Genomic DNA, 72,089 nt, shown 5'->3' with positions numbered 1-72,089 from the left:
GTTCTCTGGGAAGGATTCTGCTACGACTTCTAAACTTTTCAAGCCTGTACATAGAGGAATTTAGAAGCATGTCTTCTGAGTCCTGGCATTGCAATGGAGAGTGCTATCTTGGATGGTATCCTTGCTAAGCTTTGCAAGATTTCTACTCCGACTTAGCTCCATTTTTAAACAATACGTCCAATCTTGTTGGCCAGGTGATCATTATATTTTTTCCCCTTGGTTTTACGTGTATCTTCCCTTTCTTACATCCCAATAATGAATATTTGGTTGTTTCACTATATTTTCTTCTAGTCCAAGTTGTAACTAACTAGTTACTTGTTGGAATCCGATTTGTTTTCATTTGGAAAATTTACCCTTATACATAATTGTGATTCCTCTAAAATTACTTCCTGTCTGCAAGCGGTTACAGGTTCAATTCAATGGGGATCCTAATTAAAAACCGAAATAATAAAGATGATGATGATGATCATCATCATAATGAAGGAAAGATACTCCCAAATGTAGAGGAGGGGTAAAGGGTGGAATAGAGTATCCTTCAAAACCGTTACGAATTTGTCATACGCACCTTGAGCATGTGAGAGTTACATTTTTATTGAATATCATTGAAAGTCAAGTAATTCTCCCATCTTCAAAGGACATGAAGCAATTTTCTAGATTAGACTACCGAAAAGGTATGTGTTTCTCACATTCTTATAAAGGACATTAGACAATTTATAAACTAGGTTGGATAAACATCGGCCTTCTCATCCTAATGGAGAAAAACACGTGGATGGACATCTTGCCTATTCTATGGAATCTAAGAAAATGAATCATGTGATGTGTACATTTCTATCTCAACAGACCTACTTGCCTTTTTTTTCTTTTTATACGAAAACATTTATTTCATCAATGAGAATTACAAAGATTGTTTATCAAATCAAATTACATTGTCAATAAAAAATGGAACACTATGCCCCCCATACTTGCATATCATTTACACTCCATGCACGTCGTGCCATCTTGTGTGCTGCCACATTTGTCAATCTAGAAGCAAATTGCAAATTGCAAACTGCACTCCTTGAATAACATCATCAATCTATGAACCTCAATCACCAAGGTTCTATCAGATGCTAAACAATCAACACCACTATTGACTTCTTCCACCATTTGTAAGCAATCGCTTTCAATTATTAAGTTCTCAATGCCTATGTTCAAACACAGCTGCAAAGCACGAAAGATTGCCAAAATCTCAATGCTTGCTGGTTCTGAAACCTGTGCCTCCATTCTGCTAACAGCCAGAAGAACTTCTCCATTTGAGTCTCTTAGTATAGCCCCAACACCTGCTCTTTGCTGGTTAAAAAATATAGCCCCATCAGTATTGAGCTTGAAGCAACAAGTAGATGGAGGTGACCATTTGCGATGTAGAAGCTGTGAACTCCTCTGCCACTGCTCCTTAGGAATAGATTTTCTCTTCTGTGAAAATACAAAGCTTTGCACCTGTTGAGGATGTAAACAAATATGGTCGTGTATCATCCTATTCCTCCGATACCAGACTCCCCAAGCCATCAACACAAAATCTTCTAAGTCCCCTGAACCTCCTTTTGTCTTTATATCCTCAGCAACAAGCATAAAAGGCCTATTATGATCAATCTGTTGGAAATAAGGAAACTTATGAACCCATAATTCATGGATTGAGGGGCAACCAAATAAGGCATGTGGTAGGTCCTTGAGCTGAGCTTCACAGAAACAACAGTGATCCTCCACTTCAATGTTTCTCCTAAGCAGATTGGCCTTTGTTGGTAATCCCTCCTTACATGCTCTCCAAGCAAGGACTTTAACCTTGTGAGGAACATTCAACTTCCATATAGCAGACCAGAAAGATTTCAGTTGCTACAATAGAAGTTTCTCCCATATTAGGTGTCTCACGTCTTAAAGAATCTGTATGCACTTTTTACACTGAAATTTCCATGCCTTTCATGCTCCCAAATCCATCTATCAGAACTATGAGAAGGGCTAGGATGCAGCTTTAAAATAGCTTCTACCAATTTTGGATTGAAGAGAGATCTTACTTTTGCTAAATCCCACTACTTTGTGTTGATGTCAATAAGAGTGGCAACCTGACTGTCCAAAGCTTCCAAGTCCTCATTCGCAAATTACCTCTACCCTGCTCCACTTGCAGATTTCTAACACCAAGGATCCAAACATCTTTTTGAATATGAATTGAGCTGTCATCACCAACCACCCATCTTCCTCCTTGAATAAGTAATTTTTTTGCTTTCCAAATTCCCCTCCATGCAAATGAGGGATTGGCACCAAGGCTAGCCCTCAATAGATTTCCATTAGGAAAGTACTTAGCACTATAGACTTTAATGAACAGACTTTCCTTTTCTTGTAAAAGCCTCCACCCTTACTTTGCTAAAAGGACCATGTTAAAATTACCCAACTTCTTGAATCCCATACCTCCAAAAAACTTTGACTCACACATTTTGGACCAACTAACCCAATGTACTTTCCTCTCTTCCTTCTTTTGACCCCACCAAAAATGAGCCATCATGCAAAGATTTTTAGGGAGTTTAAAACAGCTCTTTGCATAAGAAGGAATAGTCAAAGCAACAGCTTTAATAAGGACTTCCCTACCTCTTTGAGAAAACATGTTTCCTTTCCAGCTTTGTAACTTTAACCAAACTTTATGCTTAATGTCTGCAAAAGCATGGTTTTTTTACTTTCCAACCATTGGAGGCAAACCCGGGTACTTTTCATATTATTGGACATGACTAGTTCCCCACAAATCCATGATTTTTTTCTGTTTCTCCCCCCTCACATTTCTGCTGAAGACCATAGCAGTTTTATCCTTGTTGATAAGTTGACTAGATGCATCTGCATATTGATCCAGCAACATCTGTAGCCTCTGACTTGTGTCCACATCTACTGCACAAAAGATAAGACTATCATCTGCAAACAACAGATGATTTAGTCTTGGAGCCCCTCTACAGATTTGGATTCCTTTGATGGTTTTAGAAATAGCAGCATCCTTAAGCAGACTCACCAAACCCTCAGTACAAAGCATAAATAGGTATGGAGATAGTGGATCTCCTTGCCTCAAACCCCTTGTAGGTACAATATGTCCCTTAGGTGAACCATTAATGAGCACTGAAAAAGAAGCACTTTGCACACACTTCATCAACAATTGAATAACAGTAGCATTAAAACCCAATCTCAAAATAACAGATTTGAGGAAACCTCATTCAACCCTATCATATGCTTTGCTCATATCCAGTTTAAGGGACATAAAACCTTTCTTTACTCTCTTCTTTTTCCTCAAATAATGAAGAACCTCATATGCCACCAAAACATTATCAGTTATAAGTCTTCCTGATACAAAAGCACATTGGGATTCTGAAATGACATTAGGCAGTACAGTTTTGAGTCTGTTGGCAATGGTTTTTTACATAAGCTTATAGACCATATTACAGAGGCTTATTGGCCTAAATCATTAACTTTCAAGGGGTTCTTCTTCTTAGGAACCAAAGTTATAGAAGTGTGGTTCACATCATGAGGAAATTCACATGAATTAAGGGCCTTCACAACTGTAGTAGAAACTGTTTTACCAATCTCAGACCAGAATCTTTGGAAGAAAACAAGTGGCATTCCATCTGGCCCAGGGGCTTTCGTGGGATGCATTTACTTCAATGCTTGCTCCACCTCTCCTTCTGTGTAAGGCTTGGAGAGGTCCTCATTCATTGTGTCAGAGACTTTTCCTCTTCATCTTGCTCAAAATGGCTTCAGTATCTCGAGCACCTGCAGCTGTAAATAGAGAAGAAAAATAATTAATGATTAGCTCAACCCTAAACCTTAAACCCTAAATAGAGAAGAAAAATAATTAATGATTAGCTCATCGCATTGCTCCCCCTCCTGCCACACTCCATTCTCATCTTGCAACTTTGAAATGCTATTTTTCTTCTTCCTTTGTGAAGCTTTTGAATGGAAAAACTTTGTATTTTGATCTCCTTCAGCTAACCATAGAGCTCTTGATCTCGGCCTCCACATCACCTCTTCCCTTTCAAGCCATTTCTGTACTTCCTCAGAAGCTGCAACAACTCCCTCTTTATCCTGCCCCAAAGGGTCCCTATCATGTTTCAGTTTGAGCCTATGTTTAGCCTCTTGTAACTTGATATGGACCCTGCCAAATTTTAACTTTTTCCACTGCATCAGTTTAGAGCCACAACCAAAAATTTTGTCCATAACCCCTTTTAAACAGCATTGAGGATCAGACTGTTTCCATGTATCACTCACAATTTTCCTGCACTACTCCTCACCTAACCACATTGCCTCAAACGTAAAAGGTTTACCTCTGCTCCTTCTTCTTTTAACACCTTCTAGCTCTAACCAAATGGGGAGATGGTCAGAATATGCTGCTGAACCATGTACCACAGAGGCATTTTCATATAATTGACACCAAGCCATGTTTGCAACAAATCTGTCTAGCCTTTCGGAAATAGTAGCATGGCCTTCCCTCTATTACACCATGTGTATTTAGGTCCACAAAACCCTAAATCCCTCAAAACACAATCAGCTAACAGATGCCACCATTTGATGTTCAGGTCTGAATCTACCACCCCATTTTTCACCTTGATTAATAATTATATTAAAGTCACCAAAGAGTAACCATGCTTCTGTTGCATTTTTTCTAAGTCTCTTGATTAAATTCCAAGTCTCAAATCTTCTAGTAGCATCAGGTTGGCCATAAATACCAATCAGACCCCACAGGTTTGAGTCATGTACAACCTGAGCATCAATATGTGAAGAGGAGTAACTCTGTATTGACAAGTCCACATCCTTCTTCCATAAGAGTGCAAGACCACCACTTCTGTACAAGTTCTGAATATTGAAAGTGATTCCCTTCTCTCAGTAAAAGCAGTAACAACTTCTGAAGTCTCAAGCATGCTTGGTAATATAATCTCAGATGTCAAGCACCTCATGAGTCGTATTCCTACTTGTACAATTTCTCATATCAACCACCACTGCATCCACTGCCAAGCAATTTTCAAATCTCATTCTCACTCTACACTTTTCCATATCAGAAACTTTTTAACTGTCTCTTGTAAAAAAACAATCTTAGGATCTTCCCTTTTGATTAAATCACAAAAGGTTCGAATACCACGAGGGTTCCCAAGCTATTTATTTAGGCTAATTCATGTTGACATTTGTGCTTATTTGGATGCTTTTGAGTCTCGCCAAATTACATAGTGGTAGGAAGTCAGTGGGTAAAGAATAATGACTTCAGTCATCCTTTTTAATACTGTGGCCAAAGAAAATCAAACCCATCACAATATTTTTGGTCTTTCACCTATTTAAATTACAAAACAAGTACCCTTTTCTCTCAATTTAACAGATTGATCATGGTTTTGAAGTTAGCCGATATAACTTAGAAAATTGTGCTCCTCTCATTTTCCTTTTGATCTCCTCACCTCCAACTTCTTTGTAAGGTTTCACCATTAGCTTAAGATCTGCACCAAACTCTTCGAAAAGGCATTTTAGTATTCCTTCTTTCTCCTTGTTAAAGTATGATTTCTTTTACTTTTTTGTCAACTTAGGTATATAGTAACCAATTCAGTGTGGAGTAGGAAAACATCAATGGCGGAATAGAAAATTTACATAATCACAATTAAGCATATTGTTAAGTTATAAGCGGCTCTCAAGTGATCCTATTGAGAGTGCATCTTCCCTAACTCCACTGTGTGCCTTCCTTCCCCTTTATGAGTATTCCTAGAAGGAGGCAAGAGTTTCTGCCTTCTCTCCCTCCTGTTTCTTCGCTCAGTTCTGTTACTTGTTGATAGCAAGATTCATCACTCTATTCCCTCCACCAGCTTGCTTGCTTGCATGCACACCACCATGTCTGTTTTAGCCTCCCAATCCACCCGCTTTCAAATCTAATTGTCTTCTACATAGCACGTGAGCAGCGACAAATTTAAAAGACTATCTATTTTTAATATAATAATAGGATAAATTATTACGCTAAATATACACTTTTAAAATTCATTTAAAATTATTATTCTAACCTTTTGAGATGTAAAAAGATTTGATAGAAATAAAAAGAGTAATAATGCTATCCATCATCAATTTTTTAATGTCATATTAAAGGTTGTTGAGTGGATGATGAAAAAAAAGATGATAAATAGAATTTTTCAAATAAAATTCTGTTAAAAGAATGAAAAAGGAAATAAGATAAATTAATAGTATGAAGTGAGAGAAGCAGAGGATGAAGAGGTATGAAAACTAAAAATAAAAAAGGGTTGGTATAACTAAAAAGTCAAATGGTTATAAGAAATGAAAAATTAATTAAAAAAAAGTAAAAGATGAAATGAATGAGAATGGTTGAGCACTTGAGCAATCAGTAATAGAAAGATACCAAGACTGAAAAAGAAAAAAAGTTCTTTATACCTTTGTTTGGGTATGGATGTATATGTAGACGACGAGGAAAGGCTAGCTGGCGAGTAAAAGCGAAGTCACGTGGGATTCACATGACTTACAGGGTGAGCAAAGGATATATTATGATGCCATACATACCCAAGCCCAAAAGTAAAGTCCAGGAAGATGTCCAAGTAACCATATCTCTACGAGGTTAGGATCCACGGAGATAGGTCCAAGCGAGATACACACATTGGAAGGACACTATCAGTGATAGGATACTTGCACTGGAAGGATGCTATTGGTGGTGAGATATTCACACTAGAAGGATATAATCAGTGGCTAGATATTTGCACTAGAAGGATGTCTTCAATTGTAAAACTGAGATCAGGATAGAAACATTCATACCTGAGCACCGAGAATTGTGCTCCCAAAGGGGTAACGCCACTGGCAAACACCTCAACCCCTATAAATATCCTATCAGGTATGTTCTAAGGGGATTCTATTTTTTTGATTACTAAGAGAAACAATTATCTTTCTAACTTAACCATCAGAAGCATCTCCCACTAGGTTCCCTGTGCCTTTATCTTGATGCTGGTTGCAGAGTATGTGAAAGGTATTGTAGTAAATTGCATCAACAGTTTGGAGCCGTATGTGGGATCTTTGATTAATTTACTATTGAAGTGAGATCTCGATGCTAGCAACCACATGCTCTTATTCAATTTGTGACCAAGAAGTGACTATGATGGAAGAATAGATGAACAACAAAGTGGAGAGAAGACTTGCAAAGATGGAGGAAAGATTACAAAGGGTGACGTTGGAGATAGAGGCCTTGCAGAGGGAGAATGAAGCCTTAAAGAGAAAGGATGTAGGGTTCAAAGGGAGAAGAAGCCAATATCAAAACAAACAGAGCGATGAGGAGTCTCAAAGTGCAGGAGGACCAACCCCGATCGACTAGGAAGAGAATAAGAGGATGCATGATAGCTTGCGAGACCTCATGGACAAATATGAGGAGGTGAAAAAATGAGTGGGAGCGTAGTCATTGGTCGACAGCCTGATCACTAGCACAAACTTTCCACATAGCGCAGAGATCATGGTGGCACCCTTCCCTTTAATGTTTAAAGGCTAGCAAATAGACATTTACGACGGGTCCAAGGACCTGGTAGAACATTTGGAAACCTTTAAGGCCAATATGACCTTACACGGGTTTCCAGGGGAGATCGCATGCTAGACTTTCCTGTTAACCTTCAAATGTGTGGCGAAAGGGTGGTTTGGAAATTTAAAGGTAGACTTAATCACTCGTTTCAAGAAATTTTGTAGGAGATTCCTCACACAACTCATGTCAAGTAAAAGGAGACGATGATCGACAACCTACCTCATCACAATGAAAGAATAGGAGGATGAAAGCCTAAATGGGTATCTTACCCAATCCAATAAAGAATGTCTCATAGTAGACTATCAGGATGAGACGACAACGCTAGCGACACTTCAAGGTGGAGTATGGCCTAGAAGCCCCTTTATAGCAAAATTAGCAAGGAAAATGCCAAAAACTTTGTGAGAATTCATGGACCGGACGTATTACTTTGTCAATGCAAAAGACACATTGAGAGTGCTGACAGATTCGCAAAAAGCAAAAGTGAACAATACGGATAGAAAAAGAGAAAGTGGCGTGCATGATGACCTAAAGAGAGGAAGCAGCTCACATGCAACCTAGCCAAGTTCCTGAGTGGCGCACTCGAGTATGAACATACAGGGAAGCGAAGAATCAAGGGAGAAAAGGGGCAAAGAAAGGAATACAACAAGTGCGAGTTCGACCTTTGCTACTCTTACCAAAGAAGAGGAAATCATAGCACCAAAGACTACCGCAATGTTAGGCAGATAATAGAGGGTATGTAAGAGAGCAAGAAATTGGAGGGTATCATAGCCGAATGGGAACTGCTACCCAAAAGGCGAGCATCAAGAAAGTGAAGGGAGATATCGGAGTGAAAGCCCCGGGAGGGAGAGGAATGTCAGGGGCACCCCCTGTGATAGCCCAACTCAGCCGCACCAACCTTTCAATGAGATTAGAATGATCACAAGAGGATTTGTTAGGGGCGGTACATCATCATCCTCCAGGAAGGCCCACACTAGAAGGGCCAGATATGAAGAAGTCTTCAATGTAAAGAGTCCCAAAAGCAAACAAAAAAGAGAAATGTGTCCCTATATCCTTCATTCATGAAGATTCTGAAGGGGTGTCGTACTTACATGATGACGCCCTCCTAGTTGTGGCACTCGCATGCTCCTCTTGGGATTTGACAGAATTTGAAGCATCAAGACATGCAACACAAGGTTACATACCCTCGTTCATGACAGTAAAATATGTAGTGCACCTAGCATGCATCTAACAATATGCAGTATTCGCAACGAATAATTTCTTTTTTCTTTGAGCAATACTCAATATACCAAAAGTATTATATCCCAAAAACATAAACATGATTTATATATCCATAATAAACAAATACCCAAAATGTTACTACTCATGTCGAACATGTTTGTAACATAAATACTGGAGACAACGCTCCATAAATACATGCATGATAACAACTACTGGATTAAACCCCTGAGCCGCTCCCGCATCTTGGCTATAATATCTACAATCACATCTAGGAAGTGGAGCATCGATGCAATTAGCTCCTCTTCATCTCTTCGTCGCCTATTTGACCTATTCCAATTGATTGGGCGTGAGTTCTCCAGATTCTGACACATTGTCTAGCATTTCAAGGGAGAATGGTGATTGGGACTATCAAGTGAGATTTTTACAAATCTCAGCAAGTGAGCTACTAAGCTACAATAGTATACATATGCATGTATGATAGTAAAGTGACATGTATGTACCATGACATGGACGTGAACATGCGTGACATGACTTAGCAAATAACATGACATGATCTTAACTTGATAAATAACGTGACTAAACATGAACCTAACATGACTTGACATGAACATGACCTTGTTACATATACATGGTTATTTAAATGTGAAACTGCGGATGCTCCATGACTCCCCCAATGATCGTGTGCTCCTACCAGTACCGCATCATATCACAGGAATCTATACCAGCTATGAGTACGTCATAATAACTAAACTGATTTAAAACTAATAAATGTGTAGTTGGCACCATCGACATTGGGTGCCTGACTTTGTTCCTGCAACCAGTTATTTAAATCTCATTTGGAGCCTGTTGACGGTACTTTATCAACCTAGGAGACTCCACCAAACTAGTTTAAGCACTCCAGTGTGGACAAATGAGTTCCACTAGAATAAATCTTCATCCTAGCACTTTGGGTCATGATAAAATAAATGACTCATGCATGACTTAGACTTAACTCATGACATACTCATGTAACAGATGACATGACATTTGTGATATGTAACAGATATACATGTAAGAGCACTGGCATTGTTTTCTCTATATGCATATGCAAAATCACATCTTTTGGAAATTGATTTTGCATATCAAGAAAAACTCCCACATTAGATTATGCATATTTGAGCCAAATAATAATAAAATATTATTTTTTTTTCTAAAATTATTATTTTTATATATTTTGTAATTAGCACCCACTGCAAATTCTATAATTTAACATGTGCTAAAAAATACCAATTACATGTATCCAAATATTACCATTTTATATATCAAAATGATCAATTTCATCAACAAATATTAACATGTGCTAAAAAACACTTTGTATTATCAACTTAATACAAATTCCATGTATCAAAATCGACTTAATACAAATTCCACAAAGTTGATTTTAATACAAATTCATACACAAAGTTCATTTTAATACAAATTCCTCAAATTCCAAAAGTGATACAAATAAGCAAGTAGCAAACTATCTTCCTAGCAAGTAGCAAATCAGCAAAAGTGATACACCTCCACCAACAGCTCTCACCACCAGCAAACAATAGCAACTAGCAGGTCCACAGCAAGCACCAGTAGCAACCACTTGGCTATCTTCCCAGCAGCAAGCACCAGTAGCTCCACAGCAGCTCCATATAGTTTCCAAACAGTTGATAGCAACTAGTAGTACAAAAAAGGATGAAATTAGTGTGTAACCAGTACTACAACAATACCCAAAACATGTCACCACACAATCAAAACAATTACAAAACCATCCAAAACCAAGCATACAACTATGTATGAGATATAACCTTATTCCTTTGTTCCTCAATGATTTCCATTTGAAGATTATGGAAATACTCTTTTGCACAGAATTCATGGAATCAATATCCAATTTCATAATTTCCATATCATTTTTTTCTCTTCTTAAGAACTAATAATTCAGATCTTCTTCAGCCTTAATTTCCATATCAAGTTTTCTCTTCTTAAGAAGTAGTAACTAAGATCTTTCATTCTCATAATTCACCAATGATTCTCTTCTCTCCATCATACAAGTCCTCCTATCATCTTTCATTTGACTTAAGGCTTCATTAAGTTCATTATTTTGTCTTTCTTTACATTTTCGTTGTTTCTCTCTTTCCTTTTCAGCCTTCTTGCTCGGAGGTCTCTCTCAATCCACAGGCACATTTTCCATGTCTTTCTCTAAAGGTATTGAGTTTGGAATAATACCTGAATGTGACACATTGTCTTTTTTGCTTATGAGTTCCATGTGTGCTTGCCATTTCGGTTGGTGCCTCAAAAAATTCCAACAATGATCTAGGTTGAAGTTAGTTTTTTGGGTCTCGCTACAAAATTTTTGCCTTATCAATCTAAAAAATAGTGGAACAATTAGTACTAATGCCATTGCAAATACTTAATAATTAGAACATCAAAACATTGAAAAAACCATTATACCTTCTTGTCTAGCTTGGTTGCACCGCTTGGATGCATTCTTTCAACTTGGACTATGCAACCAAAAAATTTATTGATGCATTTTTTGAATGGTTGACCACTGATTTTTCAAAGAGGGTACAAACCGTTCTTGACTATTAGGTTTTTTATAGGTAGAGTAATAATCATAAATTCTACTCTACAATTGTGTGGAGAATTGGTCAGTCCCCCATATGGAATCTATACTAATGTTAAGCCAACCTGAAATGAGGAGTATCTTCCTATGCAGTAAATGATACACCCCGCTGGGATTTTTGTTTAGCTTTTTTCCATTGGGGTTGTGTCGCTTGGACATCAAAATTTGCACTATCCATAAGGGGGTTGTTAATACCACCCTCACCACTTTCCAACAGTGTGGTGAAGAAGGGATCCTTATCAATTAAACAGTTCATCCTTCAACAAAATACTGAAGGATAAAATATTACTAAAACAACACATTAAAACAAGCCAAACAGTTTCCAAACAGCAAATGACCCAAACAAGCAAAGCATGCAATCAGGGCCACCACACAAACAGTTTCCATTAGGATGGAAAACATTTTCCATTAGCATTGCAAGAGGCATTACAGAGGAGATATGCACATATAGACCAACTTAACACATAGGAGCTAATGTTGTGGCTTATCTTTGTGGGGCATATCATATGGTAAATGCTACACCCAATCAAACAACAACAACACAAATAAGAAGAAAAACAAAAAGGACTAGGCATTTCATAAAGATTCATCTTGATAAGATCGAAAGCATAGGCGTAAAATGCAAAGGGAAAAACAATAACCTTATTCTATACTAATAAATCAGAGAAAATAGGTAGCAACATTGAATACATGCCCAGTAAAATTTTTGGACAATAACCATGTTTTAATAACTAAAAATCAACCCTTCTATACTAATAAAAACTTCAGAAAAACAGAGAGAGAATTCAAATTTGCCCTATATTTGACATTGAAGAGATGTGATGGTGATGAAGTGTTGCGCCGATGAAGGATGTGCAGTGACGGTGAGGATGTGCAAAGTTATCCACCCATGAACAAGCGAAAACATAAATCCTAAAACAACAAATATGTCACGAAATCAAAGGGCGAAATTGACAAGCAGCACTAGTTGTTGATGAGGAAACAACAAGGAGAAAGAAAGAAATTTTTTCTTTCGAATTTCTTTCCGTTAGTGTCGAGAGAGAGAGCAAGGAGAAATAAATGTTTCAAGAGAGGGTTTGTTTCTGTTGGTGTTGAGAGAGAGAGAGGGGGAGGAGAGAGAAAAAATAGTAAAATAAGATTTTGGGAGTTAACAGTGCATTTTCAAATTTGTAGAAACACTGTTCATAGCTATGCAAATTTTTTGATATGCATAATCCAATGTAGTCCAATTTAAGATTATATTATGCAAACATGTAGATGCATATGCAGATGCATAATCCAATGCTAGTGCTTTAATAGATAACTGATGACATAGCATTCGTGTGATAGATAAACATGTAACAGATAACTGATGACTTGGCATTCATGTGATAGATAAACATGCAACTGATAACTGATGATGTGGCATGTAATATTATAACAAGTACATTAAGCATAAGTGACATAAATATAGAACAATAGAAATTTTATCACTGTACATACACAAATATCTTGAAAGTAAGTTAAAGCCAACTTACAGTGATAGCATTATGAAAAATGAACGTAAAAGTGAGTGAATTGAAACGAGATATTTTCTAAGGTCAGAATATCTCACTAAAAATTTAATAACAAAAAGCTTGCTAACTTATGGCTAAATTTGTAAAGTTACCCCTCTATATGTGAGAAATTATAAATTTTCCCCTAAAATAAAGATTTGCATATCAACTCCAAATCTTACATCGTGTAAATCATGTCCTAAATGCAAATATCAACTCAAAAAAATTTAAAACAAAACACAACTATGAGAACTACGCCTTAGCTTATTCATGTTATAGGCAAAAACATGATTTTTGTTGCAATTTGACCTTCTAACATACTAACATGCATAAACCGAATTTATCAACTCTCGTAAATCACATCCTTAGTTTTAAAATCATGCTAAGACACCAATTTACACATTTCACAAAACTCTTAAACTCACTATATCAACAAAACTACCCAAACACCAAGTTTAGGTAAAAAAAGATCCAATCCTTGATGTTCTTGGTCTAATAGTCTTCAAATCAACTCCAAGGACTCCAAAAGTCCATAAATACTCTCCTAACATTTTCATATTTCAAACCTAAGTAATAGAATGCTTGATTAAACAACCAAAAATCACAAAACACTTCTTAAAATAAACAACTTGCACGAAAACAACAAAACCGAGTATAGCATGCTTTGGACTTGAAACAAAATCACTAGATCCTTGATTTTCATGCAATAAAGCTTCAAGAAATACAACCATATACCTCAAATTCAAGTTCTAACTTGATCTAAGCATTAAATTTAGCATGACTTGGCAAACATTTCATCCAAACAACATCTCATACCCCAGAGCCTCTAGATTGAGTTTTAAACAAACTCTTGCATGTATAACAACATTCCATCAAAGATCTAAACCAATATTATCCAAAAACAAACTCTTAAAACATAGATGAAAGTTTGAAGAACAACATATATGAAGATCAAAATATTAGATCTAGTTTCTATAACCAAGAATCACAACTTCACCTAAACAGAAACTATTTTGAGTCATCAAGTTTCTAATACTTGAAAGTTATGCAAAAAATGTGAACATGCTATGATTCCAATACTAACTTGCATATAAATATGTTACACTTCATCATAGCGAGAACTACCCAAGATTTCACAAAAAATTTCACAAAACTTTCAAAATTTCATACAAATATCAAAATTGCCACCACTGAGATCTTATCATCATCAAACTCAACTTTTCACAAATCAAAACTCCATGAAAAATTTTCCAACATATGCCCACAAAAACTAGACTCAAAATGGAACAAAATGCAAGAAGATTGAGCCATAGAAATCAACTTAAAAAGGGCAGGAAATGCTAGAGCAAAAACTACCAGAAACTGTCTCAAGAACTCTCTCTCAATTTGCCCTAGAAAAGTGGAGAGAAATGTGCTAGGTTTGGGATAAAATGTGAGGGGCGTGTGACATAAGAGGGGGGCTGACATGAGGGTTGGTGAGTGGCCAAGTGATGGGAGGTTGAGACTATTTTGTAGCCTTTTTAATTTTTACTTTTTTGTAGTCAAGTTTAATTTTTATCAATTCACTATTTGATACTATCAAGTCAACCATTGGGTGGCCTTGGGTGGAGGCAGAAGCTTGCTCAAGAAGTGTAACACCCCGTTCCCAATAAAGTCATTTTTTTAAATCTTAGGGAACCAGTGTACTACTATACTTGACTTAATAGTTTTTCTTTTTTACGAAGTGCCAGGTACAAAGATTGCTTATAATAGAATCTTTATTAAATACTTAAAATCCAAAAAAGAGTCTACGTAAGCACTTATTTAAATTTAATAAAGGATCATGTGTTTATTAAAATAACTTATTAAATTTTAAATCATAAAACCGAGCATGACATAAACTATCTAGGCCTCTGCCTCACCTCCCTGGCCATGTCCTGTCTTACAGTCTCATTCTCATAAATATCATCACCTAGGGTGGTTAAAAAATAAAAACATACAAAAAATGAGTTAAATACTCAATAAGCAACACATTATACAGTAAACATAATAAATATAAGATTTCTTGAAAAATATGCATACTCATCAATACATATGTAAATAATATGAACATGAACTTATCTTTCATTTCTTGAAAAATATGCATTCTCATCAATACATATGTAATTCCGCCTGTGGCCGTGGGTTGTGCAATCCATACATAAGGAAGACACACTGGGTGCACTACTAACATGTACAACCTGGCAATGCAATATGCCTATAACATATGGTACTGTCTTCATATCATAACATAGGCCGTTGCGTATTTTATTATTCATACTTCACCATAATCATACTTGTATACTTGTCATATCATAAATTTTCAATAAAATCACATTCTTTCATAAAATGTCGTAATACATATTTCCTCACAAAAAATCATGATTTTTCATAAATATTTTGATGCACGACTCCTTTCATAAAATTATGAATTTTCATAAATAATTTAATGCATAAATCTTTACATAAATAATGGATTTTCATAAAATATTTAATGTATGTCTAGATACTAACACGAAACTTATACATAAAATCATGATATTTATGACTTGGGTACATAAAAATGGGCTTCCAATGGAAGGCGTACATGCATAATATTTTTATAAAAGACATGTCATTTATCATACATATGTGTAAGAGTATGATCATGCTACTTACCTCATAGTATTAATCCAATATTTCCGGCAGGAAATCGATCAAGTGAACTAGAAGGAGAGAGAAAACATGAGGGATGCTGGTGGACTACAGGTGCTCTGCGTGATTTTGGGTAAGTAGAAACTACACTGGGGCTTGAAGAGCAATGAGATACATGTAAAGTACATGAGGCTGAGCGTATATATAAGGAGTCGGTTTAAGAGTTTTAATGTGAAGATGATTTGTAAAATTATAAGAGAGTTCTATTGGGGCATGAATCCTAGTGGAAGGTGGAGACGGGCATGACTTAGAGTTTGAGAAGGCAGTCGGTTAAAGAGTTTTAACATGAAGATGACTTGTAGAGTTCTATCCCTATTGGAATAGGCTGCCGACGAGTTTGAGTACTAGTTGAACTCAGTCACGATCATTCAAGAAGAGAGTTTAAATTTAAAAAATAATCTTCTAGTTCATTCAATGTAGGATTAACAGTGATTGAGACTATGTATGAGACTTCAATCAGTGATGATTTTAATTTGAGATAAATTTCTAATGGCTGGTCTTTAAATTCTAAAATAAGTTTAACTCATTCAATAAATAATAAATAGGATTTAACCTAGTTATTGAGTCTAATTAAAACTCATAATCAACCTCAATAATTTATTGCTCGTGAGCTTATCTAATATAACCCATTAAACATAATTTAGGCCTAATAAAAATTATCAATATTCTGACTTTGGAATTATTAGGCCGGGTTGTTACAAGAAGATTGGGCTTGGTGGGCCAAAGATGAGCTTAATCAAGTGGGCTCAATTTGGGATCTGAATGGGATCTCATTTGGGATTTCGGCTATGGGTGAGTCCAAATCAAAATTTTCTTAGTCCAATATAATTACCAAGATGTAGGAGAGTGGATGAGGGTGTAATAGAGTATAGTGGTTAATAGCACGTGGAAGTGATTTAATCTGGTGATTAAACACTTAAACAAAACCGAGTGGTTTAGGGTTTGTAAACGTTTAGGGTTTCGGCCATCACATGGGGTTTAGGGTTTTCATTGGATTCCAATGGTTTGGGGTTTTATTATTTTGTTGACCAAATAGTATTTTGGTTGGACGGAATAATATTTTGCTGTCATGATCACATGGCTTGATTCCCTCCATTTCATCAGACTACAATCTCCATGTGACAAGTGTCCTAAAACTATTCATATGAGTGGCTAGGATTGTGCCATATGTCCAATCAAAAGTTATCTTAGTGATTCTAAGTGGATTTGGATATTCTACATGAAGATTTGACAATTGTTTGACCCAATAGCCACGTGGCGCTCTCCCGGGTATTACCATTCACCCAAAAAATTACGAAACTTTTTATTGCACCATAAAATTATAAATATCCCTACGAGTATAATGGTGCAAGTCCTTTCGCGAAATTATACCCTAAGTGCCTTAATTAAATAAAAAGGCATTGTCGGTTACTATTCATCCACGAAACAGGAAACATATTATTGTACCGTAAAATTCTAAATATTCTAACGAGTCTAGTGGTGCAATTTATTTTGTAAACTTATACCCTGAAGTGCCTTAATTAAATAGAAAGGAAATTTCGTTACCATAGTGGATTGGGATCCAATTATGCCGACAAACTAGAACTTAGTCGGTTGCTTGACTCGTGAAACCTTTTTGGGGATTCACGACATTTTTTAAGGTTTAAAGAAATTCATCTATCGAAATTCTTTCGGGTTGTTACATTAGTAATCTTTTTGGTAGCCAGTTATACCACTCATAGATCTTGATGGATACTGAGAGCTTAACAGAATCCTATTTTGGGACACGTTCAAGAAAATGGGTGTCGACCAAGATAGGTTACAACCAACACCTACGCCCCCTCAAAGGCTTTTTAGGAAAACCAGTGCAGCCCATTGGTGTAATCGCATTACCTATTACCACAGGAAATGGACATCACACAACCACGACGATGACAAATGTTTCAGTGGTAAAAGCCGTCATACAGCGCCGTCATTGCCTACCCAACTTTGAATAAGATGAGGGAAATTACCTCCACTTACCTATGGTGAGCAAGTGTTGTTGTGTGAATGCTATGTGCGGGAGTTGAAGAATGGGGGTGCAAAGGTCCGCACTGTGGAAGACAGAGTGACTAAAGAGATAATTCCCACACCTCCGGAGTTCCTTGAATGAGCGATAGAGACTCAAGATGAGGGAAGGTTGAGACAAGGACAAGCCATTGAGCCTTTAAAACTATTTGGTCTTTATTTGGACCTACCAAATGTGAATACTTGAATATGGACACGAATGGCACCGAAGCTTAGAGAGCAGATGAAGCAACTTCTCATTAAGCATATGGACGTGTTCTTGTGTAGCCATGAGGGCATGTTTGGCATAGATGCAGAGGTAATTGAGCACCGCATTTGTGTTAACTCGAAGGCCAAGAAGTTGAAGCAGAAGTAAAGAAGTTTCAATGTAAAGAAGCATGCAGCAATAGCAGAAGAGGTGGAGTGCTTGCTAGAAGTAGGTAATACCCCGAATCTTCAAGTTTATAAATTAGGAAAGTTAGGGTTACACTAGAATTGGGGTTTCTATTTTCTTAGAGAATAAATTAGGCTTAGATATAAAATTTGGCACTTTAACCCGTGTTTGTTCCTTGAGGTTAATTATTGGGTACCTAGGATGACTTCAAACACATTCACACTCCACTAAACCCAAAACACTTGAACGATAATGATGGTGAAAGGATGGTGGAGCAACCATTCGGAATGCGAGGCCACCTGGGAGGGAAAGGGTATGCACAAATCCAATCCTCACAATTTTTATAAGGAGGGGAGATTGTAATACCCCAAACCTTCAAGTTTCTAAATTAGGAAAGTCGGGATTATACTAGAATTATGGTTTCTAGTTTTAGAAAGTAAATTTGGACTTAGCCCAACACATGGGCCCAAACCCATTAGGGCCAAGTCCATTAAGGTTAAGGGAGGGCGATCAAGGCCCAAGCATTATGCTCGCCCAAGCCCATTAACGAGCCCACGGGAGTACGCCTTCTATATTAGTACAAAAACCTACTTGAATTACAACTTCTAGTCCAAGCATAACTCCTAATTCAAACACAACTCCAAGTAGGGTTGGGTAACGGGGCCCCGCACCTTGTCCGCATGCCTTCCACTATCCAGCCCTTGCCTTGGCTGGGTGGGAGCTCCGTCCATCAGATGCGAGCGGCGGGATATCCTCTTGAATCTGTGAGTCTAGGGGGGGCGGGTTGGGCCCAGGCCCGCCTTTATCTTTCCCTGTTTGGCTTGCTTTTATATATAATTATATATAAAATTTATATATACTCATAATAAAACGACATCGTTTTGGGTATCCCAAAAATGACGCCGTTTCATTCATCCTAACTAAACTCCCCACGTGTCAAGACTCTCTACTCTCCAAAACCCTCTCTCACTCTTTAATCTCTCAGATAGGGGTGTAAGACTATCGGTCCAGATTGGACTAAGACCGACCCAATGTGTATATATATATTTAAATATTTTTTTATATATAATATATTATTTTATATAGTAGTTATACAAATTAATTAGGGAATTTTCATCCAAGGGATCACCAATGACCATATATACAATGAAATTATTTAATATTCATTAACCATATATAAAATATTAAAAAGATCAATTAATTTTAATTTTACTAATTTAATTAATTTTTTTGCAAAAAAAAAGAAAAAAGAGAAAAAAATGTTCATGGATTGAATCAGATTGAATGGACCAATCGGACTAGTAGTAGCTAACAAATCAGTCTAGCAAAAATGATGGACTGAAATTTTTGGTTCGTGACCTCTCCCGAACTGGACCGATTACACCCCTACTCTCTCTCTCTCTCTCTCTCTCTCTCTCTCTCTCTCTCTCAAATCTAAGTCGCCCTCGCCGTCACTGTCCGCAGCTCATGCCATCTTCGAACACTAAATACTAGCGTTTTCTCTCCATCTCTGTTAGTATCCTAGAACCCGTCTCGATTTTTTTTTATATAGCTTTTCAATCAATTTTAACTATGGAGGATGCAACTGTGAATTGTGTGTATTGATTTGAATAGTTATTGTATGTTAATTTGGGACTAATTTAGGGTTTCAATCCAAAACCCTAATTTATGTTAAGGTTTTTGATTGAAACCCTAAATTAAGTAATGGCTCATACTAAAACCCCTAACCTAATATGATTTGAGGTTTCAAAATTAAAATCGCAAATTGTTTTGGGGTTACAAAATTGAAACCCCAATCAATTATGGTTTGCGTGATTGTATGATTTTAAGTGTTATGTAATTTTTGCATCATGTCAGATATTTGTGAGTCAACTCCATGGATAGTGGGTAAAGTCCAAATACGTCCAAATACTAGCATTAGTGCTAGCTCCCCTACCCCGACCCCTACCCTCACCAAATTAGAAACTCGTTTCCATGCTAGAACACTTCACCAAATTAGAGGGTGGTGACCCCAATGACTCACAAGCCAAGTGCAACCATTTTGGTAACGTGTGGATGTCACTACAAAAGACATGATACATCTCAATTGAAGGTCCACTAAGAAGAACAAAACAAAAAAAAAATCCAATTAAACGTTCCTTACAAGAAAATAATCAATCTAGATTAGTGATTGGACTTAAAAAAATGAGGAATGATAGTAGTGGAGGCGTTGAAGGGGTATACAAAGTACGATTTAGAGGAGTGTAGGACACACCTAGCTCGTTTGGTCATAATAGACGAGCTACCAGTTTGGTTTATGGAGGGTGAAGGGTTCCAATTTTAAGTTCTTAGAACCTAGGTTTAACATTCATTATCGCCACATGGTGGTGAAGAACATTAGTAAATTATACGATATATATATAAAGAATTGTTGAGAAACCAATTGAGGGGGTCAAAGAGTTTGCCTCAACATCGATACATGGACATCTGTCCAAAATTTGAACTTTATGTTTTTTATTTCCCATTTTGTAGATTGTGATTGGAAATTAAACAAAAAGATTCTCAAGTTTATTTTAATTTCCAATCACAAGGATGAGACCATTGAGAAGGCCTTGGAGGCTGCAATAAAGGAGTACGGGTTGAAGTGTTTTGTGACAATAACGATTGACAACACCTTGTCTAACGATACCGCTTTGGAGTATCTTAAAAATAAACTTAGAGAGGACAATAAGTCAATCATGGGTGGTGAATGTTTACATGTTCGATGTGCTACACATGTCCTAAATCTTATTGGGTGACGAAGACATGCAATATGTCAAACACTTTGACGATGATGGGAGATTGGGGCGGCCTAGGGATGATTGTGATGTAGTGCGGGATTTTGTAGAATTTTTAGGCTTTTCTATGAGATCACAAGTACCATTTTTAGGTCTTTGTATGTTATATCCAATAACTAATGTCAACAAGTATGTCAAGTGAAAGAACAATTGGATGAAATGTGCAGGAGTGAGGATGCTACTTTGCGGAATATGGCAATGAGCATGTGGACTAAATATGAGAAGTATTTGGGAGATTTGAGTAGGATCAACATTTTCTTATATGTGACTATTGTTCTTAAACCCCAGCACAAAATTGATGGCATGATGTATGGTTGAAAATGGTTGACGGGAAGGCATGAGCAGATCAAATGGCCAATCAGAGTTGGATTGATACTTTGCAGTGGAGATGCACCATTTACGTAGCAATTTGATATCTTATCTTGGTGGAAGTTAATCCCGTCAAGTATCCCATCCTTGGAGATATAGTCTATAGTATTTTGGCCATCTCTATTATTATTGTAGCCTCAGAGTTTGTCTTGAGTAGCAAGGGGCGCATATTGGATCCATTTCGGAGTTCATTATCTCCAACCATTGTGGAGGCTTTGATTTGCACTTAGAATTGGATCAAAGGGAAACCAATTCATATTCCGGATGTGGTAGACTTTGAGGAGGCCGACGAGAAGGAGGTGGTGATCAGCCTAGGTCTGGTAATTGCTTTTAATTCATTATTTTGCTTTTGCTTATAATATATTGTGATATATTTATTTGACCGCACTTAATTTCAAATTCAATTGTTGTAAGGACAACTTCGAGTAATGAGGCTACATCTCAATCTACATCGGTTGCAATATGACTTTAATCCGCCATTGCCATTGGTTTGCTAACTTCATCTCTTAATTATTTTAGTTTTTAACATATGTTTATAATGTTTGTAATTCTTTTTTTCTTTTTTTTTTTCAGGTTTTATAGTCTCACATGCCCAACCCTAACCTCAATGATCTCATCTTGCTTTGTAGTTTTAAGTTTTTAAGTTTTTTACATGTGTATATAATGATTGTAATTCTAACTATTTTTTTCCAAGTTCTATAGTCTCACTTGCCCAACCCTAATCCCAATGATATAATCTTGATACTAAGGTCTACGACTACAAACTTATGATCTCATCTTGGTTTGTACTCATAGTTTTAAGTTTTTAATCTTTTTTTTTACATATGTACATATTGTTTGTAATTCTAATTTTTTTTTCAGGTTTTATAATCTCACAGTCTCACTTGCCCACCAACCCTAATCTCAAAGTCAATAATCTCATCTTGCTACAAGCCTAGCACTACAAGCCTATGACCTCATTTATTTTTGAAGATGTATTCCAATTTTAGAAACTTAGAATTATTTTTGAAACATTTGTTATTCATTTAATTTATTTGACAAACTTACTAGTTAAAACTTAGAACTTAGTAACTTAGGATTTTATGTTTTATGCCTTAACCAGTTTTCTTTCATTTATTCTATTATGTATTTAAGTTTAGTAACTTAGATTTTTTTTTCTTGTGTCTGAGCTCCATGTTCGATTTCATCATATTTATAGAGAAGCTAATATGGTTGTAGACTTTCTACCAAAGCAGGGGACTCAAGGGCCTAATATTGAATTTTGTGGCGCAAATTCCATACAAGAACCTATTCGGAGATTTATTCATATAGACAAGATCTGTATTCCTTATCTTGGATGCTGATGGTTTTGGGTTTTTATTGGTTTGTTTTGGGGTTTTTGTAAATACTCAAGTGTGTTTGATTTTTTTCCACAGTATATATCCACCATAAGTGAGGGTTTAGTAAACAAAAGTGGGAAGGGATCACTCATGGACATGTGATCTCGGCTCTTTATTTAAAAAAAAAGTATTTAATTATTTTTCAATTCTTTTGTTTATTTAGGCAAATAGAATGGCATCTAAGCCTAAGATGGCCTAGAAAGAGGTTTTGTGCTCTTTTTTTTTTTTTTTTTTGGGACACCAAGGGGCCAATGTTCCCCCAGTAGTCAGATGTTGCATCAGGCGAGTAGCGCCCCTAACTCCTAGTTTAACCATAACTCTTAAATTAATCATAACTCCTAGTTTAATTACAATTCCTATTCTAATCAAAACTCCTAAGAAAATCACAACTCCTAGCTCTATTTGAAAACCCTAGGACTAACCTAGCCTAAGCTAAAATCCTAAATGTCCTAGCCCTAGCCGAAAATCCTAAGATTGACCTAGTCCAAGTGAAGAACCCTAGCACTAGCCGAAAACCATAGGATGACTTAGACACCAAGCCTATTTTGGATTCCTCTAGGGAAAAATACTAGGAGTCTTATCCTACTTGGACTTGCATCCCACAAACTCTATATATATGTAAACTTGGTACACCCACTTCACTCTTCAAGGTTGGCACCACACCACTCCCTTGCACTCTCTGCAAAGCCACGCTACATCCCTTGCACTTTCAACAAGCCATTCATTTGGCCACCATCAAGCTTTCCCATGCCGAGCACCACCCCACTCAATAGGTAAGTTTATCTTGCTTTCCCTCACACCATCACACACACATGTAGGTCACGAGTTACCACCCCTACCCAAGCACTCACACACACAAGTCACTAGTCTAACCACCCCATAGCCGAGCACACCACCACCCACAACCAACACCACCGTCATGTTTCTATTATCCTCAACCACACATTCATTGTATGTCCCTAAACGAAGAAGAATTAAGGTTTTGCAACCCCAATCTTCTCTGCCTCCCCATCTATTATAGGTCTCAGTTTGCCCTAGGTAAACTTCCACTCCACTAGATGCACTAAAACCTTAAGCATGTTATGATATATTAGTGTAAGTTAGGGAGAGAGAGAGAGAGAGAGGTCACATATTACAAGCCCTAGGCCGAGTAAGCATGTCTTGGCTTAGACTTGAGTATGTCACAAGCACAAAGCCAAGCATGTCACAAGTCATAAGCCCTAAGCCTAGTATGGTATACGCATGAAACCAAGTGTGCTATAGCATCACATCTAGTAGCCACAATGATAGACAAGGAATAGAGACAACCAAGAGACTTAGAGAACCGAGAGACCCATGCATGAAGCATAACACACAAGGATTAAGGATTTAGAGAGTTTTACATGATTACTTAAAATATTAAGGCCGGGTTGGAGAAACGAACGATTGGCTTAAATTCCATATGGATTGACGTAAGTGACTACGATCATGTTCTTTTACACATCACTTTATAGTAAACTATAAAAGTTCTTCTCCAAAGGTATATCTATGTAGTAAATGTTTTTCAAAGTATATATGTATGTATTAGACCTTCATCGATAGCATATTTTTATTAACATATCATGAATGATGCTTTATGATGTTAGAACTGCATGACCGTTGTATGACTGAATACTATATTGCATGACTATTTATTTTAAAGAACGAAAGGTAAGGTAAGCTTAAAGAAAAGAAAAGAAAATGAATGTATGATTGCATGTATTTGATGAGGTTAATGAATGGGCCATAGGACGATGAGGATGGTACCACGAGGTTCAGATGGATGACAACATCAGAATGCATCACTAGCGTTGCACCTAGTGATGACCCATTCCTGATGTTTGATTATTAAGCCGGTTGCGGAAAGAAATATTGATCACAAGGGTTGCCAACCCTAACACACGGGGTTAACAGTGTGTAATGCCCATAATGATGAGGCTAAGGTCATGAATGATTAAGGATTGGGGCTAAGGAAGATAAATGCTTATGCTTTGAGGTTGAGGTAAAAGAATGTTTCTTAATATTTTAAAGTTAACATCTTACGTATGCTTAAAATTAATTCTTCTAAAGAACGATGATTTTTAAATGTATTTATATTATGTTACTGCATGATGTGTTTCTTACTAAGTATTTGACTCATTTTAGTTGTTTTTGAATATTATTCCACCCCAAGTGTGGAAGAGTTAGAGGAAGTTGCGAGTGAGGATTCTGTCGAAGAGGTTGAAATTGACAATGAAGCTTGAGGCTTAAGAGAGAGGATTTAGAATTTATCTATACTAGTAAATGATTAACATTTTCATAACACATAGCACAAGAAGACTATTATATTTTAAATAAGTGCTACTAAACAAGATGTTTATTTTTGAAAGGTTTTTTTTATTATAATATTCAGTAAAACTTTTATTTATCTTTTATGCCTTGTGCGAAGAATGTATATATTTTTAAGGTTAGTATCATCTAGTTCCTCTAGCTTTACAAGCCTTACAGGGACAAGTTGTGGTCCAAGCAAGCTTTTGGCACCTTGCTTGGCCAAGGTTCGAGCAAGGTCTTTGCACCTTACTAGGGAATCGAACAAGAAAGTTCCAAATTGCTTAGTGATATTTGAACAAGTTCTTTATACTTTTATTGGGTATGGACATATATGTGGATGACGAGTAAAGGATAGTTGGCGAGCAAAAGCAAAGTCACTTAGGACTCATGTGACTGGCGACTCATGTGACTGGCGGGCGAGGAAAGGATAGGACAACACCATACACACTGTATAGGCGCAAAAGTAGAGTCCATAAAGATTGGATCCACGGAGAATAGGATCCACAAAGATACTTCCAAGCGAGATACCCGCATTGGAAGGATACTATCAGTGGCAGGATATTTGCACCAAGAGGTCGCTATTGGTGGCAAGATACTCACACTAGAAGGATATAATCAGTGGCAAGATATTCACACTAGAAGGATGTTGTCAGAGGTAAAATCGAGCTTAGGAACAAAACATTCCTAACTTGGGGCCGAGAAGTGCACCCCAGAAAGGGTAACGCCAATGGCAAACACCTTAGCCCTTATAAATATCCTACTGGGTATGTTCTAAGAGGATTCTTGTGGCGCCTCAGTCCTTGGTAAAGAGCCTGGCGAGGACTTGTGGTGCCAGGGATGCCAGCATATCAACAACACCCTAGATGTTTTGTCTAGTTTAGGCGCGTAATCATAGATTGAGTACGTGGTAAGTGAATTAAATCGTAGAGGATTAAGAAATTAGACCTCTTACGATTAAGTACCAGAGGCTTAAGCCATAAGAAAATCCATTCATTAATAATTATAATATCCACATGTCATGATCACTTCTTCCCAAATAGTATTATTATACACCATTAGCAGTTCATCACTAGTATCAAAATATAACGAACTGAACATGGTTCGTCATCTAATCCAAATGTACATCTTAACTATTACAAATAACTATTATCAGAGACAAGATTCCGTATCTAACACTCGGGTGGGATCGGTCATTCTTCCTCAAGAAACTCAGCCTGGGCTACATCTGCATTAAGATCTACAACTTCGGTAATCCAAACTGCAGGTGGGATCACCATAGTGAGACTTATTAAGAAATCTAGTAGGTTAAAACCCATGACAATAGTAGTAATGATAGACAATGGCAATGAATATACATGCACAAGTTCATGTAAGTAAGTCAGTGAACACCTATATTTATGCATGGCGAAGAATCACCCTCTGAATAAGACTCAAGTAAATAAGCCTAGCAATGAATCACCCTTTTACCAAATCTCATAAAGTCCATATTATCTCATCATATAAATCTCAATGGCATGTCGCTCCACCCGTTCGACTCGGGGACTCACTCTATCCAGTCAACATGTGAGCTCATTCACAAAATCCAAACCAACAAACTCAAGGAATCACTCAATCTGGTCCACACACCCGAAGACAACACATGTATTCTCTCTACCTGTATTATCAAATGAGTCCTATACAAAGACGTTCCATCCCAATCATAACGAGAAATCCCTCTACCCTGTGAAACTTGTGGCAACGTGTCTTCGAAATGGCATGGGGACTTCTCAACCCATCCATGATGATCAACACACAGTAAGACTCAACAATCGAAACCCACACTATCATCAATTGCATTATTCAAACTCATCATCTTAAATTCACAGCATAAAGATAAACAATAAACATAATAAAGAAGATATTTTATTTTCATGTGGAAAGTGGGGAGTTACAAAAATATGCAAAGCCTAATCTTATAACATACTAAAAAAATAATCTTATAACATACTAAAAAATGTTTACCCCTCATTCCCAGTATGGTCGTAGAAGCTAACCTACCTAAACAATATTTCTATTACTATGGTAGTGCTGGTGCTGCTCCTACCATCCCACCCTTTGAAGTCACTTGTTTTCTTGAAGACTCTGACCGAATGTAGGGGTAAACACTTAACAATGTCGTTCAAACTGTGCCACTATCAATCGTATCTCTGACGCCTGTCTGACTCCAAACATGCTTGAATAAGAGACATGCCATGCATGCCATGTCATTTGATCTCTGATGTCCATCCATTTGCCCTATGGCCTTGCAGGTTGGTAGAGATTGATGGGAACAAGGAGTGCACATCCTTTACAATTTTCCTTCTACCAAATCCCATTGTTTGTCCCCTAATGAGGATCTCCCACATGGCATTGGATTTTACCTCTGAGATCAAATGACATGGCATCCAGGTTCGTAATCATTTTTTCGTTGGCTCCCTCTAGATGTGACCTATCTTATAGAGTATGAGCCTTTGTGTATGACACTTGCTGCCTCTAAGCACCTCTGTGTTGTCTTGGAGAGTTGTCACGTTCGTATCAGCCTTGTCCTTGACCATTGCTCGCCCTTGTCCAACGAGCCGTCGTTTTCAAGAATTACATGTCTTTTCAGCTCCTCGTTCTCACCTTTGTATGGTCAACACGTCCTTTGCTCGCCTAGTGTTGGATAACTATCCTTATATGCCTGATGCTGAATTGTGTCTACTAGGCTTTCTACATAGTGTCACTCGCCCTTCTTTTGGACTAGCTCCACTTTGCTTGCCCCGATTCTCATATTCCACAGTACCTTGCTTGTGGGAAGGGGTCTCTTCCATTGATTTGGGATAGTCCTCAAAATTCGGTGGACTATCCCTCAGGATGGAACTTTGAGGGATGTGTAACATCCCAGAAGAATTTTGATAGAAGAATTTTTTTAGACCTTAGAAACGTCGTGGAATCCTTTCACGGATCAAGCGATCAATTAGGTCTTAGTCCATTAGCATATTCGGATCCCGATCCACCATGGTGACAAAATTTCCTTTTTATTTAATTGAGGCACGTAGGAGTATAATTTTATGAAAAATTGCTCCATTAGACTCGTATGAATATTTAGAATTTATGGGCAATAAAATATTTCGAGTTTTTTTGGTTGAATAGTAACCCCTCAAGAGAGCGCCACTTGGCATTTAGTTTAAACAGCTGTCAAATCGCCAGGTAAAAAACTTTTTATTTGGACACATGGCACAATCCTAACCATCCACTTGGAAACCCTAAGACACTTGTCAAAGGGACAAAGTGTGCAAAAGATGGAGTGTGAATCAAACTTGTAATTATGCTCTCTTACACCAATCACTATTCTATCCAACTAAACACTATTTGGCCAACCAAAAAAGGGTTTCAACCCTAATGAAACTCCAAATCCTTGAAAGCCAACCAAAACACCAAAACCCTAAATGGTTCCCAAACCCCAAACATACTTGAATCGTAACAAGTGTTTACTCACTTGGTTTAGTCACTTCCACAAGCATCCAACGACTCAAGTACACAGTCTTACGCTTTCACCCACTCTCTTACATCTTGGTAATTGCATTTGACTAAGAAAAGATACATCTGAAACAAACTCTAACCAAACCCCTAACTATACCCCAAATGAAACCCCATTCGAGGGAGTACGGAAGACTCGAAGGTGTTGTATGCCAAATACCTATTTCAAGGTGATGCTGATATTTGGTGGGATACCAAAAGGCAACTGTTGATAGGGGAACTGGGAACTCTAGCTGCCTACCTGGGGAAGGCTTAAGGAGGAGCTCGATAAACAATTTTTCCCAGAATTGGTTATGCAACAGAAGGCGCATGAGTTCATATCACTAGTACAAGGAAGCATGACGGTTGAGCAGTAAGCTTCCGAAATTATGAAATTAGGGAGGTTCGCGCCTCATCTGATTTCCACATGGAGAATGTAGACCCAGAAGTCTCAAGGGGGCTTGCAGCCAAGGATCTGCAACCAGGTGGCCTGCTTTCGGATTGACAACTATCAAGACATGGTCAACATGGTATCAATAAAAGAGGCTGAATAGAAGGAAGTGAATGCCCAAATCAACTCTGAGAGGAAGAGAGCCTCTCCTATTGAGAAAAGTTTAGAAAAGAAGAGAGTGTTTCCTAGACCAGACAGAGGAAAAGGCATTGGGGTTGGGGGATAGATGCCCATCACATTCTCATCTTGTGGAAAGTACGGTAAATACCATGTAGGTGAGTGTAGTGTCGCTACAGGGACCTGTTTCTTTTGTGGTCAACCAGGTCATAGGATCAAAGACTGTCGCATTATTGCTTTGAAGAAGGGAGTTTTCCCAAATGAAGGTTACAAACCAAAGCCATAGAGCCTCAAGTACCTGCTCGAGTGTATGTGATAACCTGGTCTAAGCTAAGTCCTTACTTGTCACTTTTCATTTTCTAAGAGTGGACTTAAGCCTGTTGGTTTGAAGGGAACTAGGGGATTTTCATCAAACCATGTTTCGTGTAGGTGCAATAGGCGCCCAAGCCCAAGGAAAAAGCCCAACACTTAGTCATTTTGACACTTTAAGGGTTTACGGTTTGGAAAAGACCTAATCAGGGTTTGGAGTGAGGAGTTAGGCGTCCGCATGAGAAACCCATGAGTTAACCAAAGCCATAATCATTACACTCCTAGGAAAGGGAGTCATCTTTTCTAAGAGACAACGTCACTTGTCTCTTAGGCAATGAAGCTCCAAGCTTCTAGAAGAAGCCATGTGAAGAAGGAGGGAAGCCTTAGGGTTTCGACTCACCTAGGGTACATGCCAACCCCACCTCCAACCATGCCAGTTGGCAATCATGCAATCTCACTCTATAGATTCATTGTATTTGGACCTAAAAGTGGAAGAAGGAAGGAAGAGAAGAGGATTTCTGAGAATGCAAGGGACACACCACCCTCATTATTTTTTCCATATGGCATTCATGCATAAGAACTCTAGAACATCTAGAAGAAGCAATCATTAGGAGAGTTCGATTTTCTAAAAGGCATGCCACTTGACAAGCATGCAAACTAAGATATGAAGTTCCTAGAAGACCTTAGGGTTTCAGCCACATGGTGGACACACCACTCACAAATAGCTTCTAGAAGAATCTTTGAGGAATTCAGGAATGGCAAGAGTCATATGTCCATTCCATGCCATTTGGCAACCATGCATTGCTTATCCTTAGGTTTATTGTATCTAGACACAAAAAGGGATGGAAAAAGGCTTGGGAATTCGGTAAGGAAGGGTCCTCCATGCAAGGGAGACCCTTAGGTTCCTAAGAGAAAGCAATGATAAGGGGGAAGAAAAAGAGACTTTCGGCTAGGGCTAGAAGAAATGGGCCACTTGGTGCCCATGCAAGGGATTTCTGAAGACTTTTCACCCTTTCAAAAGTTAGTAACGATAGGAGAGAGAATGAGTGGAGAATAAAGAGCATTTATAAGTGGGGAATTGATGGCCGGCGCCCCTTACCTGTGTTACAGGAAAACCAAGAGTCATTTTGCTTCATTTCAAATTTTCTTTCCCTCTCTTCTCCTCTCTAACTCACCTACTCTAGAAGAAGGAAACCAAACACAATTTTTCTTTCATCGAAACACCTTTTTCGTACAAGCAAGGATTGGAGATTCAATAATACTTTGTGGGAAAGGATTACATGGTAATAAATCTAAATCTTCTATCTCATTTCCACTTCATGAGCGAGCACACTCTTGTAAGGGTTTAGGTTCAAGAGGCTTGGCCTAAGGGAGTTGGAGAATGTGTGTTTTGACCTTGTTGTGAAGTCCCATGGGACAAATGAGGTATTTGATTCGACCACAAGAAGGCAACCATGCATAACCTTGTTGGTATGGTTTTTCTAGGGTTTCTCTTCCAAAGAATTAAAGCTTGATGGCAAGATGGAAAAAAGGGAGTGGAGATGTTCGGCCATTAGGGTTTTGTCGAGTGAAACCACCCTTATCTTACACACACACACTTATGTTCTTCAAACTGTGCGTTTATAAGCTATAAGAGTCACAAGAAGAGCTTGTAGCCGATTAGGGTTAAAAGCATAAAAGCCCAATACATGCCACCCATGTTTGGTTTAAAGTTTGATTCCAAAGTCTAATGGTTTAAAAACATACACTTTCAGCTTGCTAGATCATTGGCATTTTCTTTACGTCTAAATATTTATAAGTGAGCCTCTAACCTCTTGGATAATGTATTTGTGTTTATGTGTATACTCTGCATCTTGATTGTTCAATTTGGATTATGGAATTGCTACTTGTTACATGCTATGATTTGTGTCTTATATGTACATGCTATGTTCAAATGTTTTTGAGGAATGGTATAAGTTTTATTGAATTTTCACATTTTGTATACCAATGTATGTCTCAACATGTTCTAATCCTTTCAAACTATTCACATGATGCAGTATTTGCATATGGCACAAGTACATGACATTATTGCACGAAAGTCACATGGTCACATGCCTCATGTTTTTCGGGTTGTACATTGAAAATGGGTTGTGTCATGACCCCAATGCTAGGATGGGGGAATATACTAGTGGAACTCCCTTGTCCATTTTGGATTGATTAAGTTAGAGTGATAACCCATGGGTTGATAAAGTACAGTTAGGACTTCGAATTAATCTTTTTTAAAGGATTCCGAAGCCAAGTAGTCGAGCCTAACGCTAGCGGGTTCAATACATGGAAAATGTGGTGAAGGCGAATTGCAAACTGTTGTATCATATGGACTCTAACGTATTCACACCTGGTCAAAAGGATTGGCAATGTGATGTAGTAACTAGCAGGGAGCCCACAATTTCTAGGGGTAGCTGTGAGTTGTCTACCCACATTGTTATATGGTTTAATGATTACAAGTGATTGATATAAATCGAAGTTGTGATATTTTGTTATGTGGTCATTTTGTTACTCTGTTACATGAATACACGGTCAATTTTTTTGAAAAGAATACGTACAAGGAAGAAGTGAGTTTTTCAGTCAAAGTTCATGTCCATGCTTATGCATTCATATTCTTGGTTTGCCTTATTCATGCTTATGTTATCTTCTTGTATATTATTGGCTTAACTTGTTGAGATTTCTTAAAATCTCACTGTCGTAGTTTCCACTACCATTCCCTCTAAAATGACGGAAGTTGTGATAAAAATAGACAATAGCGATGGGGAAACGAAAACATGAGGATCCCCCAAAGGTTAAGGAGGCCTCGAAGAGCCCTGAGCATTCTACAGAACCAACGTTAGTAGAACAGCTAGAGTCGGCCGAGAACTTCAAATGTGAAATATTGAAGCTTTTTGAGAACATGCAAAAGCTTTTGAGGACAAGGGAAAATAGGACCTTTTGATTTTGATCAAGAAACAATGTGGTTTTTCTTTTGGATACTTGGATTTGTAAGCCACAAGGGTTGTGGTTTAAACCCTTGTTTTGTGTTGGAAGATTTTGAACAAGTATTTTGGGATTAATAGTTACTTTTATTTGGTACCATATTTAATTGTTCAAAACTATACTTAGAACTGGACTTTTCCATTGGGATTATTGCATACTGCTAGAAACATGTTAGGTGCATTGCATGATAACTGTCATGAATGAGGGGTGTGTGAGCTTGAGTTACATGTCCTGACACTTTAGTCTCCATCCAATCCCAAGCGAGGTCTGGGGGCGTCACAGTGTACGTGGTCACTCCTGAAGATGTAGATGCGGACTACTCCTGGAGTTGTAGATGCGGACCGCTCCTAGAGATGTAAATGTGGATCACTCTAGAAACTGAAGAAGTCGGTGTTGCCACTGGTATTTTCTAAGACCTCAGTATCGTTAAGCTTAGCTAAGATTAGTTTAACTACGGTTAATAGGAGTACTGCTTTATGGTTAACATTAAGCAATGTCAAGCCATTGAGGTTTGTGGCTTGTACATTGTTTAATTTAAGTGTGTCATTGTTTTTAGTGTCTGCAGCATCACATGAGTATTCAGTTCATAAACTGAATTGTTACCCAAGAGGGAAAGGTAACAATTCTCGTTAGTACTACTATTTTCTCATACCCGTGTAGATATATAATATACCCTTTAAAATTAAGAGGAGGGATATTGAAGGTGGATTTAAAAGTATTCTGCAAATTGGAGTTGTATTGATTTTTAGGATGAACAGGAGGAATGAACTATCCAACTTAGAGGATGCGATTAGAACTTGTGTCCAGGAGAGTTAAGTGATTGGGAGAAACATTAGTCTTAGTAGGATGTACTTATAATAGTCTTCTCGGCACCATTAAATGGCCTCAGGCAAAGCACTATATTAGTAGAAATACATGTCGCCATTATTTGGGACACAAATAGGGGAGAGTAAAATCTTGATCCTAAGGTTTTGTGTGAACAGTAGGAATGAATCATTTTCATTAGGGTTAAAATAAGAGATAGTTCATGATGGATAAAAGAGCTATGCAGACTGCTTGAGAGAGAGCCTTAAGTTTAAATCAGTGATTGAACGCCTATCAAGGTACCACCAACGAAGAGGAATTATTTGTTCTGGTTGAAAAGTAAACTAGTCCAAGATAGATAGGATTCTTTGAGGTAGTAGAGAAAGTAGATTCAGTTACATATGGATAGAAATTTCCAATTGGATTCCAAGGACACATGGCATGTATCGTGTGTATTTTTCTAAGGAAGAGATTTGCGAAATTAGCCACTTGAAGTTGTAGATTTAGAGAGTATATCGGAATGACCCAATCTAACTTAGTGAAGGATTCTAGTTCAGATTGTTGATTGGAGAGAGAGAGAGAGAGAGAGAGAAAGAGAGAGAGAGAGAGTTAAGGAACGAAAATATCTCATTGGTAAAGATATATGCGGTACATGACCCAACATGTAGCAAGGAAAATAGCGGCTTCACATATAAAAGGATTCAGTGTCATAGACAGTTAGCCGAGAACTTATTTAGTTTGGGTCTTAGCCATGTGAATAACTTTTTATTTTGGTTGTGTTAGTTATTTTATTCGCTCGCTTAGATTTTGTGACACCCCCAGACCCTGCTTGGGATTGGACAGAGATTGAAGCGTCAAGACATGCAACTCAAGGTTACACACCCCTCATTCATGACAATTAACATGCAATATATCTAGCATGTTTCTAGCAATATGCAATAATCGTAGCGGAAAAGTTCATTTCTAAGTAAAGTTTTGAGCAATTAAAATATGATACCAAAATAAAGTGACTACTAATCCCAAAATATTTATTCAAAATATCTCCTGATACAAAATAAAGGGTTTAAACCATAACCCTTGTGGCTTACAAAATTCAACAAAATGAATTATCCTCTTCTAAGACATGGGTCCAGAGAGTTGTAACTCAAAACTTCACGTGACCTCTTGAGGTTCCAATATGAATCCCCATGCCTGAATTATATAGTCATTGATGTAATCCAAATGGCTCACTAGAGTGAGGGCTTCCTCAAGCTCGGGAGCCCATTTCGAAGTGTAGTTTTCATTTAGAATGTCCTGAATCTCCTTAAGAAAATGCATATTTTCTTTTATTTTTCATTTACCACTAATACCAGTTATCTGGTCCTGCTTTGATCTACTTTCATTTTCACTACTTCCAGCTATCTGGACCTCCAATCATCTGGTCCTTGCTTTCATTAATTTATTAATTCCAGTTATCTGGTCCCTACTTCAACTCCAGTCATCTGGTCTCTTTCTTTATATTTTCTCTATCTTATCTACTTATTTGTTTCCCGACTTTCGCCCTTTCGCCCCCTTGTTGGTATCAGATGATTCTTCTGTAGAAAAATTAGAAACAACTTCCTTGCCATTACTATTTAAAGCACTAGTAAAAGGTTGTTCTTACTTTAAATTAGCGAGTATTTGATTAATTTTATCAAGAGTGTTGGTCTGTTTGGTCTTGGGACCTTGCCTATTCTCTAATAAAATAATCAAAGGTTTTTCAATAGGTTTTTCAATTTTGGGAGTCGAAGTAGAAACAGGACTTTCGACCTTTTCTTCAATATGGTCCAATTGCTGACCTATGACATGAAGAGTTTGATTGACAAAATTGTTTTGTTCAATAATCGTTTTTGTTTCAGTGAAAGTGGTAGCGTTGGCGTTAGGATCAACATTGGGTACTTTAAAGGGAGAAGCATTTATTTCTGTTCCCTTATGAGAAATAACAATTGTCTCTAAATGAGGGTGGCTAGATTTAACCATAGTCTTTCCTTCTTCCTTGACAAAATTGATTTTAACAACATTTAAACTAAACTTAGAAACATAATAATTTTCAAGGAAATCAAAGAAAAGTATGTAATTATGTAGGGCATTCATTTTTTCTTTCCATTTCCTTTTAACACGTAATTTTTCAGAATTAGAAAAAGTAGTATGATAAGATTTTCTATTATCACTATTTTTAGCAGAACTATATTCATCATATAAACCAATTAAATCAACTTCAAAAGCTCTATTTATCACAATAAACTATCTGTGATGATTAGGAGAAACCATATTTGAAGATGTTAGGGATAAAGATGAAGCATTTTCTTCTTTTTTATCAGCTTCTTCCTTTATAGCTTTACCTTTAGATATGTCAGTATCCTTGGTAGTGTAATAAGTAGAAGTAACCTGAGAGGCGGTAGAGATGCCTTTCAGTTTTAAATTTGGTTTATCAGTTTTTATTGGATCTTTCAAAAAATTTATGAGATTTTGGTCTCTTCTTTCCGAGTTATCAACAATAGATCTGACAAAGGAACTTCTAGTTCCAACAAAAGAATTTCTCCTTTCGTTGTTTACCAAAGGTTGATCAAAACTAATTTTAATAGTACTGTTCAAATATTGTTGAATATAATCAAGGTTAAGTTCATAAAAAATAACCTTAGCAGGAGAAACTTCATGTTCCAAAGTCCATTAATTAGGAAGAGAGTATCTTTCCACTGAATCATTTTTGGAACTGGAATATTAGCATCAAAAGTAGGACTCTGAATTAACAAAGTTTTATTTCCCAAAGTTTTTAAAATAGCTTTAAGATTTAAATTAGTTTTTAATGTTAGATAATGAATACGGTAAAGTATGGCAAGATGTTTGCTCCATTCTTCCATATCATACCTAGATATCAAAATATTTAAAGTCAAAACTTTAAAAATATTATGATCATCCAAAGCAAAAGTTAAATCAGGGAAACAATCAAAGTGGACAGGACCACTATACAAAGAAGATTTTATTTATTTAAAAAAAAGAGTCAAGACCCCATGTCCAAGAGTAGCTGACCCTTACCCCAAGTTTATTAAAGAATCCTCACTTATGGCGGAAGAAAACCGTAATAACAAATCTCAAGCACCTAAGTATACTAAATAAAACATTAACGCCCAAAACAAAGGTTCTATACAACCAAAGAGAAACAGATGCTAAAATAAATACAATCAGACCAAGCCCTCTAGAAAATATCTCAAAAAGACCTCTAAACAAATCAAGCTTATTTCTCTCTAATATAAGGCATACACAAACTATTCATACGAATCAAACCTTGCAAACGGCTTTGTAAAACTTCCAAACCATCAAACTTTGAATTAATTCCATGAGAACCTTCTTTAGCCAAAAAATCTGCTACCATATTTGCTTCTCGAAAAATGTGCCTAAAACGAGCGTTGATATCATGAGCAAGCTCTTTGATCTCCTCCCAAAAATTCCAAAGAAACCAAAGTCGAAAAATTCCTGATGCAAGCCAATTCATGACAATCGATTCCACTAAAACATCCCGCAATCTCAATCTTTTGCATAACCGAAGGCCATCAAGTAATGCTCTACATTCTGCAATAGTATTAGTTGCATAGCCATATGAGTGCGCAAAACTTGCTATAACACTACCATTGGAATCTCGAATAATACCTCCACCCCCTGATTCTCCTAGATTATCACAAGCACCACCATCAACTTTCAATTTCATCCTTCCTATATCCGGCAATTCCCATTTAATAAAAACCGATATTTTCTTATGAATAGGAACAATCAGAATATTTAAACTTTTCATCACCAAACTATCATTATTTCCCATATACTGGAATTTTTTCAGATTGCAAGAAACATCTTTAAGTAAAAACTTCACATTTCGAATAATATCTTCTATCTTAACAGACATACCTTCCATTCTAGCCGCACATCGAGATTTCCATAAAACCCAAGAAATAATAATAGGAAGAGCACCACGTATCCAACCTACTTGAGAGTGTAACGTCGTTTGCTACCACCAAAAAGACATCATACCCTTCCAATTTCGGATCAGCGGCAACCTTATCTGGCAAAGGTTTGCAAAAGACTTCCCCACCTTTCGAGCACTTGTCCCCTCACATAAAATATGATGCAAAGTTTCCACTTGAGGCATGGCACAACAATGGCATTTAGAGGCCAACAGAATGCCCAGGTGTTTAATAATATCATCAGTCGTCACTGCTCCTTTCTTAGCCCTCCAATAGAAAAAAAGACATTTTCTTGGGAATAGCCGCATGCCAAAGCCACTTCCTCCATTCAAATACTTGTCCACGTTGCCTAGAAATATCCCAGGCAGATTTAGTGGTTAATTTGGTGAATTCTTCATCCAAAGAATGTTTCCACACAAAAGTATCTCACCCCTGTCGAAGCCGAACACCTGACTCCCATATTTGTTTCAACAAATCAGGCATGACCAAGTCCCGAATAATTTCAACTTTCGAACCTCTTTCATCAATTACCTCAACAACAGACAACTGACTACTTCCAACCACCGAAATGAGATCCTTCAAAGGACCACATCCCACCCAGTTATCCATCCAAAAATTTAACTGACCATTCTGAACAATCCACTTAGAGTTCAAAATCACTTTAGGCATTAAAGATATTATACCCTTCCAAACCGGGAGACTTTGTTCACTTGCATCACATTATAAATATGATCACGGCCAAGATACTTATTTCTGAAAAAATCCGCCCACATAGATTCCCCCTTTATCAATTTCCAACCAAATTTCATAAGAAAAGACTCTTGCACCTCTGTCAAATCTCTAATGCCAAGACCACCCTCATTCACTAGTTTACAAATAATCTTCCATGAAATCTACTTGTGCTTTCTAATCTCCATCGAAGAACCCCAAAGGAAATAAAAAAAAAAATCCTTTTAAGTGTTGCAAACATTGTTTTCGACAATTTCAAAACAGATAACATATGGATTGGCATACTGTTCAACACATGTTTAATGAGAATGATCTTCTCCCAAAAGGATAAAAGGTGTGGATGCATGTTCCACTATACGGAGAAGATTGAATCATACCAAGTATGTTGGTTTCAAGTTAAATCTTGAATCGATTTTCTGTTAAACAGGCAACATTTCTTATGGGTTTTAGAATAGCATAAGTTTGTTCAACAGTTTTAACATTGAACTTAGTCTTAAAAGTAGACTGAACCCAACTGGTTTCGTAAATGGATTTAGAATCGATCTTTGGAATACTCCATTTATTAAAATCAACATTATCCGTTTCTTCAATAGAAAAGTCCTCGTCATTAATGATATCAAAGGGCATACCAGATTTAGAACTAATAGACAAATTAAATCTAAACATTTTATTTATCATGGAATCAACCAAAACTAAACTTAGCAGTCACTAATCCTATCGTCACTTATATCTCTGTTGCATTTTGTAACACATACCCTGAGGTCAACCATCTACATACTCATGCCCTAAACGCTTTTTCTAGCAAAACGGGTCTTAAAGACACGACCCTTGGGATTTTTTATAATCGGGGTGGTGCCAACAGAAATAGGAATTAAATAAGATTAAGAAAGTATGAAGTAAAGGATGAGAGGCAACATAATAGATAAGATGAATAGATATAAATCTCCTACCAAAAGCCAAATTTGGCTCTGATACCAAGAGGTTTTTTGCAGGATTCTCAGGAATCCAATGAAAACCTGGGGAAAAATAACTTGCAGCAATTTTGAAGGAGTCTGTATATATGGACATGTTTAATTCGACATAAAGCTGGCTCTGGGAAAATATTTTTTTAATGTACTCAGTTTTGGCAGTAGGGTAATACTGAGTAGAATTAGCAGGTTTAGCATAGGGATCATAGGATGTACTAAGAGAGAAAAAGAAACAAGTTTAACAATGGAAATACTACCAAGAGTAGTAAACCTATTAGCAATATCAAGGGGTGGCCGGGGTAGTAGGCATTTTATGGACATAATTTCGTCTCAGAATTATTCTAGATGAATAATTGTCTCATAATTATTCTAGACTGTGGACCAAATAACTTGTGCTGCATTTTATATCTAGAAAAATGCAGAAATTGAGAGAGAGACACCCCCCTAGTTATTAATTACAAACCATTGGTGTCATAACAAGAACAACGCATGCCCTACTATGATTTCAATATAATGAGTTTTAAACATTTGATGTGTTATATGTTCAATAATTTTACACTTTTTGTTTCCTTCATTTTTTTCTATTATAATTATAATCACTTGTAAAATTTGTTGGATAGATTTATGATTATTTTTACATTTATCATACTTGTTATAATTTATATGCATCTTAAAATTCATATTTACCATATAAAAAATGTAGTTCAACAGGGAATACGCGCCTCTGTAAACCATAAAAATACCCACCAGCATTGTTTGGAGCACTTGAATTGCTTTGTTGATGATGAAGATCCCATATACATCTTGGCATACTACAAAATCACACAACTAAACAAAAAATATCTTAATTAAATAGAAGACCACAAAGTTTGCAGAAATATAAGAGGAAGTGTAAGACTTTTAATTGAACCTGAAAACTAAACGATATTTAAGGGAATAATAATACAATAAAATTAATTAAGTGAATGCCAGGTGGCTTAATAGATTATAAAGATGATACTTCAAAAATACAGCAATGGGCAGACCCTGTACCAATTGGAAAAGGTAAAAAAGTACCAGCTATTGAATCCATAAATTAGATGAAATAAATCAATGCAACGACGTGCAGAAGAAGCTTCTCGTTAATTTCAGGATAATGAGATGAAAATAGTTGATTTTAAATAAAAGTTGAATAAAATATTATTTTTAATATTATTATTAATTTAAAATTAAAAAAAATTGAATTGATTATTATATTTTATATAGAAATTTAAAAAAACAATAATAATGAAATGAGATAAAACCATTTCTCTATCCAAATAAGCCTCAAGTCTTTCCAAGGTTGAAAACTTATAATTTGATTTTTCTTTTTCCCCAAGTCATGTAAATAGTCATGTAAATAGTCATGTAAATATGTTTTGTAATACATTCAGAGATTGCAAACAACATTCTTATTCTTATTGTTGCTGCAATACACGCTAATCATGACGACCCACAGACCATTCCGCTTCTGCTCACTCGTAAGCATATCATCCAGACGAAAGCTGCAGAGACTGACATTTATTTCTCTTATCTAATTCTTTTTGAAATCCTGTTTTCGTCGCGTTTGGTATGAATTCCAGAATAAAGCCTAAATCCCAGATCCAGCCAACCGCCGTCTCGAGGCATTTGAAATGGAAACCTGACCAACGCTGTCTGCTTCTGTCAGCATCATCCGTTCTTTGACCGGCATATAATGCCGCAGCCATTCCCCAGTATAAACCTGAATTATCACACAAAGATCAAGAAAATGAGCCAACAGCAAAACAGATTGGAAAGTTTAAAACAAAAAGGCAGTCAAAATCAATGAGTTTCCACCTCCTACTAAAGAGTAAAGAGGAAAATAATTCATCCACTAGAAAAGCAACCTATGGTACTAAAAAAAAAAAAAAAAAAATCAACAACTTTAGAAAGATGTATGGCAAGGCAAGATACTCTCATTTTGTTAGAGGATCAGAAGTCATCACAAAAAGAGATAAAAGAAGAAAATTCAAGGGGAAAAAAAATTTAAGACGAGGTATTAACCTGTTGGGGTCTCATTATCTTTGTATCAGTATCATCCAGGGACTCTCTCCAGTGTGCCAAATACCCAGCCATTCTTGGGATTGCAAATAAAACAGGGAAGAACTCCGTAGGAAATCCCATTGCCCTGATGAGTGAGAATTTAATACATATGTACCGGTTATGTGCTCGGGAAAATCGAAGATATTGTATAATGATGAGAGAAGTGAAAACTGTTACTCATCCCAAACTGATTGGAAGACGTGAATTTTATCATTTAGTTATAATCTAACATTCTCTTCACTTGTAGGTTAGACTCCCCCTCACATAACGGAGCTAGGGTATGAAATCTAGACTTCTACTCTGATATCAAATTAAATCATCACTTGTTCTAAAAATTTATATTAATGGGCAAGAGGTGTGTTGAATCATTTAATTATCTTCTAACAGTAACAAAGATATTTTATTGTACCTATATATTAACCCCGAGTAGAAATCAACATTTGGATATAGCTTCCTCTTAACAAAATACTCGTCAGATAGTGCAGCCTTCTCCAGAGCAACAGCAACCTACAAACAGCATAAAGATAAAGATACGTTCACATCATCTTATTCAAGAAATCCTCATGCTGTGGTATGCATCCAATTCAAAACTGTACAAAATAATATCAAGCATGAACTGGGCCAGAACGGAATCTTACCATGCCTAGAATCAATTAAGTGCATGCTTCTACAGAGATTTATTTTCCTCATGCAACTTAATGAGTGTTTGCACAACTTTTTTTTGTTGATAAGTAAATGATTATATTGATAAGAATAAGCATAGCTCAAGTACACAAGGGGATATACAAGAGATAACGCCTATTTAGGAAGAAGAAATGGAAACAAGAAAATCATGACAATTCGAGGCCATTGAAATCTACAGCATTGGCCCATAAAAACAAAGTTCTAACAAAGAGTAATCTAATCTCCTCCAATGAACGCTCTGTCTTCAAACATCCAGTCATTTCGTTCCTGCTGAATGCACCAAAGAATATATATTGGAATCATCTTCCACACAATTGAGTTTCTGGAATACTGCCAAGGTTCGTCCAACATCCAGGAGTTTGACCACTGTAGCAAGCATAACCCAGGCTAACTCTACTCTTATGAATACATCTTCCCATCATGCTCTAGCAACCTCACAATGTAATATAAGATGGTCCAAAGTCTCACCACTTTTTTTGCACATATAGTACCAGTCCACTATAATCACCCTGCGTTTCCGTATATTATCCATCGTCAAAATCTTTCCCAAAGATGCTGTCCAAGCAAAAAATGCCGCCCTAGGAGGAGCCTTATTTCTCCAAATCCTTCTCCATGGACTGTGATTATTCTGCGGTTGTGTGAGGGACTTGTAGAAAGAATGTTCTGAAAATATACCTTTTCTGGCAGCTACAGTACTCGATCTAATGGAATACAAGAGTTTGGAAAAATCTGCGAAGCTGCTAACTTCACAATCTTGGGCCTCCCTAATGGAACTCACATTCCATTGGACTAAGTCACAAGCCATCTCCATGAGGTTCACCACTGAAGCTTCTTTCACACGTGCAAGCCTTAACACTGTAGGGAATGAGTCTGTCAGGACCCTTAGGAAAGTGGCCCCAAGCCAAACCTCGACAATGGCCTTGACAGCAAAGAACAACCCCACGACCAACCTACATGCATGCCTTGGCTCATGCCGTGACACGCACAGGGCGCCCAGCATGCAGGCCAGGCCCAACGAGGTTAGTGGCCATGCGCAGCCCAGCGCATGGCTTGGCATGCGCACGTCCATGCGCAAAGCCTTGCGTCGCATGCCCCTGCGCACACCCCTCCCTGTGCACGCCCTTGCATGCGCCCCATGCCGCACTCCAGCGAGATTAGTGGCATGCCATTCAGCGCAAGGCTCCAGCCCGTGCCTTGCAAGCAAGGCCAGTGGCATGCCCACCAGGCATGTCATCTAGCGCATGGCTCCAGCCCAAGCCTTGCAACACCAACGCCCAGGCCACCAACATGGGTCATGCAGAGCCAACGCCCAGGCCACCTGCCTGGGCCATGCAACACGCACGCATGGACCATCAGCAGGCCTTGCATGGCACCATGCCATGCACACCAGCAGGCCCTTGCATGGCACCATGCCATGCCCATCAGTAAGTCATGCCATGCCCACCAGCCATGGACCAAACCAGCCCAACTGAAGGCCATGCACCATCCTAGCCCAACCATTGGGCCATGCATGCCACAGGCCAACTTGGCCCATGGCACTATGTTATTGCTTTATTATTTATTTTTAATTAATTATTTTCCAAGAGACCTTTTGGGAGTTTCCAATTTGCAACTTTTATAAATAGGACCCTTAGTTTTTGCATTCACATCTTTTGACAATTTCCCATTGTGGACGACTATTGTTCTTGAGATCATTATTTCGGTGCTTAGCACTTGGGCTCTTGGGGTGCAATTCGTGAATCTCTTAAGAGAGGATTACACTTTGTAATTCGTGAATAAGTGTAATTCATTTATCAATATATAAGATTTCCTTTCATCTTTGTGCAATTCATGAATCAAAGTTGATTGTGTTATCTTTGTGTTCATTCAAGTTTTTGAGTGTTCATAGTTTGTTCTTGGTGTTCATCCATTCCATCGCTCATTCAATCCATCCATACCCATATTTTCGACCACCCAAGTGTTAGTCATACTTTCCATAAATTCATCCTTCCATCCATCAAATCCTAGCCGAGATACACTTCCCATACTCAGCAACCACAATTTTTTCCTTATTTATTTTGCCCTAGCCGAAGTCTTCTAGTTCCCTATAAGGTAACACTTGCCTTTTAGGTAACTTTGACTCCATCCATTTCATATCCCTTGATTTAAGGAATTGTCAATCATCAATCCCTTAAATCACTCATTTTCCTATTTTGTCTCAAGTCAACCAACAACTTTCCATACATGGCCATACCTGAAATTCCCTTTCCTTCCTAGATTGATTCCTTCCATCTAGGGATCTTACCATACCCATTCCCAACCATCCAACCTAGCCAACTCCCCCAATTCTCGCCAACCCTAATTCTACTCTATCCAAACTCGGAAACCCTAGTTGCCTCATACCCGAAACCCTAACCTCACCGCACCCCATCAACCTTGCCTCCATCATCTTGGTGCACACTCAAGGACAAGTCCTTTAGCCGTTCCACATTGTTTTGCCTCCACTAAACACTCACATTACCCAATTCTATCATCATCACCATCACTCCATTGTCATTGAAGTTGAAAGCCAAGCAAGTTGGCAAAGTCACTCGGTCAACAACCTCACCAAGGCGAGCTCGTGGTCCTTAGTATTTAGAGACAAGACCAGGGTCCCTAACAGAGTCCTTAAGGGCGCTATCTCCACACCATATGTCATGGCAAAATTTTGTTCTTGAGCCGTCTCCTAACACAATTCTAGTATGGCAAACAAACACGCCCCACCCTCGTATAATGTGCTTCCATATTCCCATACCATAAACCCCACGTACCTCCCTCCAACCCCCCCCCCCAAGCTTCCATACATGAAATCAATCACCGACTTCCACAAACCTTCCATACTTGTGCCTGAATCTGGTTTTGTTCTACCTCACAAAATATTAAGGTGGCATCTGTGAACAACAACTGAGAAATGTTAAGAGTACCTCGATTTATATCACCAACTGAAAATCCAACTAAAAACCATTGTTAACCATAGCTGAAATCATTCTACTAAACGCCTCCATGACTATGATAAAGAGTAGTGGGGATAGAGGATTCCCTTGCCTTAGCCCTCAAGAGCTGTTAAAAAAGCCAACTGGGTTGCCATTCACCAAAACTGAGAACCTCACCATCAATATGCACCAACCACAATCCATGAGCACCACCTATCCCCAAAACCACCCCTCCAAAGCAAGTACAACAAGAAATCCCAGTTAACGTGGTCGTAGGCCTTCCCCATATCCAACTTGCATAAGAGACTCAGATTGCCAGATTTTAATCTATTATCTAGACATTTATTGGCGATGAGTACTGAGTCCAAAATTTGTCTTCCCCGTATGAATGTGTTTTGGGGATTTGTAATGATTCGCCCCAAAACTTCTCCTAGACGATTTGCAAGCATCTTGGAGATAATCTTATGCACCCCATCCACAAGGCTAATGGGCCAATAATCCTTAACCTACGATGCCCTAGTCTTCTTGGGAATAAGTGCAATAAAAGTAGCATTGAGACTTTTCTCAAATTTCCCAACCCAAAAAAATTATTGCAATACCTTCATTAAGTCCTTCACCACTTCCCAACAAGATTGGAAGAAACCCATAGAAAGTTCGTCTAGACCAGGTGCTTTGTCTTTAACCATCTTCCTCACCACTTCATGAACCTCGGTCTCCTCAAGCGACCTCTCCAGCCAAGAGATATTCTGCTGCTCAATGGACTCAAAAGCTCGCCCATCAATCTTCAACCTCCATCACGCTGGCTCAAAAAGCATCTATTAAAAAAACCAGCGACATGTTCTTGAATCATAAGAATCTCTATGCAAGCAACTCCATCAATATTCATCATCTCAATGGCATTAATTCTCCTATGGAGTTGGCCACTCTATGAAAAATCTTCATGCTTCGATCACCCTCTTTCAACCACAAAACTCAAGATTTTTGCTGCCACGAGATCTCCTCCAATAGGGTAACCCTCTCTAATTCCTCCAATAGTGACTTCTTGCAGTTGCATGTATCTCCAAAAGATTGCACATTCCAAAGCTTTAAATATTTCTTTAAAGCTTTCAATTTGCCTATAAAAATGAAGCTAGGGGTGCCTTGGATCTGATAGGAGGACCACCATTGCCTGACCCATTCCACAAACCTTCAATTTCTAGCCACATATTCTCGAACTTAAGGTATCTCCGTCCTCCTTGAATACTCCCACAATCCAACAAGATGGGGAAATGATCGAAACATAGGCGAGGTAGTCTTTTCTAACATAAATCTAGATAATGAGTTTCCCACTCCGAGGAAACTAAGAATCTATCCAATCAAGACCACGTTTGGTTATTAGACCATGTGAATGCACCACCGTCCAATCAAGACCACGTTTGGTTACAAGACCATGTGAATGCACCACCCATGAGAGGAATGTCCACCTACCCCAAGTCAAAAATACACTCTGCGAAACTCATCATTGCTGGCCGCAACCTGCTTTCTCCCGATCTTTCACTTGGGAATCTTATAACATAAAGTTCCCTCCTATACACCAAGGTAGGTCCCACCAGCTATGCAACCCGGCTAACTCCTCCCATAGAATGTTTCTACTGCTGTAAAAAATCAGCCCACAAATTCCAGCAAAAGCCCACCTAAAATATTTCTCCACATTCTGAAAAGAACAAGTCACTGTATACTCCACATGGAGCAAATTTTTTATCTGCAATTGCTTATTAACCTCATTAAGCCCTCAGACATTCCAGGATATAATCTTGAGCTTCTTCAAGAAAATGCCGACCCCCTCCCTTTGGATCTTTCTCTGCTTGAGCTACCCTCATGATTGATAAACCAAGTTAGTCTCTTTCGCTCCCTCTATTTTTTAGAACTAGATTTCTTGAGCTAAGCATTTCCTACTTCAATGGCAGTAAGCAAATCCATGAACTGTTCTTCAAAACCTTCACACTCAATCCTCACACAATGTTAGATTTCCTGCACTTATGAATAACCCAGTCAAGAGGCAGTAGGCTGACACAGTAGCAGACTTCAGAGGTATAGGCTCCCCATCCATCTCAACCCCTTCCCTGGTTGCCCACTACGATTCCATCAGCATTCGTGTCTCCTCCTTGGCAAAGGAAGGCCTATATTCCCACTTAGGAATGTCACTCATAGGAACTAGCATCCGTAAAAGCCCTTCCCTGACATCCCCATCACCCACCACCTCAGTACATATCTCCACATCCCCTATCTAAAAAGCCTTCACCGGAGGGGGATACCACTGAAAACTCCACATCCCCATCATCGCTGCTTCCCATCGTCCTTTTATGTCCATACTGTGCCGAAAAATGCCGACTGACAGTGGAGGATGTTGGTAGTCCGTGTCTGGTACTGATTTTGTCACTGTCGTCGGCTCCACCACTACTGTATCCTCCATCTTAGCCGCCATCGATGGTACCTCGGCCTGCCGCAAGACTACCAGGACCACCTCCGGCAACGTTGGCTATTTCCCCCCGGTCGAGGGCCCTGCATCACAAACTTCACGGATCTTCCATACGAGTTTATCAGGGACGACCTTTCTCATTCCTTTGTCTTGGCCCACAAGCTGAGGCCCACTGAATCGGCCTGGATCCATCTTAGCCTTCCCTGTGTCTTGGCTCTCGAACTAAAGCCCACTGGAGAGGCCCACACCTCTTTGATTCATGCTTAATGGCCCGTCTACCACATTAAAGCCCAGACCAACTTTAGACTTCTCTTTACCAGGTCCACAAACCAAACAGCCCAAGCCCAACTCTTGTTTCTCCTCAACACACAGTATAGGACTATCCATCCTCTCTTGCAATGCGCCCAACTGCTTTTTCATGTCCAGCAAAGTAATATACACGCCATCCTCTGTCAGGCCGACAACACACCTGCCACCACCACCTTGCCTCTAAGCACCTACTATACCAGCGGCACAACCAACCCTCCCTAGACCATATCAGTAGTCATGGCCTGCACCAACGGCTCCTCTTAGACTAGCTGACATGTCAGACCATCCTCCTAGCCTGATTTGTTCATGAAGCTGCACCAGTGCCATTGGCTATTGAAGGACCTCCTTGTACGAACGTGTTTGCGGTTGGTTCACCGCCACTACCGGCACCTAAAATGCCCCTCCTCTGTTGCAACCCACATGTCCACCCTCTCTTCCAGCCTCCCTCAGTGCATCCGCCAACTTCCTCCATCCCTTACTGCCCCTCTCCTCTGGAATGAAGATGAAGTTTTGTTTGTCACCACCTCCATACTCCACTAATGCCATGTAGCGACCATGAGCATTAGAGCATCTCTGAGAGATAAAGCCTCTATCTCCCTCCCGTGAAGTATCATAAAAATCTTTTCTTTCAACCTTCAAACATTCTTCCAATGCTTTGGCAAACAATAGCACCGTGAACATCCCTAGACTCATTTCTTTCACGACTCTCCAGCTCCTCTCAATAATGTGCAAATAACTTCCATCCCTCATTAATACAGAGGCTTTTGATTCGACAACTAACTATTTCGTAAATCCCATATTCCACTCTGAAGTAATAGGAAACTCGTCGTTAAACACCCCCAGCCACCATTGAACTTTGAGTGTACGGAGAGAGAACACTCAAAACTTACCAAAAGAAGTTCTAATGTTCCCAAAGATGGCATAATCAGCCAGTTTCCAAGCTACGTCTTGCACCTTTTGCATAATCAACCAGTTTGCACAACTTATGCCATCATGATAATGCCTTATACAGTCTAGACCGTAACTTTGTTCCATTAATTTATGAAACAGGTTTATCTTTTATAGTTCAGTTCTCATACATTGAGTCAACTACTTGTGATTAACTATGAAGTGAGAAATGTGTCAGTGCTCGTAACCTATTGATCATCTTTAACATCAGAAATGTGGTAGCTCATAATAACAGATTGAGCATGAAGAACAATAGAGAATACTTCCTCTGCAACATGTTCTGTCCTCAAAAAGAAGTACAACATAGAGTAGGGGAAAAAACACCTCAATTAGAGGATCCCGTCCAACAATAGAGAATACTTCCTCTGCAAGTTTCTTTATCACTTTTGCTCTTGGATCATAGTTTTTGTATACACGATGCCCAAAACCTGACATCTTGCGCTTCCTGGAGAAATGACATGGTTTGATTTAGCAAATAAATAAACAAATGCCACATTCAATGCAAGGACGTTGTTATCACTTGTAACTACCATAAACAATGGATTTTACAGTAATACCTATTTTTCACACCCTCAATGAACTCTGGAATGTTTTCAATGGTTCCAATCTCGCTTAGCATCTTAAGCACAGCCTATAATGAACAAGATAACAAGAACAGCTTACCTACTAATGACACAAAACATAAGAAAAATTTTATTGCAAGCCAGAGGCTAGACCCACCGGACACGCCACTGATGACCTACCATGTCAGAGGTGTGTAGGGTGTGCCTGAAATGGGGGCTTCAAGATGCAGGGCTCAAAAAAAAATACAGAACACTTCAAGGAAAAAGATTGAATTAAAATATCCTAGGTTAAAAAGTCCATCAATTTGTCAAAGCACAATCTCTTGCAAATTTAATTACAGAGCAGCAACTTAGCATTTAATCATGAATCAAATCTGAACAGATTGTTTATTAGCATACCCAAGAACCCTAGATAGGGAAAATCTTGAAAAACCATGCTGAGTTTCATCAATATCTGGTACAAGGGGTTGCTGTGATTTTCTAAAAGTCAAACTTTCATCATTAGGGCATGAGCATATACAAACATCTATCAAACCATGATTTCCTGCCTATTGTTATATTTCAATTTAGTTACTGTCATATGATACTCACAGCACCAAAGAGACCAGAAAAGAGAATCTTTGAACCAGATTGCATACCCAAAACATGAAATGCATGATTCTCTAAAGGTTTGTAAAAAATCTCACCTAAGTTTGGAAAGGGTTGCTGTAAACAACGCCCAATTGGCCCTATAGTTCCATGCATAATTTATTATGTTCAAGCCCTTCAAACCATCATAAATATGTTCATTGCATCAAAAGCCTAAGGTTCAAAAGTATGTTCCATGTCATAGGTGGTCAAAATCCCAAAACCAGACATAGCATGACACTTAAATGATAGAAATCCATGAATGACATCATGACACAGATTCTGTCAAAGTCTCTGACAGCAACATATTTGCCTTAGACAATGAGTTCTAAACCCAAATATTAACCATTGCACACGCAAAAACAAATGAATGATGTTTAGATAGAAATTGACATGATTTTGATTATCTAGGTGCTTATTGACATGACTGTGATTGTTTGCATAAGGCTAGAGGTAAGTAATTGTGATCATACCCTTCTTGCTATTTGTGCAAACAAAAAAAGTGCTCTTTTTACAAAACTATATTATATGCACATGCTTCAATGATATACAATTTATAGACTATTTATTGGTAGAGCCCATGTTACATGCGCCCTCTTATTATAAAGTTGATGAATGCAATGGACTGAATTTGTATGTTTCTGCTTGCCATGAGATATAAATAGAATCACTATATATTAAATGAACGAAGATGAGGAACAAATAGGAAATGACTGCATGAGGTCCTGGTCATATGAAACTCATTTAAAAGCTAGTCGCATTTCTAACCCTAGAGAGAGGAGGCATCACATGGTACCACCTTTCATGCATGGAAAAAGACAATAAACTGGTGCTATAAGTATACCTCATTGGCCCCACCATGAAGAGGACCATACAGTGCTCCAACAGCCCCAGCAACAGAAGTGTATACATCAACTCCACTGCAGAGATAGAACCAGGTATGTGACATTAGTGTTAAGAGCTGATTTATTTTGGTCGGGTGCCAGATGCCTACCTTGATGCTAAATGTCGAGCTGCAGCTGTGGAGCAATTCATTTCATGCTCTGCATGCAGTATGAAGAGAATATCTAGAACTCGAGCAAGTCGAATGTTGGGCTTATACGACCTATTGCCTCTGCAAGTTCGCGGGAAGAAATTATTAATCAGGTTAAAAAAGACAAAAGTCCATATCATTTAGAGCAAAAGATGATACGTACAATGAGTCTAGCATGTACAAAACATTCTCTGCATAAGAAAGGTTGCTAGAAGGGAGAACTGGAGGCCTTCCTGCCATCCTCAAATAAGCTGCTGCTGCGATGGTTGGTGCCTGCAAAACAAAATCAGTTCCAAGATACCAGATAAGTAAGTTCACTGCAAGACTATAGCAGCTGGTCTACTAACAAATTTTCAATTAGACAGGCTTATTTAAGTTGCAAAAACCAAGCATGTCAGAACTGACAACTGTTGATCCACTTTAGCAAGGAATAGAGCCAAAACAATATAGTAAATGAATATGCATACCTTCCCAAGAACACGTGCTATTTGTTTGTCTCTCACTTGTTTTGACCGGTAAAGATCTTGACCCTTTATCAACAAAAATATTCATGAGAAATGTCAACATGTTCATTCATAACAAGGTCAATTAGAAAGGAAACTAAGAGATCAATACGTATTTAAATGCGGGTCCCACAAGTAACAAAAGGCTATCATTTCTGTTTTCTTTCTTTCTTTCTGTCTTTTTGGTCCAAGCAAAATGTCAATTAAATAAAATAAAAGGACTATTGTATTATAGCAAATGCTGCAGTAACATTTTCCATATCAACAAGCATAAGAGGATGCAACTTATTTACATTCTGACTGATAACACTCTTCACAAACAAAGAATAATTAGACATTTGCATCTGTCAATACTAGGTGCTTTCTACTTAGTTTGAACTTGAAACTTGAAAGAACTAAATCGATCGGTCAGTTTGTTTGCCACTAAAACAGAAACAAATTGACCCTGAAGCTAGGAATAAAATTCCACTCCATTCAATCATCAAGATAGATTTGATGGTAGATAATCTTAAGCTGTGGAAGTACAGGAAAGTGCATGACAATTAAATTTAATAAAAAAGTCGGGAAAAGCTGACACATTAATATAGTAACAATAACAGAATAAATTGGAGACAGATTATCTCTTTCAAGAATAAAATGGGTGGAGCTCACATCTTTTACTGATCACAAAATGAAGCTAAACTCGCAGGAAACAGAGTATTATCTCTGAAATTAAATTGCAGAAATTCCTTCAATTTTTGTGAACAAAAATGGGATGGGGTGTGGAAGAACTTCTACAAGCTTTCACTTCAGAAAACATCAATTAATTCAAACACAGATAGACAATGTGCAGCAGCACATGATACCTATATGATACTGATGTCTACACAAGGAAAAATAACATGACATTCAATACATCAAACTCAAATGATCAAACTTACTCTAAGAGCGGGATTTGCATCAGGGTGAAAGACAGAAAGAGCACTCATTGCACTGACAAGTACACCCATTGGGTGAGCATCATGAGGCATTTCCTGTATAATGTCCTATAAAAAATAAAAATAAAATAAGATACCCTCTCTCAAAAATGAAACATGCTATTTTACTTAAAAGGAAAAGTCTTTGTTCTGCAACCATTGTTTTTTTTATAAGTAAAAGAAATTTTATTTATACAAAAATAGGCATAGCCCATGTACACAGATAGCATACAAGAGATTGCACCTAATTAAGAACTAGAGATAGATACAAGGAATTCATGGAAACTAGGATCGTTAAAATCTATAGCAATAGCCCACATAAATCAAGTATTAAGCAAAGGATTTTAAGATCTTCCAGAGAGCGCTTCCAATCCTAGAAGTTCCAGTCATTCCTTTCCCTCTATATACACCACAAAAGACATGTAGGTGTCATCTTCCACACAGCTGCAATTGAGGAATAACCTTCTGACCTCTCCAACTAGCTTAAAGATCAACCATCTTCCCAAGCATAACCCATGGTATTCCAACTTTGCTGAAAAATCATTTCATAAGGCCTTGGCAATCTCACAATGGAGGACTAACTGATCCACTGTTTCACCACTCTTTTTGCACATACAGCACCAATCAATAACAATAATCCTGTGTTTCCTCGAAAGCAATGTTTCATCATGCTAAAGATAATACTCAATCTATCCATTCTATTACAAAAACTCTTACTAGTTAAATAATTTTAAGTCCTTGGAGAAACACCTTCATTACAAATTTAAGTCATTTAGACTAGCTAGCACATATAATTTTGAGTAGCTAGCACAAATGGTTTCACGAATATGTGTAGAATTTGCAATCTTTTCTTTGAAATCCCCTAGTCATATACCTTATAAGTTTTTTTATATATTTATTTTATGTTGCATGCTTATGCTATATATATTATAAAATTGCGAAGTTATGAAAATGTTATGATGCATGAAAGAATAAAAGGAAAGGACAAAATGAAAAAAATATATATAATTGCATGATCCATCTAAAACATTGTGTTCAAATGATCGATGCATGATGGTACCAGAGCTAAAACGTGGAGGCACCTATTAATATATTGCACGTGCAGGACGTCATTTATTGAGTGTTGTCCATACCACAGGCATGGAGCCAGAACTCTTGTAACTGCCAAACATTACACACAGCACATAAATCTGTGTAGGCCAATTAATTAATAAAATGGAAAGTGATGTTTATAATGTGTGCAATGGTTTTATTCAGATTTTATTATGTTTTCCAAAGATAAAAGATGTTTATAATGTTATTTACCATTTTGACTTACTTTTGTTTTTCTGTATTAACTACCCAGAATTAAGGACAGTCCTACAGGCCATAAAAACTGGACTCGACTTTTTTTTTTTTTGACAGTTTATTGTTTAAGTTTCTCAATAGAGGTTGTTGTGTTTGGTTTTAAAGAACTTTGGATCTTGCATTATGACAGGAATGGTATGTAGCATTCAATCAGGAAGGAAGGAAGTATTACACAGGTGAAACCATACAAGGTAAGAGGTACCATTTAAATACCAAGACTAGTCATTCCAGGGAGAAAAGGGGGAGGGGGGTTATGGGGGCTCATATTTCATATTTACATGAATCATACCATACGAATACTTTGACAAATAGATTTGAAGTGCTGGTAAAACTCTGTCGTAGTGCAACAAGTAACATATCTTTTGAATTTTCATGAATCGTACCAAAAGAGTACTTTGACAAAGAGATGTTGGAAGCACTAGTAAAACTTTATCGTAGTGCCACAAGTAACAAATGCAATGCCAAAATAAAAATCCAGAGAAGAGAGGCACACCAAAATTCCTTGCGGTACTGCTGAATGCTGAGAAATAGCAAACTCCCAGTCTGCAAGTTGACTTTCAGAAGGCAAATTCCCATACACTTAATGAAGGAAGCAAATTAATTCAGAATCAGAAGATGAATTAATGAAGTAACTCTGAAGATAAATTAATAAAAATTCTCAAACAGAGAAATGGACATAGCATGCAAGTAAAGTAAGCACACAATAAGATGACCATTCAAAAATTGAAGTAACCAACACAGTTTTGTTATAAATAAGGTTTTTCATTGGAAACCCAGGTATAATTAATCACTGTAATATTCATTTCTTTTGGCATACACTGAATATCACATTTATATTTGTAGAATGACATACCTTTATTTGGAAAATGAAAGCTTATACTAATTGTTAATGGTTATAGAGGCAGTGTTGAGAGAGAGAAGTTGAAATTTTTTAGTAATCCAATTTGATTGCTGTAATACTTTTTTACTTTTAAAGTATTTGAGTTTCAAAATTTAAATGACCATTGAGCATTGCATAAAAATAATTCATAAGTTATATTGTATGTGAATAATAAATAGATAATATTAATAGCAATTCCTTTCCAACCTAGAAATCATAAGGTCATAGTTCGTTTTAAATTAGATATTTTATCTAATAAGACTATAACATGTTAATTATGACAATTTATCTTAATCAAGGAAATGGTAACTTCTGATTGACATGTTAGTGCACTTGAAGCATATTGAAGTAGACCACAGTAATTTGATATTCTAAATAACGTACCAGTAGAATACTAAATGTTCCATTACAAATGGTATTTGACTACTAATTATGACATACTTATCAGGTCAGAGATTGTCAAAAAAAAAAACATGCCACAAATTCTGCCTTGTGCCACAAGCCTCAGGGAAGCGTAAAAAAACCAAGTTTTCTTCTTCACTTCCAACCCAACCCTTTACTGTCTTAACCAGAGAAAAGACCCCAGCTGTGCCGCCTGCTTCACCGCTCTTTTCTTTAAGTTTATTGCCAAACGCTTGGGAAGAAACTCTCTAAGAACTGTAGCAACATTCAGGTAAGACAAAATCAAGTAAAAAAAAGTGTGCTTCTCCTTCTCTGTTTAAGTGCTGGGCTCACCCTTCAGGTCTACTAATTGTTGGCTGTCCAAGAAATTGAGAACAAGCCGTAGCTCCATCCATTTCACCTGTTGCAGCAACCCTATCACCAAGAACTTCAAAATGAGAAGATTTCTTCTTGCTGCTAGCATAGGTAAGGAACCACCACCCCACTAGATCATAGAACTCTGAAAAGCATAAACTTCCCAATCTAGGACATCTCTAAAGAATGTAACATGCCATGGGTAATTCCATTGGATAGAACTACGAGGTCCGCAATAAAGGATTCTTTCAATCTTGATATACCATAGAATTCTGAATAAATTTCCTTGAGTGCCCTATCACCACACCATACGTCATGCCAAAATTTTATTTTGGATCCATCACACACCTCAAAGTGGGTATTTGTAAAATATGTATCCCATTCTCTTCTTATGTGCTTCCAAAGCCCCACCCAATATGGCCCACTCACCTCATTCAAATGCCATCCTCTCCATGCTTCACCATGCACCTAGTTATGTCCATTCCTTCTTTGACTGGGTTCCACCTGTGGCCATGGGTTGGAATTGTGATCATTAAGATCACTAACTCCTACACATGGGGCATGCATGCTGGCCATAGATTGATTATAGTATTTGTATCATTGTATGTGCATGATTAAGTTTAAATTAAGCATGTCCTTTCATATATGAAAATCTATTTTGTTATGATATTTACAGCTATAGTTGCTTACTGAGTATTCAACTCATAGTTGTTTGAATATGACTTTTAATAATGAAGTTTGAATTATTTTAATGTTTATGGAATAATATTCTTTTTGATCATATAAGAAAGAGGAGTTAAAATCACTATTAGGCCGCATTTGGATTGCAAGATGGTCTCATCTTCATCCCATCTCAATATCCAAACACCACAAACACAAATACTTTTTCAATTTCAAATCTTCAACTTTTTCATCTCATCATTACCTAGTCATTATAATTTTTTCAAACTTCCAAACAAAATACAAAAAATAATTCAAGTTTTTCAAATCCCAAAACAAAAATAATATTAAGAAATTATATTCTAACTATATTTTTTAACTTCACAATATTTTTATTCAACTTTTTCTCTCATTTCCCAAAACCAAATTAAATATCTTAACTCAAACTATTTTACTACTATTCATAAATTTATTATCTCATCTCAACATTTAAATGAGGCCTTAAGAGTCATGGCCAATGGAAACCTGCAGAGGCCCACAAGAAACCATCTTCTACATTTCTAAAAGAATAGATTATCGCAAAATCTCCCACACTCTGCCAACTTCTCCACTATCTTCTTTTTTTTTTATAAATAATATTTTATTCCCAAGAAATAGGCATAAGCCCAAATACACAAGACGTATACAAAGGAAATACCTACTACTTTCCAAAAACGAAAGGAAAACTAAAAACACTATCTTATTATCCCACATTAGAAAACCTCCCCCAAACACCCTTCTAGAGGTTAAAAACACCGATTCCACATGATGAAACTCCCACAAGCTCCAAACAATGCCCCTAGACAGAAAGTCTAGCTTAGTTTCCTACAAGCATATAATATCAACCTCCCATTGACAAAGAACCTTTATGATTCTAAGGTACGTGTCAACCTCATTCAGCCCTCTAACAATCAAAGATGGTAGATTAGGCTACATATAGAATCAAATGTCGGTCTCCCCTTGGCTTGACTAAGACTTGAATCCCCACATCTTACTTCATAATAAAAGATAACCTTGTGTTAGTTATGAGATAAATAGAACTCGAAGCCATTTGGATCTAAATTTTATCTTCACTCGGGTCTCTCATTTCTATACATATGCAAGTTGAGGCTAAGGCTTAAAAGAAGAAAAGAAATATATTATTTCTTTAACTCTAGGATGTGTAAGGCACTTGCAAGTTATTAAAAAAGGTGTTAAAAAAAAAAAAAGGAAAAGCTCTTGAGTCTTGAGTTTGCCAAGACTTCAAAAAGAAAGAGGCTACCTTTTGGAGAAAATTTTCTAAAAGGCTGCAATTTTGTCTTTTGTGATATATCAAAAAAATTGTCTTTTGTGTGATATTATATATATATATATATATATATATATATATATTATAAATAACATATATTTTTTTTTTGATAAGTAAGAAGTTATATTAATCCACGTAAAAAGGCAATGCCCAAGTACACGGGAAGTGTACAAGAAAAACCTAATTACAAACTACGCGCTACGGAAAGTAGCGTAAAAGTCATTAAAATTCCTCTCATTCAATACAATAGAAGAAGCCCAAAGCAACAAAGTGTGATAAAAAAAGGCCCTAAAACTATCCGGAGAGCGTTCCTTATTTTCAAAACATCGGTCGTTTCTTTCATTCCATGTGCACCACATTAAACATAGAGGTACCATCTTCCAAGCAGCTGCAATATGACAATTGCCCCTAATCCCTCTCCAACATGACAATAAATCCAAGACTCTCCTGGGCATCACCCATGCAATACCAAGCCTAGTGAAAATGTCATCCCATAAAGCCTTGACTATTTCGCAATGTAGAAGTAAATGGTCTGCTGATTCACTGCTGTGTTTGCACATAAAGCACCAATCGGTTAAGTAAAGGCCTCGCTTTTTCAGTTTATCTATAGTCAATATCTTCCCATGGGATGCCAACCAGCCAAAAAATGCAACTTTAAGGGGTGCATTGCTCCTCCAAATGCTCTTCCAAGGAAAGGCATTGGTGGGATGAGCCATCAAAAACTTGTAATAAGAGCGAACTGAAAATTTCTTGTTCCCAGTGAGTGTCCATATTAGTCCATCTTCCCTACCTGCTTGTACTTTCATTGCGTATAAAACATTGTAGAAATCAATAATGTCATTTAACTCCCAGTCTTGTACAGCCCTAGAGAAACTCACTGACCAATGAATAGAATTTGCGGAGATGCTCATATTATCAGCCACCGAAGCATCCTTGTCTGACGCAATCCTATAAAGCGAGGGAAAAGCATTTTCCAAGGCCACATCGCCACACCAGATATCATGCCAAAATCTTATGCGCGTGCCCCTTCCCACCTCAAATCTGAAATTACCGAGTAGGTCTTCCCATCCATTTCGAATGAATTTCCAAACACCCACCCCATAGGCCCCTCTTACTGCATTAGAGCACCAATCTCCCCAAATACTCCCGTATTTAATGTCGATGATGCTTCTCCAAAGAGTGTCCCCTTCCTTATGATACCGCCATAACCACTTTTCAAGTAGAGCCTTGTTGAAAATTCTCACTTTTCTAATCCTCAAACCACCGCAAGACAAAGGGGTGCAAACTTTATCCCATCTAATCAAATTGAATTTTTTCTCATCTTCTAGCCCTCCCCACAAGAAATCACGGAAAATATTTTCCAGTCTATTTGCCACCCCTGCAGGTAAAGGGAACAAAGATAGAAAGTATGTTGGAAGATTAGAAAGTGTGCTCTTACTAAGCGTGATTCGGCCGCCTTTAGACAAGTAAATTCTCTTCCAACCTGCCAGTTTACATTCAATTCTCTCAACAATCCCATCCCACATTACCTTAGATTTGTGGGGGGCCTCCAAAGGAAGTCCTAGATACTTCATAGGCAAGAGTGACACCTTGCAACCCAAAATGGCAGCCACTTCACTTAGATTGTTAACCAAGCCAACTGGAACTAGCTCAGACTTCAATAAGTTCACTTTAAGACCTGAGACAGCTTCAAAACACAGAAGGAGGGCTCTCAAGGAGCGAATCTAATCTGGGTCTGAGTCACATAAAATCAACGTATCATCGGCGAAAAGGAGATGTGTGACTGATAAGCTTTCATGCAAGGAACTACCCACGGAGAAGCCCGAGATGAAACCCCTATCCACCACCCCCTCCAACATTCTACTCAGTATATCCATCACTATAATGAATAACAAAGGAGATAGAGGGTCCCCTTGTCGCAAACCCCTAGAGCTGCGAAAGAAACCTTCGGGGGTACCATTGATCAAAGTGGAGAAACTAACGGTTGTGATACAATGTTTTATCCACTGACACCATCTTTCCCCGAAACCGTGCCTGCCCAGAATGTACAACAAGAAATCCCAATTGACATGATCAAATGCTTTCTCCATGTCCAATTTACACAAGAGACCTGGGGTGCCGCTTCTAACTCTAGATTCCAAGCATTCATTAGCAATAAGAGTGGAGTCTAAAATTTGTCTTCCTTTAACAAATGCACTTTGTGACTTCGAGATGATCTTCCCCATAACTTCACTTAGTCGCTTCGCAAGAACTTTTGATATGATCTTGTAAACCCCGCTCACCAAACTTATGGGCCGGAAATCCTGTACCTCCACCAACCTTGCCCTTTTCGGGATAAGGGCGATGAAAGTGGCATTTAGGCTTCTCTCAAATTTCATGAAAGAGTGAAATTCGAGAAAAACTTTCATAAGATCATCTTTAATAATGTTCCAACAAGTTTGAAAAAAAGCCATTGTAAAGCCATCGGGGCCCGACGCTTTATCTTTAGCCATCCCGTTAAGCACACTTAGAACCTCATCCTCCTCAAAGGACCTCTCCAACGAAGCTGCACTTGCTTGATCCATTGAATCAAAATCTAGTCCGTTTACCTTTGGTCTCCATTGATATTGCTCCGTTAAAAGCTTGTCAAAAGAATGCACAATGTGATTTTTTATCTCAACGCTATCAGTCAAAACTCTGCCTTCCGAATGTAGGACCTCAATAGCATTGTTTCTACGATGAGAATTAGCAACTCTGTGGAAAAACTTTGTACATCTGTCCCCTTCCTTCAACCAAAGGGCTCGAGATTTTTGTCTCCAAGAGATCTCCTCCATAAGGGTGATTTTTTCCAGCTCAGCTACCACTACAATTTTCCTTACTTTTTCATCCTCCGAAAGAGTCCCCCCCACTTCTTTTACATCAAAATGCTGCAGCTCTTGAGAAAGAGTGGATCGCTGGTCGTTAATATTCCCAAAGACTTCCAGATTCCATTTTCTTAGATCCTTTTTCAAAGCTTTTATTTTCCCAGCCAAAATGAAACTAGGGGTGCCCATGAGTTGATAGGAGTTCCACCATGATCTAACTTTCTCCGAGAACCCATCAACCTTTAACCACATGTTCTCAAATTTAAAATATCTCCGTCCCCTGTGAAGACCCCCACAATCTAGTAAGAGGGGGAAGTGATCGGAACAAAGTCTGGAAAGTCTTTTTTGGCAAAGGTTGGGGAAGTGGACCTCCCAAGAGGAAGAGACAGTGAACCTGTCCAACCTAGACCAAGCCCTCCCGTTAGACCAAGTGAAATCTCCTCCCGCCATAGGAAGATCAACTAGTTCCAACTCAAAAATAAGTGCTGAAAAATCCGCCATGGCTGGGCCCATGTTGGAATCCCCTGATCATTCACTTGGAAACCGCGTGACGTTGAAATCGCCTCCAATACACCACGGGATATCCCACCAACTACACATACCAGCTATTTCGTCCCACAGTAGTTGTCTTTTATTATCAAGATTTGGCCCGTAAACACCTAAGAAACCCCAAACGAAACCATCATCAACATTTGAGAAAGAGCAAGCTACTGAAAATTCACCAACGAAATCCTCCACCAAATTGACTACTCTTTTATCCCACAATACTAATATGCCCCCTGAAGCACCCTTAGAGACAAGGGTGGTCCATCCCACGTAAGGGCAATTCCACAAGCTTCTTATTAATTGCCTATCAATATACTTCAACTTAGTCTCCTGCAAACAAATCACATCTAACTTCCACTCCCGTAATAAGTTCTTTATTCTCAGGCGCTTGTTTGGATCATTCAAGCCCCGAACATTCCATGAGAAGATCTTGGGCTTCATGGACTATCAAGGTTCACCCTATCATTGTGTCTTCCCCTACTCACGCTTCCTTCTCTTGCATCATAATTAATGGAGCAAGTAAGCCTCTTGAGCTCCCTGTCTTTTTTAGCAGTGGATTTAGCAAGTTGTGGCTGTCCTGCTTCTATGGCAATAATGAGGGCTTTAAATTGTTCCTCATAACCTTCACATGAGATCCCAAGGCAGTGTCGAAGAGCATCAACCTTTTGTAATACCCAATCAGATTGTAATCCCGCCCCTAAAGGTGCTAGTGGCAGCGAGCATAGAGGACTAGAAACATCTCCATACTCCTTACAAACTAGTTGAAGATCAGACCCATGTGAAGACTCATCATCTGAGAGAGCCCCTTCAATCGATGACTCATCCTCCCCTTCTTCCACAGTACACAGCACCATTGAAGGGGTCTCCAAAACATGGGATGAAAAAGGCAATCCCTGGGCCCTAATGATGAGTATATGTATACAATATATAATATATGTATACAATATATATGTATATAACATATGTATATAATATAAATGGTTGACAAAACAGAAAAGACAATGAATGCTTTTGTTTTTTTATCACACACACGAAGTCACTTTTTCAACTTCTGAAGGTTTTTTTCTTCCCTTTTTCATACAAACCAATCGAGAATGCAAAAAAGCTTATATAAAGATTTTTAAGAAGTGAAATTTTGTTCACTGTATACGTGATTGATCGATAGAGTTTCTATGAAATTTTTTTCACTCTCTCTCTCTACACTAGGCCTGTTGATCCAGGCCGGATTTTTGCCCGGCCCGGTCTGGAAACCAGATAACCAGGTACACCCAGTCCGGGTAAACCCAGTACCCGGTTTTTTTTTTTTTTTTTGGTTCCTTTCTAGCAACTAAATGGACAGAAACTCAAAAAGAAAATGCATATTATGTCCAATAAATCATCCATTTTATGGTTTTTTTTTTTACTCTCTTCTCCATGTGGCTTTTTATTGGTAGTCAAAGAACATGTAGGATTTGATTTAAAAAATTAAATAAATAGAGTTTGAATGTTGCATCAACATTTTTTTCATGAAAAAATATTCATAACACGTAGGCTTTGATTTAAAATTAAAAAGAAAAAAAAAAAAGGTGCAACCCGGGGTTTTAAAAACCGGTTTCAATCCCGGTTCCAGCCTGGTTTTGAAACCCAGGTTCCAATCTAGGTATACCTGGGTTCCAAGCCGAAACCCGGATGAAGAGTACTACTCTACACACACTAAATGAGAAGAAGAAACTTTGAAAGATGTCAGATTCTTTTTTGCAAGCTGAACATAAGCATGAAAAATAAGAATTTCTTTTTTCCAACGAAGGAGGCCACACTCCTAACCTGTGAAATATGAATTAGATAGAAGATCTTTATGGTAAATGAGCATAAGATTCAAAATTTTCAAATCTGAGGTATGCTTTTTTTCTAAAAATTATATTTTGTTTGTGGATTCATGTAAACTTGAGATTTGGATGTTATTGATTCCATCATGCATCTGTGTTGCAAAGTGGAGAGTTCCTGAGAGATAGAGATAGAGAGAGAGAAGACAATCAACCCCTTTAGCCAGGTTTCCTTGTGTAATTCTAAACTTCCATATCATTTAGTTTATAAAAACCTATTTTCTTTCCCATGCTTTCTCATTAAACCTCCAACTCACTTTTATTACAAAGAAAAAAGAATAACTAGGTCTTGAATGCCCAATGAACTTAAAACTAGATTTCATTTTGCTGGAGTTTCCTCTTTCTTTCACCATGAAATTAAGGATGCATAATGGATGACCTATGGACTCTGCTGATATACACATAGATTCTGCAACATTCAGAAACTCAGAATGCAGTACACCTGCTCAATGGCCTTTGTTATACTCCACGATACAATCAACAGTTGATGTTCAATAAATAAACATTGGGATGCATATATAGTGATTCCTAAGGAATCTTTTTCTACAAAAAAAAAACAGTTATGTTATACTAGTATGATCCATCACAATGACTGCTTTTGTTATTAGAAACTAGTAAATTTATGTAGAGTACTTACTTAAGAGGTAGGCCACATCCAAAAACGTGCTACCTTCAGCCAACTCCTCGATTGGGTAGCCTCTATACCTAAGGATACCCTCATCGCCATCAATATAACAAATAGACGACCGAACAGGAGCTGTGTTTAGATAACCAGGGTCATACAGTTTGAGCCCCTTTTCATTCTTTCCTGTTGTGATCTGTATATCCAGATTAAAAAATCAGCTCACCTAATGTTAACTCATCAATAGAGCAAGAGTACAAATCCAGAAGCCATGTCGAAGAAGCATATACTAATCCAGTAGCCAAAAAAATCTCATCGTATCATACTAACTTAACATTAGAATCATGAGTAATTTTAGATGAAACTCATGAGTTACATTTGAAAAACAACCCCGATATTCTGATCATACTCTACATTTTCCCAAAAGTTAAGCGACCACAAAAATAGGAACGAACCGAAAAGACAATAAAACCTGAGTACTAAAAATCAAACCCAAATCAGAAAATAAAACCCGACGGTCCGACGAACTAATTCGTTAAAATTGGTGGAATCACTATCCCTCTGCTTTTTTTATTTATCTTTTCTGATATCTCCCCAGCCACCAGAACAAGAAAATTTTAATAAAACAATTAAATGGATAAACAAACAAAAATTCAAATAAAAGCGAAAATCAAAAGACCCAATCAGCGATCAAATCCATTTTTTTCAAAAGAAAAGAGCTAATCTCTAACTACTACATATATGTATATCTACCTTCTTCAAATCAGTGGATTTGACCGTGCCCTCCTCAGAGACCGGAACCTGGTACTTCTTACCGGTCCTCTCGTCGATGATGGTCAGTGATCCTCTGAGGTTGCCGGGCGGTGGAACCGTGGTCTGAGCGGAGAGGCAGTGGGGCTCGAGAGCTGGCGCGGCATCGATGGGCTCGGCGGACGCGGTGAGGTGCGCAGTCAGCACGGCCAAGCGGCCCCGCGCCACCACCTCCGGTAACTCTGCCCCGCTTGACATTCTCTAAATGATTAGCTCTTTTTTCCTCTTTATTTCCTTTTGGGATTGTGAAGACTACAGCAAAAAGAAGAACAGGCAATGAGATAGCAGAATATAAAGAAGAGGTTTTTAATTATATAATTAAGAAAGTAAAAATCGTAAGCTTTTTCAAAGCGTTCTCTTAAAGATTCAGCTGATAATATTTACCTCTAACCGACAAAATTTGACTGTTCTAATTTATTTTCTCGGGAAAATATGAGATGTGGGTAGTTTAAGAATGGAAGAATTTTTCAACGAGTTCATGAGAAAATCTTTTCTTTCGGTTATCCGTAAATCTCTGGGAAAATATGAGTGATTGTTAAAAGATATATAAGTTATTCAACCAATAGTCGGATTTATTGACGGTTTGCTAGTATAGTTGTATCCATTTTTCCTCCTAGGATGAACGAGAAAGACGAATGAAAGTGAAGTTAAGCAGAAAACTTGGAAATGATTCGAAAGGGACCATGGGAAAGAGAGAGATAAGGCGAATTCTCGGGAAGCTAAATCCATAACAGTCTGGGGACAGTGATGGGGTTGGGCAGAGTCAATTCTCGAAGAGCTAAATCAGCACTGATACTTTGCCGCTGAGCAGCACCGCTGCAAGTTATGTGAAATTGGCTGTTTTATTTGTTTTTTAATTTTTTAATTTATATTTTTTTTTTATCATTTTAAAATATTTTTAATAAATATAAAAATAAAACATTAACAATATCTTACTTTCTTAATTATTAAATAAAAAAAATTTTAATTACATAAAATGTCAAAAAGAATGAACAAATTGAGTAGACAAAATAATATTTTTCCAAAATCCATAGCTGTGTTCGATTAACAAATAAAAAATAAATGAGTAATACTGCATGCACTCATGAATTACGTAAGTATCGTACAGTTACTTCGAAAAAAAGTGAGTCTACAATAAAAATAATAATTTTTTATGTAGATCTTATTTTATTCACTTTTTTAAAATGATTATGCGATACTTATGCACTCACAACTTAATTATCATTTCTCAAAATAAAAATCGGTGAAATTGTAGTGATGATGCTATACAAGATATATTAAATTTGTCGAAATGAATTATTTTTATATTTTTCTTCTTCTTCTTTCATAATTTGTGAATGTAATACTGTAATACAACAAAATACGAAATTAGTGGATTAAGATTTAGCCGGTCTTTAGATATTGACATAATTTCATATGATTTGAGTTGATCAGTAAATAGTAATATTTTATAAATTTTATTAAAATATATTTAAATATAAATAAGTTGATATATGTATTTAAATGAATAAAATAGGTTGAGATAGGTTTAACTTTTTATAAGAAATTAAAAAATAGCGAGTTCTATCGATAATTAGTTTCAAATGAATTAAAGTGAGTTTGTGTTATAAACATAGCTTTAAAAATTCGATTCTTCTGATTAAAATATGGTATCAAAATTTATTCATATATAATCTCAACTCAATTTGATATATACAAACTTGACACACATATTGATTTTATTATAAATCACTAATTTGACATGAGTTTAATTTTATCATGTTATTATTAATAGATTTAATCCATTTAATTATAAAGTTAAAATATTGTTAGAATATTATTTTTTAATATTATTTTTGTTTTAGAATTTGAAAAAGATGAATTAATTTTTATTTTTGTTTGAAAATCTAAAAAAATTGTAATGTTTAGGTAATGATTAGATGAAAAAATTGAAAAGTTGAAAGTTTGATATTGAAGAATATTTGTATTTTTATGTTATTTGGATGTTAAAATGAGATGAAATAAGATAAAATTGAATGAAATGGTTTGGAATCATCTATGAAACTAATCGGGGCCAAAGTGTTGAACAACCAATGATATTGAAAAGTTTACTTACTTGGAATAGAGCAATAAAGTTAGTGTCAGCCCTCGGGGTAAATGGAGTGTGATAGATCATAGAATAAAATTAGAGTCTGAATTTTATTTGGATTTAAATGAGATCTTTTATGTAAAGTCATTCTGCAACACTCCGACCGAAATTACTAAGGCTAAATTGAGGATAATTTAATTGCGTCTAAATTAGGTTTAATAATAATCAATGATGGGTAAGCCCATGTTTTAGTATTTATTGAGTCTAAAATAAACAATTTAACTTTTTCGAATCTCAAAACAAAAATAATATTAAAAAATATATTCTAACAATATTTTATTCAACTTTTTAACTTTAATTTCAACTCATCACATCTCATCTGCGAAAACAAACGAGACCTAAATCTCCAAACCCTAATTGCTTGTGGGCGGTTTTGAACATGTGATTTCCCACTTGGTTAAGTCACTTCCACAAACAACCAACCACTCAAGTACAAGCTCTTACACTCTTATCCACTCTCTTACACTATGGTACATTCATTTGACCAAAACAATTGTCTGTGGACATGAAACCCTAACTGTAGGTGCTACCCACACCCCCCAGGGCGAGGGCACCCATTTCCCACAACTCGGCCTGCCCTAGCGGTGGGTGGGGTTTCCCCCTGGATTCGGCCCCTACACCCTGGGGGCGAGTCCCCCGTCAGGGTGCCAGGGGGCATATTTGGACCCCCCCATCCTGCCCAAATGGGCCCATAACCTATTTCTAGACTATTTTGAGCTCAGATATTAAAAAGAATTGTCTAAAAACAAAACAAAATATAATAGCACAATATATTATAAGCAAAAGCAATATTATAGCAATATCAAATGCAAGAACGATTACTGGATCCAGACTGATCACTATTTGCCCCCTGGTCGGTCTCCACAAAGTCTACCACATCTTAAATATGAGTTGGCTTCCCTTTGATCCAATTTTGAGTGCAAACCAATATCTCCACAGTGGTAGGAGCCAATGAACTCTGGAATGGATCCAATATATGCCCTCCGGTGCTAAATGTCGATTCTGAGGCTATGGTGGTAATAGGGGTAGCCTTAATACTGCAGGTTATGTCTTCAAGGATGGGATACTTAACGACATTGACATTCCACCAAGATAATATATCAAACCCCTACATAAATAGGTGCATCTCCGCTACCAAGTACCTATCAAACTTCAACTATGTGTCCATTGGGGGACGAAGCTCGGCAACTTGTCCCAACCTCTCACCCCACCCTAACCTATGTTTTTTCCCTATCTCGACTTCAGGAGGAGACGATATAGTAGGTGTAGATGTCAACATATTACCATCCTTGAATGTAGAAAAATCATCAAATAATCTTTTAAGGGTTCTCTAACCGTTTCCACAATATGACCCACCCATGCCTTCATGTTCACTAATCTCAGTCCATACACCATGCCATCAATTTTGTACTGGGGGTCAATAACAATAGCCATATATTGAAAAATGTTTAGCCTACTCAAATCTCGCTAATACTTGGCATACTTAGTCCGCATGCTCATTGTCATTTCCCATATCCTAGTTTGGTCATTCCCGCATATTTCATCCAATTGTTCTTTCACCTAACATACTTGCTGACAAAATTCATTGGATATTTGGATATAACGCACAAAGAACCATAAATGGTAGTTGTGAACTTGTAGAAAAGTTTAAAAAATTCTACAAAAATCCCAAAAACAACCCAATCATCATTAGGCTTGCCCAACCCCCAATCATTAAAATGGTTGACATATTGTATGTCCTCCTCATCCAATAATTTAAAAACCTTTTTAAACTCCTGGGTCGTCCCCAACATAAAAAAGGTTGATCTTGTAGGAACTTCGATACACAACCCCTTCTTGCATTCAATATTAATAGCCCTTACAACAACTTTGAATTTATCAAGCCTAGCTAGTGAGGATCTCACAAACCTCATTGAAGTTCTAACCCTTGCAATCGGATCATGCACATCTTTCAAACTGCTAGTCATAATAAGATTTAGAGTGTGCAGCACATCTCACATGTAAACACTCATCATCCATAATTGTCTTATAATCCTCTCTAAGCTTATTCTTAAGATACCCAAAAACGATATCGTTAGAATATGTATTGTCAACTGTTACTATCAAAACGCGCTCCAACCCCAACCCATCTATTGCAGTCTTCAATGCCTTCTCAATGGTCTCACCTTTGTGATTAACAATTTGGGAAAACTTCTGAATTTTTTTGTTTAATTGCCAATCACAATCTACAAAATGTGTCATCAAAGAAATATATTTAAAATTTTGGATTGATGTCCATCTATCAGTCGTGAGACAAACTCTTTGACCCCTTAATTAGTTTCTCAACAATTCCCTATGTACATCATATAGTTTCATAATATCATTCACTATTGTGTTGTGAGAAGGAATGTGAAACCTAGATTCCAAGTACTTAGAGTTTGCTTAGAACTCTTCACCCTCCACAAACCGAAAGGGTAGATCATCTACTATGACCATACGAGTTAGGTATCTCCTACACTCCTCCAGATCATACTTTGTATACCCCTTCAACGTCCGCTCTCCACTACTCTCATTTGCCATTTTTTAAGTCCAATCTCTAGTTTAGATTGACTCTTTAAAGAACGTCTAATTGGACTCTTTTTGCATTGTTCTTCTAAGTAGACCTTCAATTAGGATGTACCATGTCTTTGTAGTGACGTCCATACACTTTACCACAATAGTTACACTTAGCTTAGGGGTTATTGGGGTCACCACCCTTTATTTTGGTGAAGTGAGACAACACAATTGAAATGGGTTTCATACTTGGTGGGCCCATGGGTATAGGTGTAGGGGTAGTGGTAGGGGTTTCGGTAGGAGAAGGGTAGGAAAGCTAGTACTAACGCTAGTGGTTGGATTTGGCTTATTATCCATTCTCGTTGACTCAAAAACCTGACATGATGACATGATGTAAAAATCACATAACAATTAAAAGAATGTAGTCATTAACATCAAAGGATTCAAAACTGAAATCCCTAACAGATTGGGGTTTCAATTTTGAAACCCCTAATTGTTTAGCATTTCAATCCAAGACCCTAAATTAAATTTGGGGTTTCAAAATTGAAATCAGAAAACACCTATGGGTTCAATTGCGAAGCCCCTAACATAATTTAAATTTGAAACCCTAAATTACTTTAGAGTGTCAATCCAAAACCCTTAGATACTCAAGCACAATCACACAAATCACCTCCATACTCCATAGCATATAAATCACAATCTTATCCTCCAAATCTAAAAATCAAGACACAATCTATGAAAAACTGAAAAAAATGGCTCAGGATACTTTTGATAAAATGACTTTGTTTTGGGAATCATTTTACTATAAGTATAATTTTTTTTTAAAATACACACACACACACACACAAATATACACACTAAGCGAGGTGGGGGGAAGGCCGACCTAGATTCCATGCCGCATTCATATGGAGTTATTGACTTGATTGTTCTAAAGGTGACAGGGCTTGGTTGTAGGGTCGTATATCCAAAGGGGTTTGCCAGAAAGGTGACCCTTTTCATACTCTTGTTCCATATGAGGTTATGCTACCCTTTTTGTCGTCCGATTAGAGACGTCTTGGACTATTAGGGTTTAGCCCTGGCCCAGCTGCATCCTAATCCTTGGAGGACATTGTTGGAGTGTTGAATCGTGTGGTGTTGGGTTTTGGAGCCCACGGGTGAGGAGTACCCGACAAGTACCCCTGGAAAATTCCTCTATTGTCATGGTATTCGTCACTCTGGCGATAGTCTGTGCAGTTTTCGCTCATGGCCCACGAGGAGGACCAAACTAGGTTCCCTTGCCTTCCAATGTGGAAGCAGGGGCAAACCCCAAGGATCAAGTGGAAGATCGGGGAGGTTCCTTTAAGGGGTGTCAAGACGACGGGTGCTACCTTCATGCCTCAATCGCCTATGGTTTTCCCTTCCCACCATTCTACCCGGTCATGTGATTACGGGGCCTACCTCTACTAGTAGGATGTTTCATCTTTCAGGGCTACCTGGCTCCTCTAGGTATGGTCCTTCTGGATCATGCCCCTCAAGACCTACCCGCAGCCCAATAGTTGGATGGAGGAGTCAATTCTGGACACTACAGATCGCCTTAAGGTCTATTTATCTTCGGCAAGCCTTCCTAATCTATTAACAGGAACATATTCTTCTTACCCATTCAATTACTAACTTTCTTCATGCCTCAGGGAGTCGACAATCTTGCCAAGTGGATCGTGGGCCATAAGCTTTAGCTGGAGGATGAGGCTTACTCCTCTGAGCTTACACCATAGAGGCTGATCGAATCATTTCTGACTTGCGTGCAGAAAGGGATGTCCTAACGGCTTCATGTTCAGATTGGGCCATGCATTCCCACATGTTGGAAGAAGATGCCTTCGGTCTTTGGGATGAGGTGGCCGATTTGCACCACAAACTTCAATAGTCCGAGGAAACACTTCGAAGTCAGCCTCCTGGAGGTGGAGCGTAACAATGGTTGGGACAGGCTCTAGTGCCTAGAGCAAGAGTCGGAGGGTGCCAACAAGCGTGCCTCGGAGTATGCCCAGATGCATTTGATGCGATAAATGACTGCTGAGAGCTCCTGTTGCAGCACGACAACCTTCAAGGTGAGATGACCCTGCTTAAGCTCGGTACAATGAGGCAAATAAGGACCTCAAAAAGAATAATGAAGAATTCCTTAAGTTTTTCAAGACGATGGTGATACACAGGCAAAATTATATTGACGATAAGAACAAAGCCATTCAGTTGAAGGTTGAGTTGACCACCTCCAGGGAGTAGGTGATTCGCCTCTTTCCTTTCGTCACGGTGGTTAGGGGTGTTCGCGACGAAGCATGGGGGCTAGGTTACTCTTATGGCCTAAGGAGATTGAAGCGCTATATGTTGAGGCACCCTGATACAGACTTGTCCTCGTTGGACCCGGACTCCCTTGAGCCTAGCCACACCGTCTTTCATCTTATTGACTTTGTGGGCTGAGACGTGATGCGTGACACTTTTCATGCTCCTCCAGCACCCTGAAAATAGACCTCTTCTTCTTTGCTTTCTGAATGTTTTGTTGATACTTCTGTAATTATGCTTCTGCACTGTTTTGTCTTTGTAGTTTTGTTGTGTCCATTTTGATTTCCCTTTTTTTTTCACTCTATTTTGTTTGTTTCTTTTAGAACCCCTTGATGGATTGGGCCTTGCGAGATATTCTAGGCCTAGTACTTTTACCATAATGGATGCCCGCGGTGGAAACTGATGGAGCTTGAGTATGGGAATCATGTCCCTAACTTCTCCCTATTAAGTGACTCCAAGGGGATGCGCTTTCTCTCCACTTGTTGCAACTGGTGCGACTGGATCATTTTTCCTTTAAGCGATTTTGTTGTTATGCCACGTATGTTTGGGATTGACAACTAAGGGCGAGGTCTGAACCAATCCAAGGACTCTCCTTGCCCGTTTATCGCCAGAGACAAGTGCAAGGTAACTCTGGCTTAAGGGGCGAGGCTTGAGACAGTCAAAGGACCATCTTTGCCTAATAATCGCCACACGAGTCAAGGGACTCAGTTTCACGGGTGAGGGGCGGAGCAACCAAGGTGCTATTCTCGCTCTTTGGTCATCGTGTGAGTTGAGGGACTCGAATTTTTGGACTGGGGTCAAAATAGCCAAGGGATCATCGTCGCCCTTGAACCGCTGTGCGAGTCTCGCGATGCAAGTTTAGGGACTCAACTTTGTGGGTGAGGGCCAAAGCAACCAAGGGGCACTTGTGGCCCTATTAGTCATTGTGTTGGCTTTGTAGTTGACGATTGAAGCAGTCAAGAGACTATCAAGTAGCCAAGAAGCTATCTTCCCCCTTTATCTACAATGCGAATCTTATCATGTGAGTTTAAGGACTCAGCTTTGGGAAGAAGACGTTTTGGAGGTATTGACACAATAATTTTGGGAAAGAAATAATTTCATTCATGTCCTTCCAGCGTAAATTGGTTGGCCATTAAGCATGGTATCTCCTCAAGTACTTGGTGTTCCACGGGTGAGGTAATTCCTTTCCTTGGGCATCTTTGAGCTGGTACAACCCTGGTTGGTGGTTGGCGATTACCACATATGGTCTTTCCCACTAGGGACCCAGCTTCCCTTCCTCTTGAGCGGTCGTTCCTGTAACAGCCCGCTAGAAATTCATTGGTGGAATTTCTATTGACTTTAGAATCTCGTGAAAACCCCATAAGTTTTTACGAATCGACCAATCGCACAGGTTTTAGTCTGTTAATATAGTGAGTGTTAGAAATATGAGTTTAATTATTTGAGGTAGTTAAAAGTGTCAGAATGCGTTATGGTCTACGCCGTTAAACTCAGTGGATTATTTAGGATTTTATGACTCAATAACCT

The 72,089-nt window shown here is 37.9% G+C and overlaps 2 protein-coding genes across 6 annotated transcripts in view; one reads left to right on the top strand and one right to left on the bottom strand.

Annotated features, from left to right (window-relative positions):
* Positions 1-365, top strand: part of LOC108996648 — a 3,756-nt gene extending 3,391 nt beyond the window's left edge. For all 4 annotated transcript variants that reach the window (XM_018972660.2, XM_018972658.2, XM_018972659.2 and 1 more), the window contains exon 8: positions 1-365. This exon is cut by the window's left edge and continues 27 nt beyond it. In XM_018972660.2, the coding sequence (XP_018828205.1) occupies positions 1-64 (64 nt within the window). In that variant the 3' untranslated portion in view covers positions 65-365.
* Positions 366-40,149: 39,784 nt separating this feature from the next.
* Positions 40,150-64,386, bottom strand: LOC108996640 (citrate synthase, glyoxysomal-like). Of its 2 annotated transcripts, none has more exons than XM_035694545.1 (14): positions 64,278-64,386; positions 63,539-63,847; positions 62,801-62,981; positions 53,783-53,868; positions 51,907-52,011; positions 50,951-51,013; positions 50,647-50,756; positions 50,445-50,564; positions 50,295-50,370; positions 48,818-48,891; positions 48,585-48,705; positions 41,320-41,417; positions 40,872-40,995; positions 40,150-40,569 (listed from the first exon to the last, which is right to left on the bottom strand). In XM_035694545.1, exons 2-14 carry the CDS (start codon positions 63,791-63,793, stop codon positions 40,438-40,440), a joined length of 1,545 nt encoding a protein of 514 aa, XP_035550438.1. In that variant the 5' UTR covers positions 63,794-63,847; positions 64,278-64,386; the 3' UTR covers positions 40,150-40,437. The 2 variants fall into 2 exon arrangements, with proteins under 2 accessions (XP_035550438.1, XP_018828184.2); XM_018972639.2 differs by having other exon boundaries at positions 63,980-64,384.
* Between the last annotated feature and the right edge of the window lie 7,703 nt (positions 64,387-72,089).

Source organism: Juglans regia, chromosome 10 (assembly GCF_001411555.2).
Source record: "Juglans regia cultivar Chandler chromosome 10, Walnut 2.0, whole genome shotgun sequence".
Lineage (NCBI taxonomy): Eukaryota > Viridiplantae > Streptophyta > Magnoliopsida > Fagales > Juglandaceae > Juglans > Juglans regia.
The sequence above is the reverse complement of the archived record's forward strand: the minus strand, read 5'-3'. Positions and strand labels throughout refer to the sequence as shown.

Bases quoted from the DNA above. Each gene is read 5' to 3' on its own strand.
- LOC108996640 (XM_035694545.1), bottom strand. From the start codon at position 63,793: ATGTCAAGCGGGGCAGAGTTACCGGAGGTGGTGGCGCGGGGCCGCTTG. The intron at 52,012-53,782 runs GTGTGCCTCTCT...TATTTTTTATAG, and splicing joins CAGTACCGCAAGGAATTTTG to GACATTATACAGGAAATGCC. The intron at 40,570-40,871 runs GTTAATACCTCG...GTGATAATTCAG, and splicing joins AGATAATGAGACCCCAACAG to GTTTATACTGGGGAATGGCT.